The sequence below is a fragment of the Agelaius tricolor genome, unplaced genomic scaffold, assembly GCF_023055355.1.
Source record: "Agelaius tricolor isolate 1412-34295 unplaced genomic scaffold, bAgeTri1.0.p SCAF_1, whole genome shotgun sequence".
Classification (NCBI taxonomy): domain Eukaryota; kingdom Metazoa; phylum Chordata; class Aves; order Passeriformes; family Icteridae; genus Agelaius; species Agelaius tricolor.
The window spans coordinates 9754843-9826931 of NW_027269261.1; the positions used below are offsets into that span (position 1 = coordinate 9754843).

At 43.8% G+C, this 72089-nt stretch overlaps 1 protein-coding gene across 3 annotated transcripts; it reads right to left on the minus strand.

The window, feature by feature from the left end:
- Positions 1 to 4926: 4926 nt before the first annotated feature.
- BTBD3 (BTB domain containing 3) lies at positions 4927 to 25944 on the minus strand. Of its 3 annotated transcripts, none has more exons than XM_071422443.1 (5): positions 25847 to 25944; positions 14437 to 14701; positions 13795 to 13885; positions 13177 to 13295; positions 4927 to 9284 (listed from the first exon to the last, which is right to left on the minus strand). In XM_071422443.1, the coding sequence occupies exons 2-5, from the start codon at positions 14577 to 14579 to the stop codon at positions 8252 to 8254; spliced, it is 1386 nt and encodes a 461-aa protein (XP_071278544.1). In that variant the 5' UTR covers positions 14580 to 14701; positions 25847 to 25944; the 3' UTR covers positions 4927 to 8251. The 3 variants fall into 3 exon arrangements, with proteins under 3 accessions (XP_071278544.1, XP_071278552.1, XP_071278534.1); XM_071422451.1 differs by lacking the exon at positions 25847 to 25944 and adding an exon at positions 25540 to 25678; XM_071422433.1 differs by lacking the exon at positions 25847 to 25944 and having other exon boundaries at positions 14437 to 15633.
- Positions 25945 to 72089: the final 46145 nt, after the last annotated feature.

A 72089-nucleotide genomic window follows, 5' to 3' on the forward strand; every position in this document is an offset into this window, starting at 1 on the left:
ATGTAGCATATATTGTAAAGAAACTACTGAATGAAGCATGGAGGACAAAGCCAAAATATGCATGGATTGTATTTTGAAGCAGCAAAACAAATTCTCCCTTTGTAGAGTCTAGGGAAGTCTTGAGCATAGTCAGCTTTTGAAAATCATTTAAATAGTTGTCATGACTCTATTCTGACCTTCTGTCTGTTAATTTGGCTCCCATGATGCCTGAATAGCTCTCCTGAAGCCAGTTTACTGTCTATTGTTTGTGCCTGATGAGAGCTGTTATTTCTGATTAGATACTTTCCCTCTGTATTCCAGATCTCTGCCCTTCATTTCTCTCCCTCACCACATTTCTCCCTCAGCACCAGTGGTGTCTGCAGTGAGAACCACTCCTAGCATGCCCTGGTGAGTAAGAACAAAAGCAAGAATGTGCCACACCTGAGCCTAAGGCTGCAACCAAGGGACCATAATTTCACATCTGCAAGTGCCTTTATGTTGTGCTACTCCCATGCTCTGGAAGTTCTGTTGGATTTAGTATTTCTAAGCTAAATACATTTCCATCATTCTTTTATTCATAAAATGTCCCACTACAAAACCAAGCCAGACATGCCAGGCTGTAGGTCTCTGGGAATTTATTTTATAGCACCACAACTTCTACAAAGAGGGGGTTAAAGAAAGAGATGGTTCCATGTATGTTTTTAAGGTAGATGTGAGCCTTGTCTCCCAACACCTCCCCTGAGCACACTGGGACTACTGACTCTGGAAAGGCAGAGGCATAAATCAGCCTCTAGAGAATCACAACTCTTATACCCTACCAGAAACTTCCTACAACTTCCACAAGTTGTAGGAAGTTGATCCTGCAACTTCCACTACCAAAACTTCCACAACTTCCTACAACTACCAAAATACCCTACCAAAAACTTCCTACAACTTCCACTACCAAAACTTCCATGACTTCCTACAAAGAGGGGGTTGAAGAGAGATGGTTCCATGTATGTTTTTAAGGTAGATGTGAGCCTTGTCTCCCAACACCTCCCCTGAGCACACTGGGACTACTGACTCTGGAAAGGCAGAGGCATAAATCAGCCTTTACAGAATCACAACTCTTATACCCTACCAACATAGTGAATTAATCTCATTTTCCCTTCTAAGCACAACCAGCAATTGGCTGGAGAAAACTGAAATACATCTGTACCCAGAAAAGAATTATCCTGCTCCTCCTGCCATGCCAGACCAGCATTCAGCACATCCAGGGCAGCATGCAAGCAGTGTCACCAAAACACTGGGGTGTCCCACCCTCCCTCAGCCAGTCTTTTTCCACCAGGTGCCCCCAGTCTCATCAAAAAGGGAATCTCTGGGCTTTAAGCATATGGAAGCCTCTGGCACAGAGCAGGAATAGCAGCTCAGGAGAGAAAAGAGCTGGAGAATGTCCCAGAACAACAAGAAAACAAAGTGGGATTCTGAGCTGTGAAAAACCACAATCATGTGCCAATCATGTGCACAATCACAATTCAGCATCCCAGCCATAACCCTCCATCACCAAGGGTGTTGTGATACAGGATCAGATTTTTTGGCTCACAGAATCACCTTGCTCACCACTTGCCTGTATCTGGGAGCCTCCACCCCTGCCTTCACGCAGGGGTCCCCAGGGCCCTTCATGCTTCCAATTCCTCTCAGCTGCTGAGGTGTTTGACACCATGCTGAGCACGTAGCTGCTGCCACCACAAGGCAACACAAGGTGTTTGGCCCTCAGGGAGTGGAAACCCTTCCTCTCTACACAACTGTCTCTGTTCACAAGACAGGTGTCTGCTAGGGAAGGCAGAAAGCCTCCCTTGGAATGGAGAATGCAAACCCCTCTGAATTATTAAAATATATAATTATAATTATAATTCCTCCAAATTATTATAATTTGAAATCAAGGGGCTCTGAGGCAAAGATATGGGAATAGGAATGACAGTTCTTTACTGGTGTGTGTAACAAGGTAAACCAAACAATGAGAACTATGGCATTAACAACAAACAGAGCCAGGGTAACAGTCCTCAAGGTATCTCTGCCCCCTCCACCCTGAGAGGGGTGCCCCGAAAACCAAAGGAGTTTCCCCTCCCTGCCATCAGCGCTTCTTAGCAAGAAAATGGGAAAAAATTCCACAAGTAACAAGGAAAGAACAGAGAAAAAAAAACCAACCTCCAACGACCACCACAGCAGTCCCACTGAGACTCCTCTCCATGCAAGCCCCTGGTTGTTGTCAGGTTAAAACAAGCCACAGCTGTTTGTGAAATGCTGGTGCTCCCCAGGCAGCACATAACATCCCTGGGAAGCTTTAAAATCAGAGCTAGGAAATTGCACTTGCTACTCTCTGTTCCAACCCCCTTAGACGAGGGTGGAGGATCCCTGAAGGCTAACTATGTTATCTTTGTCTATAGAAAACAATTAGAAAGCTGATTTTAAAATGCTACAATTAAAGGCTTAATATAAATGCATTTCTGATGCTATCAACAAAGGCACAGGCTTCAAGAAGCTCTTTCAAAATACCAATTCCTTCAAGCAAAAAAGCTGGTTTTGTTTTTTCTTCATGGTGAGGGGACTATGGGCAATTTACACACACTTTCTAATCTTAAAAGTACTTTACCTGTGCTGTGTATCTTATGTGCTAGAATTCTATACACAGACTTTAATAATATACATAAGGCCTTTTACAAATTTACTGTTCTGTCTATAGATTCATGGCTGAAGATAAAGCATTCTAGCAGAAAAGCTTGGGGGCAGGGCACACAAAATCTGATGAGCAGGAGTTCTGTAAAATTTAATAGAAACATTTCTACCTTTATTTCAGATAATCAGATTACAGTGGGATTTCAAAATTAATTTCCCTTTCTTTGGCAGTTTTATGCTGTGTTTTGGGAATAATAATACAAAATGAACACTAGAAATAAAAATTCTGGGTTTATTGAGGTCACTAGGGCAACTCCTACTGATTTCAATTGGGCCAGGGCCTCATTTTATGAGGAAGTCTTGGGGAGAAAATAAATTCAGTCTTCTAGAAACAGAGCAACGTGGCAAAAAGCCTTCTCTTAATTTTATTTTGAACATGGTCACACTGCCATCTGAGAAAACAGCTCCTTTCATTGCCTTCAGGAAATCAGCAGGTAGTCCTGCTGCCACTGATTCCCTGCAAGCATGGAAGGACGGGCTGGCTTTCAAATCTGCTGCTTTTTACCTGGGCAAATGCTGCTGATGGTCTCAACTGCCCATCGTGTCCTACCCTGGGCCAGGATCTTACCTTCCCCCAAGTGCTGGGCTTGGGAGATCCCAAAGACTCTCTGAGCTTCCTTAAGCTTGTCCTGGGCTGTGGGATAGCCCCTCTTGCTAGGCTAGGAAACACTAGGCTCCTCCACTTGAGAACTGGCTATTCAGAGCCTGTTTCAGACAGGACCTTGTCCTCATGAGAAGCAGCAGCCACGTGCTCCTCAGCAGATTCCAACTATGTGGGAGGAGGGAGCCTTCTCCAGCAAGCAGGATATGACCTACAAGACAAACAAGTGAGTGCACTGCTTGGGGTCCAATTCCTCCCAAGGCAGAAACATTATCACAGAATGATGAGGTTGGAAGAGACCTCTAAAGACCATCGAGTCCAACCTATGCCCTAACACCTCAACTATAGCACCAAGTGCCATGTCCAGTCTTTTTTTAAACACATAATACATAAACATCTTAGCACTCTTTCCTTCCACTTCAAACTTCTTTATTTTGCTGGCACCATACACATGTGATTCTCTGCCTCACCAAAAAGGGTGCAATACTGACACTGCTCTCCCTAAAACCAAAGTGTCCTATCACTCCCATCATATTTCAGTCAGAAGCAAAGGAGAAAGTCCCTTTGGATGAGATGGGCCATGCTCCATTCATCCTGTCCACTTGGTTCTGACCTGTTTGCCAAAGCATCTGAGGCTGCCAGCAGCACCAATCTCCTCTGCTACACCAAGCCAGGCTGCTGCTGCCAGTGTGGTCCTTGCAGTGTGTGGTCACACTGAAATCTGCCACAGATTTGAGAGCTTTCACATTAGTACAGTGCAAGGCACAGGGCAGTTCCTGCTCGAAGCCAGCTCCAAATGAGAAGTGCTGGGCACCTAAGAGAACTTGGATCCAGAATGGAGCAGTGTGGTACCAAGTACTGAAGTAAGATTCTAGAAAGGCAGCTTACCCAAAGTGGCAAATTTCATGCCTGTAAACATGTTTCAATTAGAATTTTGGATGAACTCTGGAGGTATTGATTTTTTTCTGGGGTAGATTTCCTCAAATTTCTGTATCTCTCTATCAGACTGTATTTTTTATCATCAGCCAGTAATATATGGAAGGTCTTGGAGATGGACATCACAGCAGTGAGCCTTTAAAGAAGTGACCTTTAAAGTCAGTGAAGTCTCAAATCTTAAAATGAAGGCTCAAATCTCCTGGAAGAAAATTGTTAATACTCAGAATTCTGAATAATATTATATAATTAACTTTTCAGTAGAGAACAGCCTCTTGGCACTAACACTGTCCTTTCTGATACATCAGAGACTGAAAAGCATGGCCTTTCCTGTGCCAACTGTCTTTTAGAATAAACAAAAGACCCTCCCCCTTCATCTCCACATGCTTAACAATATTAATAGAACATGAAAATATTAATGCCAGTAGACAAGGTCTTTCATAAAGTACATAAATGAATTCATTCACTCTAGCTCATTAGCTTAATCATCAACCTTTTTACAATGCAACTGATTAACATTTTCATTGTTCTTCTTTGATTTCCCTTAGACTTTTGCTTCTATGGGGATCAAAAGATCTCTGAATGCATAAGCTCAACAAATATCCCTGCACAACTGAACAACAATAGAACTGTTAGAAGAGATAACTAAGTAAGGACTTTCACAGCTCATGCTTCAAAGATACTGCAGGAAACAACCATTTAAGAATCATTTTTATTTTTATGTTTAACGTGATTATACACATTCATGAGTCCAACAAGATCTGCACTGTGACATTAAAGATACAGTACAATAACATTCAACATGAGGTACTTTATATATTTATATATATCTGACCTTTATAAATAATGCTGTAAGCCTGCTAAGGTCAAACACTGCTTCAGCACAAATGGGTGCTGGGACCTGAAGTGAGCCGAGTTTATCACAACAAAAAACCAAAACCCAAAACAGTTCAGTGCAATAAGTGTGTAGAAATTAAAGTGTTTACTTCAATACTATTTTAGATATGCAGAAAGTATATTACATTATACTCTCTTATCACAGATTCCTCTCACCAGCAAATCAAAGATACAAGTAGCAGAGACAGCCAGGAACAGTTTAGACAGAATCTGTGAGGTGATCTCTACAGACATCACGTTTACACTCCAGGCTGACACGGCTGATGCTTGCAAGATGTCAATTAATGTACTCAAGCTTGGGTGGTTCTGCTAAACCAACCAAATCCACATTCAGACACCCACTGAAGTGCCCTGATGTCCCATGGTGAGTGGCACTGGCCACCTTCTTACATCCCAGTACTTGTTAGCATCACAAAGTGCTCAGAAGCAAGTTATGCTGTGAGCATCAAAAGGTGTTTTGGGTGCCTTTGTCTGATCACCCACACTTGAAACCTTTCCCTGCACCAGCTCCCAAAACCCAGAATGGACTCAGAGGAATTAAGCTAGAGGTTGCTTTCATCCTACCTCATCAAAAAGACTTCATAAAAGAATCAAATAAGAACAATAATTAAATAACAGCTCATTTTCTACACATTACAGCTACAGAGTGTTCTGATCTCTGAACTTCTCTTCCAGCCAGTGAACGCAGCAGATAAGTCACCTTTATGTGCAGGTGAGTCAAAACAAATAAAAAATTCCAAGTGAGAACCCAGGACTAGTTAAAGCAATGCAGTACTTTCTGACTTGTCCCACCAGCTGTGGTACATGCTTTTTTACCAACCAAATCAAAATGCAGCTCCCTGCCAGAACCTGTCAATCTGCTTATCACTCAGAGTAATTACATCTGCATCAGCCACTTGCTGTACAAAAATTTAATCAGCTGATTAGCATCTTTCTCTGCTTTGAAATGTACCTAAATAAATGGAACTGCTGCTCAGATGTTGTCTAAAAGTAGATGACCGTTACCTCATCACAATCTCAGATTCCTTTCTATGATCTCTTCAGCAACTCTTTCTCCACTCCATACCATTTATACTCTTGTCTATTTTCAGCAGTAGATCTAAATATAAGTAACTGGAGGTTTTTATAAATCTCTCCCTGGGAGTTTTCCACGGAGCATTCTGTTTAGATTTCACAAACAGTCTGGATTATGTACATCTGTTACAAAAAACAAAACATTTTTGTATTTTGAGGGTATTTACATTTCAGAAAGAGCGCTGCTTACACACACATGTATGTATGTATACAAAACATTAAATGCTAAGATGGATGAAAGGCATAAATCCTGTGGAGTACATTTTTACCTGGCTCTCCTTTTATTACCTAGAAAGAAGATCTGGGCTTTGACTACACTCAACTTATCCTTACTTCAGATGGTATTTTGGACACTGCCAAGATGTATTTTGGCACTTTCCAATGGCTGAGGGCCAGAATTCCAACCATCAAGCAACACTTAGAGTAACAGCATTAAACTGGTAAAATAAGATGAGAAAAACATTTTTATTACAGAACTGAGAAGTGAATTTAGGGTTATGCTACACTGATGTGTGGATATACTGTAACATTAATCTTCAGCAGGTCTAAAGAATCATTTGGTCCTCTCATTTTGTTCAAAGGTACACAACAAACAGAACCCATTTTGGAGGTGAAGCAAGATGCTTTACAATGGGCAGTGCAGCAGGGCAGAGGAACACCTGTCCCAGTGCAGTGATGAAGGATTTTCTCATGTCTCAATAGTACCTGTAGTTCTTATTTATACTGGTTTCCTCCCCTGATCCAAGGAGTATCCCTCATACTTTTGCAAAAATGATACAGACATGTAACTTCCTGTTGCATCACCAAAAATGATATGGACATCTAACTTCCTGGGGGGAAAAACTCAGCCAGAGAAAAGGTTCCAGACCACATAATCCTCTGACTGATGTGTAGCCATAAGCAATTGCAAGAGCTCCAACAATAACCCATCAGGGGAGACTTCCTCCCCCTCACTGCTATCGGATGGTATACACTAAGTGTAACATGACCACAGGTGGGAATCTTCTGTCTTTGTCTAAATTTCAACTGGTAATAAAAAAATAATAAAAAAAATCTCATATTACAGAAAAAAAATCCAAGTCAAGATTGATACATTCTTTTGTTCCTCTAAAATCTGCCTCTACCATGTTTAGGAAGAAGAAAAAACCCACCCAAAACAAACAAAAAATTATCCTTCATCAGATGATTGATATAAATTCCCATTTCTTTAGCAAGGGTTCAAAGAAATGCCATTTAAAGAGCATATCAACTCCAGTGTAGCAAAACCTGGGTCATGGGAGCAGAGTTTCAAGAGCTGCACACACAATTTGAACACATGCAAGTACTTCCATGCCTTCAAGGTGGGATTCCTAGAAAATGAACTCCAAGGGTAACTTGCCAAGCCCACATCCCTTCCTCACTGTGAGCATGTCCATGCACTGGGGATATGGTGGGCATGCCGTGGAGCTTCCTGAAAGATGCTGCCTTCTTCCCATCTTCCCCTGGAGCCATCCCAAACAGTTGGCTACAGGAGAATCTCACAGGATGAAGGTTTAAACTTGTGCTTTTTCTGCTTGTAACTGAAGGACTCCTTCCAGCCCCCATGGTCAAAAGCAGCTTGGTTCACTGGAATCTCTAAAGTCTGCAGAGCAGACAGCAGAGAGAGCTATAAAACAAGACTCTTTGTTTTCTATCCCTACCTCCCCAACACAAGCAGAAAGCAGAAAATGGAGAAAGAAAAAAATGGATCAATGAAGACAGTGTTGAGATACGAGAGGGGGACATCCTCTGGTGATTCACTGGTATCAGCAAGGAAAGGGTCAGCATCACCAGCAAACAGGCACCCCCCTTACAAAGCCTTTAAAACTTGCTTGTTTCTAAGAGCTTCCAGTTTAAATATTACACTTAATCACCAATGATGCTACAAGTACAGCAAGCCAGGAACTTGCCCACAGCATTTAGTTACATATTCCCTGTACTGATCACATATCTGCAGATAAAAAGCTAAGAATCAGTAGGCCTGACCCAGACAGGCTCTTCATAGCAAAACGCTTTGTATCCACACACTCCCATTCAAGCATAAAATATGAGTTCGGGAATTTGTCCTCCCTGTACCCCTGTGCCATTCGTACTGTCCGAGGAGCACTGAAACTGAACAGTCACCTTCCCACACTGAACTTCTGTCATTCCTTCCTGTCCAAAATAGCTGAGTTCATTACCATCCAGAATCACGCTCGCTGTGTAAAAGGTGTCAGGCTCAATCTGCACTGGGTACTCAAACCACACGGGAAAAGTGTTACTAGAACCATCCGAGAAGTATTTACTCAAGTTCTGGCCCAGGATCACTCCTTGTCGCTTCAGTTCAATCTTAGCGCTGTACTCTGCCGACCCACAGCTGGAGCCATAGAGCCCAAAGCCAGCGATGAACACTCTCTTGTCGACAGCGAACTGGATGCTGTCACAGCGGCCCCGGTAGCGCCACTGGTTGCTGCGGTAAGCGCAGGACTGGAAGCGGTGGCAGCGCTGCGGGACGAGGCCTTTGCGGGGCTTGCTGACAAACTGCAGCTCCGGCTTCTTGGCGGCCGTGTACCACAGGAAGATGTCGTTGGTTTCGTTGAGGGTCAGGATCCCGGACTGGGCGGCGCCGTTGGCGAAGTCGTCCAGGGCCATGGTGGGGATGCGGATCAGGTAGAGAGCCTTGCCCAGCACCTTGCGCTTGTTCTCGATGGTGGCCGTCAGCTCCTGGCGCTGGCACTCCACCTCGGCCCAGTTCAGAGCTGCCTCGAAAACAACGATTTCTTTGGCATTCAGAGTCTCCCTTCGGAGAATGCTTTCAAGGGTCTGAAAATCAATGTCACAGAAGCCCTCAGACTTCAAAGCCAGCTCAGCTTGGGCATCAATCACTTCCCAGCAGCGCTGGGTCAGGTCAGGTTCCTCGAATAAGCAGCTCTGGGAGAGCAGCACGCAGGCATTCTTTGCACTCAGGCTTGTCTCGAGAAAGTTAACGCAGGCACGGGCCAGGTGAGGGACAATGTACTTCTTGGCAGCATAAAGAGTGGCCAGGACAGTGTCTGCTGCCAAATCAATCTCGTCACAATAGATGTACCTGAAATAAAGCACACGGGTGTAATGCTGCTGCTTAATGCGACACCAGTTTGTCAACAAACTCATACAAAATCATAAACAAAGAATAGTTAAATAGCTCCAATTAAAATTGAGCAGTGCTTTGGGGGGTATTGATTAAGCCCAGAAGGAAAGAACAAAAAAAAATTCAGCACTTATGTAAAGACCATAGAAGAATGGTCTTTACATAAAAGAAAAAATGCCCAAACAAATAAAATCTAAGGTGAATCCAACTTTCCCTTTGGAGTGCATGCTATGAGACAATTGTTTAAAAACTGTGGCCCCTGCAGGGCTGCCTCCCTCAGCTACCACAAGAGCCTGGAACATGTGTTACCAAGAGTCCTTGGGCTGCATGTCCCCTGATGGTGAACCATGGTTTACTGAGGTGCATGAACAAACACAGGAATGGTAACAAGTTTGTAGAGAGTAACTAGGTAATCTAAGAAGAGAAATGCTATTCAAGTATATCAGGTATTATCATTTCTGTAACTACTGGATTGGGTTATTTTCAGATGTGGCTTTTTTTTTTTTTTGGGCTTGTGGTTTTGGTTGGTTTATTCAAAGGGTTATGAAACGTATCAGAAATGGAAGATTTTCAGGTTTTTAATGCTCACAACATCCTAACTCAACTAGGACAGCATTTTCACTCAGTCTCACTGCATAAGGATGAAAAAAGCTTTATTGCTATGGCACTGTGGTGGAAGAGATGAAGGTGAAATTCTATTTATGTGACTAAACTGCTGGGATTCATTGCTCAGAGAAATGAAGCATTGTACAGTTTGTTCTTTTCAATATCTCATGCTTCAGGGCTCCATTTGCAGCTGGTGAATGCAATGTGCTAAAACCATGCCAAATGCAATTTCACTCTTCACAGGGATAAGCAAGTCTTGATGGTTATGGCTGATAAAAGTGTCTTCCTCCAGAAAAGCTAAAGTTGTATGCAACCCTGTACCAATTAAAATTTTCTAGTTAGCAGGTTTCCCTACACAATGAGTTTTCTGCAGAACAGATGTGCCTATAAAGAGGAATTAGTACCTACACTGATCTGATTATAGTTGTAAATAACTATTTGTATTTTTGCAGCTGTAAGATAGTATCCTCCATGCCGCACTTGGAAAACACGCACAGAGGAGATGCTGCTCCAGCAATATAAAATCTAAGAGGTTACAGAGGAAAAAGAAAACTTACATAGAACCAAGCTTATTTTTAGTGTTTACTACTTGGTTTCAGCTTATTTGTGAAACCAAAGAACCCATCTGTATATCAATGGTTACAGGCTTAGCTCCTTCACCGCCCAAAAAAAATTCCATTTTCAATTAATTTGTTTTTATGATTCTCCTGATTGCTCTCCTACTCTTTCCTCCCTTCTATTACTTCTCTTTGCCTGCTAGTGCAACAGAGAATGATGACATCTGTTTTAAATCAAAATAGTTCAGAAGTTGCTATTTTAATATTGAAATATTGAAAATAAAGAACTAATATCAGTGATGTACAGCAGACACAGCACAGATCGACTGTCAGCAATACTCCACACCTCTGACTCTGCCAATGCACCTCAGCTCTGGTTTGCAATTACTGATATTCCAGTTTCACCCTGTTCTCAAACACAGGATTCTGCCAGACCACGGGGTTTGGTGGTTTAGTAACACATTCAGCCTGGGATGAGATGAGATCACAGTTCTAACTTGAACAGTCAGGACTGAGATAAGATATAATTCATTAATGCACCAATTCAGTTTGGCAGCTAGACTATGAGTTTAACCCTGTTTTTAAAACTGGAGAGAACAGTTAAAGCAGTTTTACTGGGAGAACAACTAATGTCTACCCATCGTGCTATTTCCTATATTACACCTGGCAATACCTTGTTTGTTGTCAGAATGTAACAAAACAGAAAAAATATTTATGCCATCAGAATTCATTGGCCCAGGGGAAAAAAAAAATCCCCAAACTTCTTGAGCAAGATGTCAAAACCAAAAAATCCAAGCTAAATATATTTTCTGACAAAGTTTATGGTGCAGAAAGAAGCCTGTGAAGGAGAGGCTGCTTTGGCACAGCTAAAGTCTTTCCCTCTGTAGCAACAGAGCCTTGCCATCCATGGCTCACAGCAGTTGCAGGAAACACTCCCAGGGATGGTTTCCCAGAGTGAGAGGAGTGAAGGGGACAGTGGCTCCCCCTAAGCTCCACATGCAGTGGATGCTGTGATTAGGGGACACTGCAGTGCTGAGCAGCATCCCTGTGCCTTCCCTGCACCATCCCAGTGCTGCAGACACTGACTGGGGCACTCTGCAGCCTCAGACATGCTGCATCAGGGAAGACAGCACTGCCAAGGTTACCCCAACAGCCACACAAACCACAGGCTTTTTCTGGTCTTTAGGGTTTTTTCAATAAAAGCTGAGAAGGTGAAGAATCCCATGGTTCTGGCCATGCTCTCCTAGATAGTTTCCTAAATTGCCATGGGCTAAATAATATGCCAAGACCTAGATGTCAGTGTTGCTACTCTCTTTCCTAGGCTTTCTTTCTGCACACATTTCTAAATGATAAATTCAGAAAGCATTCAGTTTTTACACAGCACATCATGTTTAGCCACAGTGAAATAGATTTGCTGTTCAAAAAGAAAGGGGGGCTGCAAGAACCCAAGTATCTTGTATTTGTGATTTGTAAAATTTAACATGAAAGTAAAGTGTAAGTCTGAGCTCTGCCACAAAATCAAAAAGGCCCAAACCAAAGATCCATGACACACCTCCCTACATAATGTCACATCCTAACTTTATATTCCAGGTCTACAGAATATCTGTGGAGCTCTTCTGGCAGTTACCAATATTTGCACAGAATATTCCTGATGTTGATGATAACCTATAAGAACTCTATATGCAACTTTGAATGCTCATCTATGATGCCAGTGAAATGTTAAAAATGAAAAAGGAACTTTTCTGTAATCACAAGTTAATCTATGAAACACAATAAATTGCTAGCTAGTGATTATATCATTATGTGCAAGAAAACTTACAGCATATAAAAGGGATCACTATCAGATACTGATGTACTTTTTGTATAGGAAAGCAACAGCATTTATTTAAGCTGAAGGAAAAAAACCAAAAACTCAAAGCCATAGCATTTCTGTGATAGGGCATTTTTCCTCAATAATCAGAGTTTATAGATACATTCAAGGACAATTCAGCAGGGAAGCTGCTTCATCATGCCCATTTAGGAAAAGAGAGCATTTCTTATGCAGTTTGCAAGAAGAAAAATAATGATCATGTAAACTGACTCGTTTTCCTTGTTAGATAAAACCCCCTATTCATGTAAACAGCCTTTTTATCACTTTCCAAACACATCAATATGACACATAAGGAGAAATTTATTTTTCAGAGGCTATGCTGAATAACTTAGGGTCATTTTTCTAAGCCAAGACCTGCGTACTGCAGGTTTATAAAAGAGCTGAAATGATGTCAATCTACAAACCCAGCAATTCACTGGGCTGAGGGGGCTTTGTGCATGCATTTTTAACTTTTCTCTATGCTTGCAAAGTAGAACAGTTGGTTTGGGGTTTTTTGTTACAGCTGACAAACCTTTTTAGTAACTCCATTCCTTTGTGTAACATATAGTGACAAATCAGATCAATAGGCATTACAGTACACAATGTGCCCAAAGATCCCCTGTCAAAGTCATTATTTACAACTGCCTACATTAGTCTAATATGTGTGTGCCTGGAAGTACAGGGGGACAGCAAAATTAGGTGAAAGTTTAAAACACAAAAAGAGGAATATTTCAAGCAACTGCTTTCTTTCTGTTTATATGCAAACTTCAACTATGACATTGGCAGGGCATGTATACATCAGACAGGAACACACATCCAGCAGATGAATGATGCTTACTTCAGCATTGCAAGAAAAGCAGCAGGCTCAACATCTGGTATACGGATTTCATCTTTGTCCTCGGCGAGCTCTCCATAAAACATTGCATGGAATACAGAGCTCCCAACAGCCAGGACATACTGTTGAGAAAGGGAAATCTTATTTCATGCTTTGAACTGAAAACACTGCCAACACAAACAATGTGGGAGAGCCACTCTGAGCAAACTGGGCTGCACTGACAGGCTCTACAGACACACTTCAGTAAGAAATGAAGTCCAAGTTAAGAACAAGTTACACGTTTTCCTTGTATTTTACTCTCCTGGGCATAGATGCATTAGCTACTGGAAAACGCTCACCTCCACCACAGAAGTTAACTATTTCTAGGAAATCTCAAGAGCAGTATTAATCAACAGCACAAAGCAGTATTCCTAACTTTACTGCCTTAGCCCAACAAATGTGCTCTTTAAAACACATTAAGAAGAAAAGCCAGGGAGAAATTATCCCACTGCATGTGGCCTTTCCCAACACAGACTGCTGCCTGTCCCAGAAGAGCTGAGCCTCCTACACTCTGTCCTGCTGTAACTGTGGGAGCTCTCCCTGGCTGTCCCCACCCCAGCAGATCATGCAGCTGTTGCTTACTTTGTGTCCTGGCAGCCGCTGGGTCCCACCTGGTGGCCCGACCACAAAATGAACATCTGCCATCAAGTCATTGTTGAACATCACTGCATTTCTACAAACAGAGGTAACATGTTAATTTGTGGCACCCAGGAACTTCTCTGCATGTCCCAGACCCAAGAAATATGATTTTTTAACAACTTCAAGTTGCTCATTAGCAAAGAGAAGCAGGTCACACTTTGCTTTCAGCTGCTTTACACATCATTGCACAAATATATCAGAGAAAATACTACAAGTGTTTCTGGTGTGTGTGGGTGCAATAAAACAAACCCCCAAACTTCTGAGAACTTTCCAAGAAGTGGAAATCAAAGTCCAGAGCATTTATCACTGAAAATCCCCACTGAGGTCTAAAAGGAAATCTTTATGGGTATGGTGCAGCTTTCAGCAACATTTTTATTAACTCAAACAGATGCACTGACTGGAAAAGAGATACTAAAATATTTCTCCATTACCAAAATTCTTATTTCCCACACACATACAGGGAGAAAAAAATGCCCAAACAAATAAAATATAACCATGTTTTCTTCAGCAAATAAATGCACTCTGGACATTTTGCTACTTTTCACCTCTCCATTCAAACACCAAAAAAAGCTGCCCTGAACTTACCTCTCTCTGATGGTTGGATAAAGTCCTTGCCAATTAGGTGCAGGAATAGTGTTGTTGTTATTGAGATTTTGCTGATGGTACTGCTGGACAGCAGTTGTATTAGTATTAGCTGGTTTCTTTCGGGGAAAAATATCAGCAGCCATCTTCTTCTTCTTTTTGGTCTTCAAGGTAATGATTTCATAGCAAACTGGAGGCAATTTGCTGTTGCTACTGCTGCTGCTATTTCCTTTCTTAGAGCTCTTCTTAGACCTGTTCTTGACCGTCTCTGGAAGCATCAAGAAGAAGGTGAGACATTTCATGTTCTTTCCTTTCTCATCTACCATCAGTATACCCGGGAGTAAAGACTGACAGCCTAACTAGCCAGGAACATTTAGGAATCTATGTGGAAGCTGTAACACCGAAAGCAGCAGAGCTGAGACTCAGCAAGACAAGGTGACCTTTCCAGCACCCAGAGTAAGAAACTGAGTTTAAGTTTGATCCAGTACTTGAACCGTTAAGTACATCCCCATCATTCCTTCCAGCTTTCCCGATCAGGAACCGGCTGGCAGCGCTACAGCCGGGGCAGAGGGCAGGAGGAGCGCACGGTGGCAGCGCCAGGCTGCCGGCGAGCCCAAGTTGTGCGGGCAGGGCTGGGAGCGGAGCGGCACAGGCAGCCGTGCGGCCGGAGCCAATGGCTGCAGGCACCGAGCGCGATTGGGCTCGCACACAGTGACACCTATTGTAGCCTGCGCCGCTCCCACGGTAAAGCCACAGCAGCGCTCCCGCAGCTCCCCCGCAGCCGCCGGCGAGGATGGCATGGAATCAATGGCACACGCGGCTGGCCGGGAGGGCGGGAGCGTTTCTCTGCTCCGAGCGTGTGTGTGAGCTCTCCTCGGCGCCGCTTCGATTTTCACAGGCGAAGCAGTAAGAAGTTGAAATCAGGTAGAAAGATCTATCTGAGTCTATTTCCACGGCATTCGGTATTAGCACAGCTTCCTTTGCCTGTAGCATCCCCACAAATCCCTCCTGTAAGAGCTGTTCAGGGAGTGCGCGAGCGATACCAGAACCGAATTAAAGCAATCGAGCAGCAGCACGGACAGCGATGCAGCCAAAGGATCCCTTTCAGCGGCTTCTGCTCCAGTGTAACATGAACAGGGATGAGGTCACAGCTTCAGCTTTAACTCCTTCTGTTTCCAGATAACAGAACAGCCTTTGACAGGGGTCCCAAATCACTAAGCAGTGCTAATTAAGCCAGCTTACACCAGACATGGATGCACCACATCAGAAGAAAACTTCTAGATGTGTAATCAGATTAAAGCAAACCAGAGTGAATGTATTTAATCAATGTTTCAAAGCATTAAATGAAAGGGTCTGAATGGTTTAGAGAGTCTCGGGCAAAAATCACTCCTTGAGATGCAAACAGTCCAATTTTACTCACAAATAAACAGGATATAAGCTATGCCAACCAAACCATTTAAATAGGGAATAAGTCTATTTTATAGCAATTAGTTTACTCAGAACTTAAATTTTGATCAGATTTCTTTAATAGCAGGTCAAGTGTATAGAAAAACCACCAAGTAAGCATAGCCACTTAAAAACAAAAGCAGGGAAATAAAAAATACTTGGTATGAGGTGTCAACATATCACACCTTAAAATACTGGGGAGTAGATAATTAAAATATTATTTCATAACTACTTTCAGTTTTAAAGGAAAAAAAACCCCTCTGCTTTCAAAGCTAATTTAGCCACATTTTGCCTTAATTAGTTTTGCTGGACAAGGGTACAGCAGGGAAATTAAAGTGATAAAAGGCTGGTGAAGAAATCTTGTTGAAGCCCCTGACTCAAACAGAAATATTACTCAGGCTGTTTATTCAGTCTCCATCCCAACTGCTGGAATCAGAGCTGTGGCTGTGTAACAAACACACACTCAGGATGTCTCTAACCTGAGATGGTGCTGGTATTCCTTGGGAGATGCTGCACACCAAGCCCTCACTGCACGCCCCAGCCATGTGGAGGCTTTGCTGCAGTGGCTGGGGATGGGGATGATGCCATTCCCAGACACATCTGTCCTCTCTCTGTCTGAAGGCACTGCCCGTGGAAGGGGACACACAGGGAAACGTGTCCATGCCTCAGCTGATGCATTTCACAATCCAACACCTCAGTGCAAAACCTCCCTGACTGCTGCTTTAAAGGAAGATGGGGGTTATGCCTGAAAGGCAGAGACACATTCCTAAATACATTGAGGGGAGGTTATGTAACTTACAAAGAAATTATTTCTAGCAACCTTTTCTCTCTCCTCCACACATTTTCTTTTTTATCTGCAATAGACTGATTAGGAAGGGAAACTAAAAACCTAAACCATATTGAACTGTTGAGAGGGAGAAGAAGGGGTAAAGGAGAAGAAACTCATCCCACAGATGGGATCTTATAACTGCTCACAGCTGAGTTTATAACAGGAACACAGCAGGTATTCCCAGCACAGAATTTGAGTTTGTTGAGTTTGTGTAAGTTTTGTTTTTCCTCTCCTTATGTAAATTTCCAGCCCTTCCAAATAAAACAATAACCCTTTTGCCACTGCACAGGACAAACATTTCAAAAGGAAGAAATCTTTAAAAAACCTCTTAAAGATACAGAAAACCACAGACTCCAGAAAATCTGCTTCTCAGCATTACAGTTGGCAGAAAGCAAAAGACAGCAGGGGTTGGGAGATTTGATTGTCATTCCACAAATCCATTTTATAGACTCCCAAAGTATATTAAAAATCAAGGTCTCTTCACATTTCTTCAAACCAATGACCAGGACAAATCCAAAGATTTTACACACACACCAGATAAGGTCACTGGGAGGCTACAGGAGGTAAAAAGAATGAGGGACAGACTGACCAGTTAACTCCATGTGGGAAAGACAGATTGTAAATGTGAACCCACAGGAATCCACCAACCTTTGAGCTGTGGAGCACACCACACATGCACAGCACGTGGTGCTTTCTGGGAAAGGAAAGGAGAGAGAAGCTGCAGCTGAAGAATGTTCTGCCTGAACTCAGAAGTCACACAGACCCCAGTAGACAAGAAGTATCTGCACAACAGGATAAAAAATCCAGTCCAGTAAATAAAAAAACATCTTTGCCTGTTCTTAAGCCACCCACCAAAACCTGGTCTGCTCTAACTAGAAAATAGCACAGATTCCAGAACAGAACATCTAAATCTACATAGATTTAGATTTTCATACAATTCCTATGAAAAACTACAAACCTCCTATGAAAAACAAAACCTATGAAAAACTATCACCTTCCACTGCACTTCATCACCTCAGGAACTCATTAGATGGATGTGAAAGAGGGGAAAAAAAACCCCCAAAGAATTATTGTGCTATTCTCTGTAGGTACAGAGTTTGTGGTGACTGGGAGTGGGGATGGGGCTGAGCCCCAGTGGGTACAGCTGTGAAAAGCTGTGAAAAGAGGTGAGCAGCACTGACAGCAATGAGCCACAGAGTGCCCAGGTGTGCTGAGCAATCACCAAAGGGAACAGAGGGCACACAGGTGCAGTGCCTGAACACGAGGGGTATCAAAGGTTGGGCTAAAGGGCAGCTGCCTGCAGCCTGCTGAAGTGCTCTGGTCTTACCCTGCATGGGTGGAAGCCTTCTGATATTCTATGGTGATACTCTGTGTATGGTGGCTATCTGGACTGCAGCATGTGCTGTGGCATATGCTGTGACAATTCTCACTCCCTACTCTTTCTGCTTTGGCAGCAGCTTCCATTTCCTTTCATACAATGGTGTTTTGTTGGTTTACTGTACAAATATGTTAATAAATTTAGAACTCAGTACCCTGGCAATCAGTAAAAACAGCCCATGAAGTGCTGCCTGTTGAAAGACCAGTCAAAATCCCCAGTTTAGATCAGTCTGTCTCCAACAAGAGGATGAAGGAAGGTCACCTTCTCTGACCCACAGATCTATCCATTTCTGAAATCTTATTACAATGTGCTCCTAATCTTCTTCAGCAAGTCTCATCTTTCTTCATTAATTATATATTAACAGAACTAAACTTGATATATACAACTGAGAAAGAGGGAAATACAGTTCTTCAAAGGCACATTAATTTTTATTTTACAAGCAAAGTAGTCAGACCAGAAATATTTCAAGTTAAAGGGTATAGGAAATTCCATGCTTAAATCTTTACACTGGCCTAATGGATATTCAAAATGCCAGAAGAATTAAGCAAAAGACTATATTCCCAGCCTGAGCTACTACACACCAAGTTACATGTCCCTTCCAAAATATCAGGAGTAGGTTATGAGCCCCTGGAAATCAGTTCCTGACTAAACATTGTGAACTGAAGCAGCAATTTTGCTGTTCAAACCCAAGTGTGTGCAACACACCTGCCACCCCAGCTTATTCATCCCTCAAGAACATAATATACCTTGTGAGGCACAGGAGTCACAGTAAAGCCCAGCTCTTGGTACAACTTTTAATAGCATGTAACTACTATAATTATGCCTTTCTAAAGGGAACTTCCAATAGGGAAATCAGTTTAATTTCCAGACCTGCTGGGAGTATTCTTCCTCATACTTCATCAGTTTCTCCTGCTGCAATAGCAAGGATACCAAAGAGTTTCTATCTTTTTTTCTCCTTCTAATAAGCTGAGGTTTTGTGCATCTCTCATTTACAGGCCTGATCCTCATGTAGCAACATGAGCTACACAATTCTATAAAAAATAAGCTTTCATTAAAATTCCCAATTGTTTATTACAACCACATCATGAATAAAAGAAAGAATTCTTAGTAAGCAATGAGGAAATGCATACATTTCTTTTTCTGTAAAATTGCCAAATGTCTTCTTTGGCAGTTACTCTGCCTGTGCAGTATTAACACTGTTTAAATCCTGAATTTCCCCCTACAAGGAAACAAATTTCAGAGGACACATCTTGATGAACCAAAATAAATAAACAATGTTACTGTTTAACAAATCTACCTGTCTGTCCACTGCTAGCTTTCACTGAATTTAACTTCAAGCACTCATTTAAAAATGGAATATACATGTTCAGAAACTAACTAAACCAACAGAAAACCTCAATAAACCAAACCCACACAGCTGTGGTGCCTTGTTCTGTTTACCTGTCTATGAATTATTCAGTCACTTGGAAGAGTCCTTCCCAATCACCATTCCAACCCTTCTGTTTGTAAAAACCAATTTGGAAAGGGCACTGATAGCTCTACCCTTCATTTCCTCAAGTAAAAAAATGCATTGCAGTGGACAAAAACTTCCAATCTCCTCTCTCCTAAGTTTCTTATTGGCAGCACTGGAAGAAACCAAGGTGGCATCTGCTTCTGTCAGCTGCATGGAAAAGCTGGCAATGAGGTCTTAGTCAGGTCTTGTATGGAAAAAAATAAAATAAAAAGGCAACCAAAGGCAGGAAGAAAGATGGGCAAAATTGAAAAAAACTCTCAAAGTAGCCAAAATAGGTGCTAAAAAAATAGCAATTACATCCCAGAATAGTGAAGAGCTGTGAAAGTATCAAAGTAGAATTGCATCTTGAACCAAGACTAGAAGCTTCAAAACAAAGTCAAAAATAGTTAAATAGTATTTTTTCTATAGAACTCATGCTATGCTAGCAACATACTTGTTACCAAATATTCTTAACTGCTTGGTGTTTATGAGGATTTAAATACTTTGCATAACATTATCCACTAGGATAGCTTTTACTTTTTCTTCTTAAATGCCCTTAATGCTTCAAAGAAAACAAAAGCAGGAAGTCCTGAGCAGCCTAGTCAAAAGGTAAACACCAACTTGCATAAAACAGAAACCTAAAGAATGAATATTCAGAACTACTTTGTACTCCTGCAGTGTTTCCTAGCACGATACATGCTATTTGTTTTAGTCTCTCTACCAAAGCAGCCTTTCAATTAAATCTTTTTTAATATGTCATTAAGCAATGTCCATTTTGAGACAAAGCAATCACAACAAAACATACAATAGTAATATCTACTCCTATGTTTACTTGGAAGTAAATGTGCACTTTCTTTGTATGCATTTCAAGTCACTTTCCATGAGCCTGTTCCTACTTCAACTGCAGCATCTCCTATTCTCATTTTTTCCTGTTACCTTTCTTGCTTAGCTGCTTAAAGCCTGCAATTTATCTTCAGTGAGAGGTTGAATAACTTAATATTTATGCCCCAAACACTTTGCTCTGCTGGGTCTTTTTCCTTTAAAGTTAAAGATTTTCTTCCCTGATGGACCAAAATACTGTATCAGAGTGAGAAAAAAAATGTTCCAAATTTTCTTGTATTGTCATTCTGATTTGAAGACCATGCATGCCTGCTGCAGGAATGGCAGTCCACACAAACCACAACTGTGGCAAGGAAGGGCTACACTTAGACAACCTGCAGTGAACAATGTACCTGATCTCATTACAGTGAATTACCCCACAGACATTCTCTTCTGGGCATATGGTACAAAATAATGTCAAATGCTTCATCACAATCTAAAATATATGATTTGACAAACCTGCTAAGAGATATTCCCCTGTATCATAGTTTGGGAGCTGCAGGAAGAAAATATCTCAGAGCAAAATTTGCAATGCATTCTATGTGCATTAAGTTGTTTCTTGATAGTTCAAAGTAAAACAAAGAATTACAAATGTACTCTGTGAAGAGAAAACCTGCAATCACAAAATGATAATTCAATGATAATTCAAATTCAAGGCTACAGGAGATAAAACTGTTTTGCTACTAATTTAAAAGAGACAAATTATGCATTTTTTCCCCATTGTGGCTACTCAAGCTTGTCCATTTCATTTCACTTCACGTAGAGCTTTGCTCTTGACAGTCTGTGGGGTCAAAAATTAACTTCTTTCTTAGTGGCTGCCATTTATTTATTTATAAACATGATATTACAAACCTGAAAGCACTCAACCCTTTTTCTAAGGCAAAGGTCAACTTTAATTCTACCGTGCCTCTTACCAAAACTGACTGACAAAGGAAAGCTCAGATAGCTCAGGAAATTGGTAATGAGATACAGTGGTTTTATCTCTGGGTCACTAATTCTAAATTGACTAAGGTCAACAGTAATCAAAAGTCATTAGCATTTAATGATCCTTCGGTGCCCTGTGAGAAAGAAGCCAGTGATCTTAGCACACTTCAGGAAAACCACCACTGCAAGCAGCACTCACTGCTGCCTGCTTCAAGGGAGAGGTCAGATCAGATGACTACAGACAGGACTTTCAATCCTCCAGACAGATCTCACCTCTGCAGACAAACCTTTAACTGATTTTAACTTGGCTTACAAACCATCATTTTAGTTTAACCATCAATAACCATCAATTTAACCCATCAAGATGGGTTCTCTGAAGGGCAGGCTGTAAGCTGCCTGCTCCTTCCCATCAGCAGTTCCCAAATGTCTTTGTTCCTTTGCACACGAAGTCTGAAGAATGCAAATGCAAACAGGCCCTTCCTCAGAGAGGAAGGCTCTCACTGAACCAACAGCACCAGAAGTAACCATTCCATGAGTATCCAGAGTGGAACTGCATCACAGTTGATTATCCTGGTGTATAACTCAAGGACTTCATTTTTCACGTGCAGGTAACCTACATTCCCCACATCCCACCACCACTGTGCTGAAGCTCCCAGTGGGACAGAAGGGGGGAGAGGAGATTGCTACAGTGCACAGCCACACCTGCTCTTTGCCCTGCACACTTCAGTCCCCTGGGACTGTCACAGCAGCAGCACCTTCAGCAAGGGCAAGGAGAACAGAGGGGACCTTTGGAAGGCTTAGTCAGGTGTTGGAATGTATGGGTCTAATGGAAAACCACATTGTGGCTTTGCATCTAGGCAAAGTTAGGGAACATGCAGCTTAAAAGCCCACAGCAGATGAGCAACCTGTGTGTTCACAGCAGCAGAGCATCACAGCTGGCAGCATTCAGGGTGTGAAAGAGGAAAAGTCTGGTACAGCATCTTCTTCCCACTGCATTTGAAATTACAGAAGAGGAAAATCATGACAGTGAAAGAGGAACAGGTCAGTGCACTGGCAAACCAAGCCTTTGATAAGAAATGCATTCTCAGCCACAGTGGCTCGTGCTTCTCAAAAGTGAGAACTAAAACCAGTGAGTAACTACTCCAGCAGTGAGTTTTCTAAGCTCAGGTTTTAGATATGAGAGACTGATTGCTGCTAACCTGAGCCTAATCCAAACAGTTCAAGGAATGGAACAGGCATGACATCCATTACCCTGCACTGTCCTGAATGACTCTCCCTGTGCCACACATTAGAAGCTGTGTATCCTTTTACTTGCTCTTCACTGATTCCAGACTCTTCCAGCACACACAGCCTCTGTTTGAATCCACAGGGAGATAAAGATGTTCCCAAATTTCTCTCCTATCCACTGCCTGAGAAAATCAGATTTATTTTCCTTTGCTGCACAGTCACACTTACCTTCCTTAGTAGTCAGTTACTTTTCAGTATTTCCATCAGTTTCTCCTCCTGTTTACAAGTGAATGGCAGCTACTGCACCATCATGAATTTTCAAGAAAAACACATAAGCACTGCTCAAATTCTGGTTTCAGAACATATTTTTGTGCCTTAAGATGTATTTGTCTATCAATGTTAGGATATCTTAAATGTTCTTCTTCACAGTAACTCTGTGACAGATCAGAACTGCAGTAGAGAAAAACTAAGGAAGGAGCAAGTAATCAAACAGAACAGCATAATTAAGGGACTGTACAAGATAAACACAAATACCCACTAGTTTTATTTATATAGCATGAAAACCTTTCCTTTTTCTGGGTGCACATGGGGTAGTATCACTTTGATCTTGTAAAATTGTAAAGGCAAAGAGCTCTAAGGAATCCTCACAGCTCTCAGACAAGCAAACATCTCACCTGCCTGAAGGACTGCTTTCTTTCCCTACTCTCAGAAAACCCTTGCACCCAAGCAGAGACAGGACAGCTCTAATTCCAGAGAATGTAGTTTTTAAAGAAAATTACTCCTTTAAAATGCTTTGGATGCAAAGAGGAGAAAGTGCAGCTAGGGTGGTGATAAGGTGTGTAACCTGGCACATAAATATCCTGTCACAGAACAACGTTATCAACAGGTCATTCAGCTGGTATTGAAGTGCTACACGATCCTCTAGTGAAATATTTATTCAGGATATCAGGTAATCTTGGGGTATAGGCAACAGGGCTGGACAAGGGGATGTCTCTAGATACTTCCAAATCTATTTGTTGCCAGTCTTCACCCCACACATACTCACAGACTGCCAACCAGCTCCCAGTGTTTTAAAATAAAAACACTTTCTATGTGTTGGACTGGCCTGGTTTCCACAGCAGCTTGCTGAGGTATCAAACTCAGAGAGGGCAGCAGGATCAGAAAACAGATGAGCCAAGACCCAAAAAAGGGGAGTTTGCAAGTTTGAATGCAGTGATGTCTTACTTAAGCTCCCCTCTCAGTTTTCTGACACACACATAAAAAGTGCTTTTGTAACCAAGGCAGGGGATTGGAATTCAACTTAAGGGCAGAAAACACAACTGATGACAGCTTCCACCACAAAAAGCTTGTAATCTTTTCCTTCCAAGATTCCCATCTCTTATATCCCTCTTTTGCCTCATCCATCAGCCCTTTGAGACAGAAACTGCTGCTTTATCACTCATTTAAGTGCCTCACAAAGCAGAGCTCCCACATCAGCTCAGGTACCTGAACATTTGTAAAACAGAACAACAGCCAGCCAAGTCCAAGGAGTCACCAGAGACAGTATCAGGGCAGAATCATTTTGAATTATCAGAGAAAGCTAATGATGGGCATAAAGAATATCCTGCTGCAAAACTTAGTTGCACAAGTTTCTGCAACAGGTGATCTAAATTTCTTCTGCCAACAAAACACATGGCCTACCATCATCAGACCTCTGTTTTAACTGAGCCTACCCTAGGACTGTTGCTTTCATTGTAACTGTTTGGTAAATTTAGGAAAAAAAATTGCTCACAAGCTGTAACAAGCAAGTGGCCAAAACATAAAAATTATTGTTGCAACTTGCATTTTTTCCCCCCAGCCTTAAAGGGCAAGCTAAATGAATCCCATGCTGCTTCTGGAAGGTGTTTCCTCTGGGGCAGAGCTGAGGATCACTGGCAGGGAAACACAAGGGAGGTTATTGTGCAGTTAGCTGCAGCGTACTTACCAGGGGGGATTTAAAGTGGAAAAAATAAAAAAAAAAGTACTACAGTCGACATTCAACTTTGGCAATCCTGCAGAACTTAGTTCCAATGAAGGCCCTAAGAGATTTGATTTGCAAAGTAAGCCCCAGGTACTGCACACTGCAACATCCTGCACACACAGTAGGAAATGGTGACCAGTTCTCTCCCACTAAAATAAAATCTATTTTGAGCCTAACTCTGGCATAAAAGTTTAAGCAATGCAAAATAAAGTACCATACACCTATAACCCAGCACCATCTCTCCACAAAAAAACAATCAAAAAAACCCAGAGCACAGATTAAAATTTAACACACACATCACATGCTGAAAACAAAGTACTCTGAGGACTAACTACAAGGCAAAAAACCTGCACCAGCACTTCTCAGATGAGCCAGCCTGTGGAATTAGGTAACTACACTTCAGGAGCACGTAGGTATCTTAACTTCAATCCAAACTTTTCCTCCAACTCACAACAACCCACCACTCCCTCCTGTTTCAAAATGCACTCAGGAAACACCGCAACGAATTGAATTGATAAACCTCCAAGTTCACAGGTGCCTTTCTCCAAACACACAGGAAAATGGGGAATTGTAAAGGTGTGGGCCATAGGGACCCTTCAGGGACAGGTACATCAGAAGTTCGGCCAACAGCGCGGGGAAAGGAGGAGGAATTTATACCAAACCGGGTGCAACTCCTATTTGTGCCTCCGGGAAGGTCGCCGAATTAATGCTTAAAGTACTTCTTTGACAAAAGAGCTTTACTTTAAGCAGGAGAAAAGCCCCAAAGCCCAACTTGTGCTCTGCCTCCCGCTGGAGCCTGGGCACAGCCGGGTCCGGGGCTCCTCCCGAGCCCGCTCCGGGGGCTCCCCTCCGGCACCGCCGCGAACCCACCCCGCTGACTGCCGCACAAAGGGGCACCGAGGGGACACCGACACCCGCCTGCGGACACGCACCGCGACTCCAGCCAGGCAGAGGCCGTGCCCGGGGCGCTCTTTGTGCGGCAGAGCCGGGCGGCCCCGCTCCCCTCACCGACGGCCCGGCGCTCCGCGGCGCTGCCGGCGCTCAGGTGCGGCCGCCCCGCCCCGGCCCGGCCCGCCCCGCCCCTCACGGCGGCGCCTCCGCGGGGCGCGGGGAGCCCATTCCCCGCCGGCACGGCCGCCGCAGCCGGTGAGGGGAGCGGGATCGGCCGCCACATCCCGGGGGAGGAGGGGAGGGGAGCTCGGCTGTCCCCGCGGGGGCCGCCCCGCACCCCGCACTGACCTGAGGGCGCTCCCGGGGCGGCGCGCGCGCGCGGCCCCTCCTCGCACCGGCGCGCGCGCGCGCGGCCCCGCCCCGCAGGAGCGCGCGCGCGGCCCCGCCCCCGGCCCCGCCCGAGCGTGCGAGGCCCCGCCTTCGACCCCGCCCCTTCCATCTCGCGCCCGCCCTGAGGGAGGAAGGGAGTGAGGGAGGGAGGGAGTGAGGGAGGGAGCTCCGCCCAAAAAGGCGGCTGGGATCACCCCCCGGTCCCCGCCACGGGAGAGTTGGGGTTTCACCTGCGAATGAATTGAGTTGGGAAACAAACGACACCTTTTTTTTTTTTTTTTCTTTTTTTTTTTTTTTCCCCAATTAGAAATCACGTTAGTGCCCGAAGATGTAGCATATTCATACAGCCCAGACTTGTGATTTCACCTGAGAGCTAAGTTGGGAGACAACCTAGCTATGCCTTCTGTGAAAAACGAGGTTCACTGTCCTGTAAAAATTCTGTAAAAAATGAGTATTTTATGATTGGCTTTTCACAAATATTAAAATGAATATTATATGTGTTGTGTTAGAAAGTTATGCTGTATTAGTTCTCTTAAGTAGCGTGTTAAATATCATTTTAGGTTATAACATAATGTTAAAATAGAAACTGTGCTATGTAGGATACTTTTTTCCTAAAGAAAGGACTTGCACTCAGATAGCAGCCACAGGACACCTAAATCTTTCAAAGAAAAAGAATTTATTGCTCCATTATCAGAAGAAACAAACTTCTTCCTGTCTCGCTCAGCCCTGAAGGTGCTGTCAGGATTCAGAGGAAGAAGCTGACACTGACCAGACAGAATCCTGTGTTTGAATGGAATTCATGCATCATGTGTGAGGTGTATGAATATGCAACAGGCTGTTGCTTTTAGGGGTTAATCCTCTGTTAATGTGGGTCCTTTTTTGGGCTTATTTTGCCCAGAAAGAGGCACCTGGACTGTCTGTAACTCTTTGTGTCTGTTGTCTCATATTGTCCTAATCGTCCAAATTATCATTACACTAATTATATTACTATTTTTGTAACCATTTTATTCCTATTAAACTTTTAAAATGTTAAAAAACAAGTGATAGGCGTTTTTCACAATTCAAAAGTTTAATAAAGGACATTAGGAGACAAAGAAAATAAAGATTTCACTGCTGGGTGCTTGGCATTCCACCAGGAGCACACCTGCTATTTCAGAGATGCTCTTTAAATGCCCCTTCTATTGCATCAGTCTACTGCATATTCATAAACAATTTTACATATTAAAATTTTTCCTCAAGAACTGTTTAGCATGGCTCCTCCTTGGGTCTGCCTTTTTAGAGCATGCAAATTTCTTGGCTGTGATTTTGGGGGTCTTCATCATATGAATATTATCCCAACCAAGCAGGCAGTTTAACACTACATCAGCTATTTCACTACTATGTCTAAGTTTAGTTAACAACAGAAATTTAAAAAGATGTATTTTTTTTATTTTACTTTGACATTATACATATGGCATCCATTTCAATATTAGCGAAAAGCCAATATTATAATGTGTATTTATAACACCTCAAAAAAAGGTAAAATTCGCTTTTTTTCTTTAATTAAAAATTCTGTTAATACCTGAATTGAAGCATATTCACTCTGCACATACAAGATAAGTTGGGAGACAACTAACAACATCTTTTTTTTTTAAATAAAATAAATTAGAAGTGACCTTATTTTAAAATTAGGAATCCCATGAAAGTTCAAGCATATTTATGGCTTATTGCAACTAACCTGTTTGAGGATTTGCCCTCTACGAAAAAAGCAATCTGTTTTTCTGTACATGCACCAATGAAGAAGAAAGCTCTCACCCTTCCATTTGGACAGCAGCTTTGTTAAACTAAAAGGAAAAATGGATTAGATTATAAGGAAATATAATTAGAAAATTAGATTACAAGGAAAAATGATTGGTAGTTGAAATCTTTGCGTTTGTTCATCCACTGTTATTCCCAACCTCCAAGCAAAACAAAAAAAAACCAAAAAACAAAAAAACCAAACCAAAAAAACACCAAAACCCCCCAAACAAACACAAAAAACAAAACCCAAACAAATAACCCCCAAACCCAACAGGAGAAACTCCTCAGGCAGCAGCAGCAGCCACATTTCATCCCAGGGCCAATAACAAAAAACACCCTTCCCCATCACATCTATTTGGTTTTTTCCCAAATAAACTCAATCTTACAAGAAGATTGTGCCACACATCCTTCCTTGCAGGTCCTATCCTGCTCCTCATAGGGTGGCTAGGTTAAAAAAATACTAAAACAAAAAACCCAACCCCAAACAGTAAAACATTTTATTTTTGAGCTGCTGAAAAAATAATCAAGAGGGATGGAGTATTTTCATGACCAGCACCCAGGATTATTCAGGATTTGTCATATAAATAAGGGATTTCTCATAATGCCAGTGCATGTAGACATGTGGGAAATTAAAATGCATTTGCTAGCATTTATTTTTGAAAGCATAGCAGAAGGCTTTGCTTGAAGCTTTAGGGCAAGTTTGGGTTTTTTTTTTTATTATTTTCCCTCTGAAGAAACAATTATTTCTGGAATTGCTGCTGTGTTCCAGCTTTAGTCTCCCGTGAACACTCATTGCCTGTATTATATACACATTATTCTAACAGATACCTTCACCATGTGAAATTAGGCATATCTGTGGATAATCAGCACTTTGCTTTTCCCATTTTAATATTTTAGCTATTAAAATAGAAAACTAAACCAAACAGCAACAATAATGACTGTACACACACACACACACACACACTCACTTTATAGCTGTTAAGGATTTTATCAGCAAAGGACACACTTTAAATTACAGTCTGTAAATGATCTTTTAATTGGGTCTTGGGAAGCCAACAAAATAATCGTTGTCTGAGGTGAACTTAAACATGCTGCAGGAAAACACTGCAATTTTCCATCCTCTTTGCAGAGTGAAGGTAAAAGGCCCTTTTGCAATGGGGGTAATTTAGATGGGTAAGTTGTGGGGAGAAGCCTTTTCCTCCAGGTTAGAGGAGTGTCGGGGACCTGTTGCTGATTCCCTGAATTCTGGGACTCTGGCTGGGCCCTCCCAGGGGGTTCCCCTGTCTGGGGAGACCCTCCTGGAGTGGGCTTGTGTCAGGAAAGAGAGATGCACTGGATTTTTTCAGTCTTCAGGTTCTTGTTTGTTGTTATCTTATTTAGAATTTTGCACGCTGTCCACAGCAGGCTCGGTGCACTGGAAAAGCACCGCAAAAATGACCAACAATCTTTTGTTACAAGGTCTTTTAAAGCTAAACTATCCAATTAAGAACTGACACCTGGATTATTTTAACTCAATAACTGATCCCAAAGAGCTGCAATGGGGACTTTTCCACCCAATTACAGAATGCCACCCAAACCCATGGAGAAGGAGCAAGAAGAAGCATGAAGAAGAAACTCAGGACAGCACCCTGTGCCCTCCATCTTGCTTCCATCCACAACATACTAAAAACCCCAAAACCTGAATTTCCCACCAAGTGATTCACCTACACTGCTCTCTATAATCTATTTCACACTTTTGTGGATTCTGGTCTATTCTGGAGTTTAGGAAACTTTCTCCATGACTGAGGGTCAAAGTCAGTGCTCACCTGGGAGTCAGGGCACCCCAGAGCAGACAGAGAAATATTCCCTGTGCCCTGGGTTTCCACAGAGGAGGTTATTCTGCAGCCTGAATTCAAAATCCCATAGCAGGAAAACATATTCTGGCTTTAATTCCAGCATGCACAGGAGTTAAAAGGTGAAGTTCTGGAACTAGATCACCCTTAAGGTCCCTTCCAACTCAAGCCTTTCTGTGGTTCTATGATTTTTCTGCACATACACTTCTGATTGAGAGGCAGTCAGGGGGGCCCAAACTGGGGACTCAGTGACATTTGATTTTTTGATTTTTTTTTGTTGGGTTTTTTGGGGTTTTTTGGGTTTTTTTTTGGTTTTTTTTTTTTTTTTGGTGTTGTTGGGGGTTTTTTTGTTTTGTTTTGTTTTTTGTGCTCCTCCTGCATTTCCAGCCCAGTCTTTTTTGGCTGTGCACAGTGGTTAGGACATGGCTGCCTAGCATCCCCTAAAGAGCCCCAGGCCCTGGTTTAATACCAGTATCAACACAGAATTGCAGTCACCACCACCCTGTCTGGGTTAAACACTGCATTTCTCAGGGATGCCTTTACTTCCAAGCACTGCCAAGTTTCAGCTCAACTCCAGAGCAAATGAGCCACCAGATAAACCACACCTGGCCAGAGCTGCAGCACTGGGGCACCAAAACCATCTTCCAGCAGAGGGGTTAAAGTGCCAAGCTCATGGTGCTGCTGGGTGTTTGATGTCTCCTGGTGCTCTCACCCTCCAGGCTGGCTGTGAAAATAAAACTGCATAAAACAGCTCATGAGGAAGGTGAGCCATAGCCCAAGAGCAGCTGCACAAAGGCCTTTGGAACACTCCTTCACAGCTTTGGGGTTTTTGCCTCGTCCCAGCCCAGGTTTCTGGACAAGATCCAGCATTGCCTATGGCAAACCAAGGGCTGCACTACCAGGGAAGGCAAAACTCAAGCAGCTGTGTGTTGGGGAGAGCTGATCAAAGGATTTTAGCTGGTGTTTCCAGAGCCATTAAACTGGGATAGCTTCTGCTCCGTGGTGTTGGTGAAAAAAGCCAAGTGTTTGCACTGAGTCACATTCAGACTCATCTGTTCCTGTGTCATGGGTCTATTTTCCAGGTAGTGAGCAGTGCTTTCCAAAGACTTACTAACTTGAAGAGCAGTTTAAATATTAATTTTCCAGTTGAACTTGCATGCTGGGTAGGTTCTTCCAAGTGCTCCAGGGTATAATTAGTTCCTCCAAAAGCATCTTCCTACCAGACACTTTGCCAACACCACATTTCCCCTCCACATCTCCCCTCCTCCCCAACCTCTTTTAAAGCTTCACTGAATTTCTGTGTACAGCCTCCCACAAAGGTTATCATCTTATGTTTAATAGTGGGGAAAAAGACAGCACACAAGATTTACTGCAAATGGAAGCCATTACTGGAGCAGTTATCAAATGAAAGAACAATATAATAATGTCCAGTCATAAAGATATGAAGAGTTGCCTGTCAAAGACAAACCCCTGACTTGTAAAATTGGCCTGTGCAGCTGCTGGAGGCTTTTGGCAGGCAGGATGAGATCCTTGCAGCACATGGCTAAGCACCCAGGTGTTTTGCAGCTAGAAACTGGGCACCCAAACTGGGACCAGCTGGAGGGAGATGCATCCACATCTGCACAGGACATTTCTATGAAGCAGAGCCAGGGGGGTCAGCTCAGCACATCCCAAATACCCCCAGTGGGGTTACAGCATCCCCTGGGTGGATTCAGGCACTGGATGCCTCTCAAAGCCAAATCTCTTATCTCCAGCTCCAGCTGGAGCTCATTGAGGCTGCTGACCCCAATTTTTTGGTTAAGCATTAACTAACTAACAGCAGATGGTGTTGAATTTTGTCTGCCCCTTGACCCATAAGGTCAGGTCACATAGGCTGTGAAAGTGCACCTAGAAGATGCTGATTTCCAGTCTAGTGTGTGGACACAGATGATTTTCCTCATCTTTCCCTTGCCCTCCTGCCAAGAATTGGGGCAGAAACTCTTTCAGGCTTAACCAAATGGTCATTAACCTTTCCCAAAAGAAAATGTATGGACAAGTGGGTGCCAGTGCCCATCACAAGGGAGGAAAGTATTCTGTTAGCAGAGGGATGTTGGCTCCTGTGTGAGTGCTGACATCTCCTGTCGAGGACTGTCCAGCCTCTCTCACCCCACACACTCAGCTCTTTCCCCATCCCCAAGAAAATCACTTACTGTCATCAGCACAGCCAGTTCTCACAAGGCCTTTTCCACCAGACACAGTTCCTGTATCAAGCTCCTAGACTCCAGGAGCTTGTGCTTCTCCTGCAGCCTTTGTAGCTGGAATTTGTCATCCTTAGGCTCCAGGTGCAACAGCCCAGGTGCATTTTAACCCTTTCTCATCTATCCCAGGAGGATCAGTGGTGCCTGTGGCAGCCAGAGGTGCTGTCTCTCTGTTTGGTGAGTGCAGTGCCACTTCTTTTGGTGTCTGGGTGTGAAAGTGTTGGCCCCTGTGACTTGGAAAACAGTTCCAGACATGGAACAAAGCCTGGAGGGAGCTGTCCCAGTGCTGGCTGCTAATGGAGATGGTCAGCTTAGCCTGACAACAGAGAAAATCCCATCACAGCCTTGCTAGCAATACTTGCTTTTAGACAGATGAAGATTGGTTCCTGCTGTCTTTAGCCAAAGCTAGAGAGCTTGAGAAAGAGCTGAAGTCCCTGTAGTAATTTCAGGAGCATCTGCACTTCTCAAACATGCCAGAATAAGGTGTTTGGTGAAAGTCAAAGGGTCCAAACCCCCCAAAAAAGCTGCTTTTCAGCATTGTCTTTTGGAGACAGAGTTCAAAGGTTGTCTCAGAGGGAGTCCTTATGTCCCCAGAGACTACAAAGCATTGAAGAAAGTTTCCCTTAACTTGGAACTTTGTCTCAACCATCCAAACTACAGAGAGACACCATTGTCTGAATGCCAGGAGAACAAACTTCTGCTTCCATCAGTAAAAAATAGAAATAAAAAGATGAGACATGTTTTTTGTTTTTGCCACGATTAAGGGACCACAGTCTGTGGTCATGGGGTTTTTTTTTCTTTCTAGCAGAGTTGTCCATCAAAAAGGGGAAGATGGGAACCTGAGCTTTTCCAGGTATGAGTGGGCTGCAGCACACCTCTGGTTTCCTCCCTGACCTTAGAAACACAGAGAATTAAAATATCTTCTCCAGTCCTTCATGAGTTATTCCTCCCAAAATCTGTGGCTGTTCAAGCCTGCCTCAAAGTCCTTGGAAATACTCTTAATAACTGGGAAGGTCTCTGCAAGCAGCTGCTTGCAGGGTGTGATGAAAGAGCTGCACAAGTTCCCCCAGTTTCTGGCTGGTCCAGCCCACAGAGGCTTCACTTGCTTCTGAGTTCTGATGATGAAATAAGCCGGTGCCTAATGGAAAAACAAGAAAGGAAAATGATTATTGAATTTTACTGCAAAACCCCAAGGCAGGATGAAGTGTGGGATGTAAAACTGTTTGAGGAAATTAAACCAGCAACAGGGAAGGGCAGAGTGTTAATAGAAGCAGCCCTAATTATCCCAACTTACATTGGGTGCACCCTGTAAATTATTCCAAGTATCATTCAAGTGATCACAACAAGTTTGACCCACCTCTTCCTAAATACAGTGCTGTAATTATTAATACTCCTGTATTACCAGGAGCTGCTGGAAGCAACAGATCAAGTCTGTTATTGCAGAGCAAGAGACTTGTGCAGGAATCTCGTGCTTGGTAATTTTGTGCACATGTATTTGCAAAGCACTCCTGACAAAGGCAGGAATGATGCATCTGATTCCATGTTCTCAGAAGGCTAATTTATTACTTTATGATACTTATGGTATTATATTAAAGAATACTATACTACAGAATACAGAAAGGATACTTACAGAATGCTAAAAGGATAATAATGAAAACTTGTGATTCTCTCCAGAGCCTCGACATAGCTTGGCCCCAATTGGCCAAAGAGTGAAAACAACTCACACCAGAATCCAATGAAACAATCACCTGTGGTAAACAATGTCCAAACACATTCCACATGAGCAAAACAGAGGAGAAGGAAATGAAATAATAATTGTTTTCCTTTTTCTCTGAGGCTTCTCAGCTTCCCAGGAGAAAAATCCTGGATGAAGGGATTTTTCCAGAGAATGTGAATGCCACACACATGGGTTATGGACCAAGCAGGAGGCAGAGGCTGTGCAAGAGGGTGCACACAGCATCTACACAGCATGTGGGAGGGGGCATGGATGAATCTGAACCTCAGGCAAAGTGACTTGAGCTCAGATGTGCCTGGTTTGTCCACCAGAGATTTCCACTCACTCTTCCCCATCCATCCCTGTGCGTGGTTTTTGGTGACAGTGTGTTAATGGGTGGGTAGTCCAACCTCAGCTCCATGGGGAGAGCTGGTGGCAGTGATATTCACTGGCCCTGCCTCCTGCTGAGCAAGTGTGCAGCCTTTAATGCCATCTTCTTGGTGCCTGGAGGAAGAGAATGGGCTCCCTCTGCTCCTTGAGTCTGTGCAAGAGGGATGGGTTAGCCCTGAGTGAGGCATCTTGAGAGCTGGGACAGTCTGGCTGTCATTAGCTTGACTTGATTTGATGCAAATGGACAAATGCAATGATTAGTGTAGCAAAAACTCCTAATTAAAAGGAAAAAGGGAAAGGAAAGGAAAGGAAAGGGGAAAGGAAAGGAAAGGGGAAAGGAAAGGAAAGGAAAGGAAAGGAAAGGAAAGGAAAGGAAAGGAAAGGAAAGGAAAGGAAAGGAAAGGAAAGGAAAGGAAAGGAAAGGAATGGAATTATGGTAATCGAGGATGGATTTTTAAAATTTTTTTGCATGACTTGAAAAAACGCGTTAATTAAAATCAAGGCATTTTTTAGTCATAGAATCATGAATCATTTAGGTTGGAGAAGACCTTTACAATCATAAAGGCCAACCACTAAGCTAACATGGCCAAGCCCACCACTGAATGGTGTTCCCAAGCTCCATCTGCATGTGTTTTAAACCCCTCCAGGGGATGGTGACTGCACCACTCCCCTGGGAAGCGTGTCCCATGCTTAGAAACCCTTTTGGTGGAGAAATTTTATCCTAATATCCAATCTTATCCTCCCCTGGTACAATGTGAGGCCATTTCCTCTTGTCCTATCCCTTGTTACCTGGGAGAAGAGGCAGATTCATTTTCAGGCAGCTGTAGAGTGATAAGGTCTCCCCTGGGCATCCTTTTCTCCAGGGGCTGAGCACCCTCACCTCCCTCAGCTTCTCCTCACAAGATTTGTGCTCCAGACCCTTCACCAGCTTTGTTGCCCTTCTCTGAACATGCTCCAGCACGTCCTCAATGTCTTTCTTGTTCCTGTTTTTATTCTTGTATTGATTATCTTGTTCTTGCACCACAGAGTCCTTCTGCTAACATTATTTCTTACAGTATCCTGGTACCTTAGAAGAGGATTTGTCTCATTTTGCAGCAAGCTGCTCTATGCTCCCTGAACCTGCTGACCTGTCCTCCACTCTCTGCTCCCCTCTTCTCTCCTCTTGGTTTGGGAAGCCACTGGAGGGGCGACCACCTTTTTGTCCATTTCATAATAAAACCCACAAAATCCGTTTTAGAAGGCCACCTAACAAAGAGGATTAATGAACCTGAAAATGAAACCAAATGGCTCATGGGGACTTTTTTTTTTTTCCTGCAGTCTCCTCTGGTTCAGCCAGTGAACCAAAACTCTCAATTATTTATGACTGAGTTACACCAGCACTCAAGAATTAAATGCAATTAAATACATGTATGCAGCCCAAGAGCAAGGTGATTTCTCTGTGAGTTGTCTTGCTGTGCATTAAGAGTTGCTGCTGGTGGGTTTGTTGCAGAGTTACATTATTTCCCCTGAGATCAAAACAAATCAACATTTCCCCACTTGGTCTTTTTGAAGACAATGTTTCAGTAACAGCTGAACAGCAGGGTCTGGAAGAAAACAGGAATATAGACAGAATATTAAAGGAGGAAAAATTCAAAGGCTATAAGAACTCAAGGAGAGGAAACAAATTATTATTATTATTATTATTATTGTTGTTGTTGTTGTTATTTTTTCAAGTTATTTGGTTTAAAATGATAAAACCATGTGTGGTTTCTCATGGTCAGAATTTTAATACAACTACACCATTCCCTTGCAAATGATCAACCCAAAGTAATTTAATAAAACCAGACCAGAATATGGCCAGGGAGATGGGAGAAAAGAAGAGCAGAAGATTCAGAAATGAGAGAACTGACCTCTAAATGTGGCAGATTTCTTGTTCTGAAGGAAAAATCACAAGAAAAATAAAACTGCAGGCTCTCAGATAGGATACCTTGCAGCATATACAGTTCTTCCATTTAGGGAATAACCAGGACATTTTATTGCTGTTTTTTTCTTTGATTATACACACTTCTCTAAGAGGTCAACATGTTAAGATTATCTTTTTTGTACAATGTTCTGGGAGCACTTTTGCTGTGTCTTTCCTCTGTCAATCTTCAGCTTTCCACTTCTGACAGCTGCTGGCTTCCCTAAGTGAAGGACAGGCTTTTCTGCAGTGAAAGATGCTTTTTTCCTTTAGGGGAAAAAAAAATAAATTCAAAGCACAGAACCAGCAGGGGGGATATAATTGTACTCATCACCCGCAGACAGATATATTCCAATTTTTATTTGGTGTTTCAAGGATAAGATGAAAAGTCCAGTTTGCTTATCTGGGTTTAGTGGGAGAAATTGAGAAGGTTTACTGCAGGTGCATGAGAAACTGTGGGAATGAGGATCCCCAGGGACTCTGGCTGGACTGACACCCACAGGGGACATCCCTGCTCAGTCAGGAGAGTCTCCCCTCTCTTGTAGTGCCTGGTACCCACAACCAGTGTGCTCCCAGGGTTTTACAGGCCTGGAAACCTCTGGAGGAGGTAGGGCAGGCTCCTTGCTGGGGCCCCTCTCAGTTCTCAGGGTGAGCATTGCTCACACCACACAAACATCAGCTCTATTTTATCTCACTGGAAGCAGAACAAGTCTTGGGGTCAGCTTCAGCCTGGGGGTACTGTGCTGGCAACACAAACTTAATGTATTACTTAATAATAATAAATGTCTGTATGCATTGCTTTTATCATCCTTAACGCTCCTGTTTGCAAACCTCTTTGTCAGATTTGGTGTGAGATGCAAATATATTTTAATTTGATCAAATAAAGCAATGAACCCATTGGGCTCAGCTGGCTGGAGCACCCTCCAGCCAGAGCAGCTGTACTGTTGTACACTTGCAGAGATTTTGGCCCACATTTTGCTATAGCTGAGCCCCAGACAGTAAAAATAACAGTGATTTTCAATTCTCATAGTAAGAAAAAATTGATTTTTTTTTTCCATGTTGGCAGGTGGAAGAATGTTACCACCAAAACAGCTTTTCTAAGCATGGAACTGGGCTACTCAGCCCAGTTATTAATTATTAATATATATTTAATATATATTAGTATAATTATAAATATGTAATAATTATATCATTATATATTATATATATAATATTATATATAAATATACAAATATATATAAATATATAGAATATATATATATAAAATATATAGAATATATATAGAATATATATCGAATATAGAGAATAATAATAAATAAATAATGAAAATAAATATAATAATATGATTATATATATATATATATATATATATATAATTAGCCTACATGGTAAAGAGCATGGTCCCACAGAAATGTGGGAAAAAACCCCAAACTTACATTCAATAGAAATGTTCCCTCATGTGTAGAAATGCCATTTATTTGTATCTTGGACCTACCTGAGAAGAAACTAACTCTACCCTAGCTGTAACCAGGATGGACATAATTCCTCACAAACGTTTTTCTGGCATGACAAGCTATTTCCCCACTATATCTATGCATAATGTAGTCTGCCCCACCTGGAACACACAGAAAATTAGTTACATGTCTTTCCATGTTTCTGTCAGAAGTATCTTAAATTTTTTTAAATTCGGACATCAGGCTGGGCACCCACAGCCCCTCTTTGAGTGGCACATTTGTGCACCGGCTAAGAACTCTGCTGCACTTTTGTACATCATTAGGCTAATGTGCTGGTTAAATAGAGTCATCAATCATGTTGTTATTAAAGCCCTTTGTGCCTGGCAACAAACTGATGGGAAACGAAAGCATTAGTAGGTTGTTTGAGTATTGTAAAACAGTACTTGTAAAGCTCCCACTGCTTCAGTGGAAGGTGAAAAAGCACAGAGGAGCTAATTTATTGTGCCAAAACAAGCCTCTGAAAGTGCTGTGACTTGAATTGAAATAACCAATTGCAGTTGCCTTTTAGTTGTTCTGACATGCTCCAGACTTCCAAGCATACGTTGGCGTTGCATTTGCAGCTTCTTTCCTGAAAATCCTGAAACTTGCAAGTCTTAAAAAAAAAATTAAAGAAAAAGGAAAGCTGAGAGTCTCATGAATGCTATCGTTCCAGCAGCCTGTACCTTAGGAAGGATGAACTGACATAAGTCTCCTTATTTCCGAATTCAAACACTCTATTCTTGCTCAGAGCTTCTTGAGGACTTAAGAAATTATATATTTCTGCTTTTGCTCATGGGTATCTTTATTTCAGTAAGCAGTTGCAGGGAGCTACTCTAATAGTGCCTCACTTAATCCTGTATTGAAGCTTTGCTCTTAAACTATAAATAAAACTCTTCTTTCTCCCAATCCCATTGTTAAGTTTAACTTCCATATTATGGCCATGGGTTTTTCAAGGAAACCACAGTTTGTGCCTCACATCCTGTATGAAACACACTTTGGCTTTTCCCAGGAAGCAGTTAAAAATCACATTTATTAGCCCTGTCAGCAGCAGCTGTGGAAACACTACAGGCCAACTGGTTCATTCCCACAGCTGTAGCTCCTGCAGGAGAACAATGAAAGGTCAAAGGCAGTGGCTGCCCATTTTCCTGCACTGAGATCTGAGCTGTTCCTCAAACCTGATCAGCTACAATGGGAGAGCCCAGAGCAGGTGAAGACATCAGTTGCTCACCCTCTCTTCCAGGAAATATCTTTAAATGGCTCTAGACTGAGCTGCATTCAAAAAGAGGCAAGAAGAGATCTCAGAATATTCTGAGTTGGAAGGGGCCCACAAACATCAGTGAGTGCAGCTCTTAAGTGGATGGCCTGTACTCACAACCTTGGAGTTATTAGCACTAAATATTAGTTATTTATTGGCTCCAGCCAGCTGGGCTGGGGAGGAGAGCTGGAGTCTCCCTGCCCAGGGATGCCAGCACAGAGGTGGTCACTGAGATTCAGGAGCAGCACTCAGACTGCACAAGCACTTGGAAATCTCATGAGGGATAACAGAAAGGTGAAACACTGTAAGTTATTCCTGCCCACAGGCTTCAGTGCAGGGAGCACAGAGTCATGAACTGGTTTGATTTGGAAGGAACCTGAAAGATCGTCTGGTTCCAGTCCTGCTGCCACAGCCAGGGACACCTCCCACTAGACCAGGTTGCTCAGATCCCAATCCAACCTGGCCTTGAGCACTTCCAGGGACAGGAACTGCAAGGTAGAAGGAGACTCCTGCCTTCCTGTGCCAAGCAAATTCTGAATACTCATCTTGTCTTTGACTCTGGTCCAAAAGCCAATGGAAGCAGCTCTCTGACTGTCAAGGGGCTCTTCTACTTACACAGCAGCTTGAATTATATAAATATGGGAATATGGGAAGCAAGCAGCTTTTTGAAGCTTGTCTCACTCCAGCAGATGAGAAACTGCAGACTCTGCTTCCTAAGCCCCACCAAATGAATTACCTTTGCCCCCAGCTCTGATTGCAGCACAGACAGCGTGGCCTGGCCCTCTGGCAGAGCGCTTGGGGAGGGTCAGGGCTGGTCCCCTGGCAGTGACACCCTCCAGACAGTGGCCTGGCAGAGCAAACAGACCTGCATTCCACACCAAGAGAACAGCAGAGCAGAGTGAAAAGCTCAGGGAAGCCATGCAGGCAGCATCGGTTTTCTGCCTGCCTGTTGTATGCACTAAAGACAAAACAGCTCCCTAAACCTCAGAGTGCTGTAAAAGTGCCAAAAGCAGGAAAAAGAACAGACAGCTATTGCACTGTTATCCATAACAATTTTATGTCTCAGAATCCTCTGTGTATGAATTTTTCATTTTTTTTTTCTTTAATAAGTACTAGCATGCCAGAAAGTCTCATAAAAGAGAAAGAGCATCAGGGGTAATATAATGCTGGGGAGAGGAATGAGTAAGAGCAGGCCCCATGATCTGGAAAGAGAGCTTGTTCTCAGATATCTGAGGGTGGAAACCACTTTCATTTTAATTTCCTGATTGAAGCCAACAGCCCTAGTTCTTCCTTCCTCACTAATTAGACAAGTAACCATGACTAAGTCAATTTGGTTGGAGACTAACTAATGAAAGAGAAAAATCCCAAATTAACATTTCCACTTGTAACATTAATTCAGGGAAGAATTAAGGTGTTTTGGGTGCTTATTTTTGCATTTCTACATCTTAGCAACTTGGGGCTTCTCTTTAAAATGTAACTTAATTTAGGTTTGAACTCAGCTTCCTGAGTGTGTGTTTTCTTGGGGCTGGAGCATCCCTGTGGTGTGCTTTACCCATAAGCTCAGCCCTAATTCTCTCCATGTTGCTTCCTAGAGCTGTAAGCTAATAGATGGTGTTAATAATACATGCTCAGGCCACACACTGTGCCCAACCTTGCCTCCTAACAGAGAACCCCTTGCTTTATTGCAAATAAGTGTGATAGCAAATGGATGCATTTTCCCATTTATTTTTGGTTTTAGAGGAGCAGGATTAGCGAAGGAAGCAGATGCACAAACACCACAGGAGCTGCTGCTAAACAGGAGCACATGGGACATTTTTTGGCTGGTGTGATCTGCCACCAGGCCACCACTCACCTGTGTCCTCTGAAATCCCAACCAGCTGCTGTGCTGGCAGTGCCCTTGCTGCCTCCACACTGAGCTCACTCCTGCTCTGTCCCTTCAGGAGGTGGCTGCTCCCTGCTGGGGCTGCTCCATGACGTGCCACCAGGGCTGAGCTGTGTCTCACATCAAAGCAGATGTGAATTTATTAAGTCCTTTTTCTCGTGGAGCCTTTAAGCTCAAATATAATTAGCTAAAAAAGCCTTTTCTGACACCATCATTCTCCCCATGGGCTGCCTTTCTGGAAGATCAAGGTGAAACCTTGGCTGATGAAGGGCTGGAGGTACAGCCAGAGTTAAGCATAGGGAGGGTGGTTGCTACAGCCAGCAGCTAAACCCCTCTCTCCTTCCTGCCCTTCTCCCTGCACTCCCACACTCAGGAGTCTTCCACTGCTGAGCTGGGAAAAAAAATAAAAAAAGCAAGCTGGGTTTGAGAAGCAAAAAAAAAAACAACCCTGATTGTGCAGTGAAAACCTACTGCAGCTAGTGAAATCTAGAGAAGGTTAACACTAAAATTAAAGGAGAAATATATTGAAAGCGTGTCTAGGAAACTTACAGAGACCTTCCAAACAACACTGAAGGGAGAGGGAAAGCTGAGATCCATATTTTTATGGTACCTGTGAAAATGAATAGAAATCAGGGATCATCCCCCCCCTCATCCCACCACAACCAGGGTTTTAAACACACCCAGCATTATCCTGGGAGTCTCCAATAGCTTCAGCTAGTGATGGAAGATGCTAGGAGGACTTAAGAAATTACTCAGTCCAACTAAATGCTTTAAAAAGGGAAATGGTTTGGTTATAAAAATATTTCTGCCTGAGACTGGGAAGAGTTAAACCCCCTAGTTCTGCACAGGATTTTTTAATTCTTTGCCTTTTTTTTTCCCCTTCCTTTGAATGGGTTTGTTTGTTTCCCCTTGGAGACTGCACACACAATAGGCAGATTTTTCAATTAAGCCATTTTTTTCCACTTTTAGTCTTCAATGGAGCCCAGGTGCCAATTGTTTGCTGCTTGGTTTCTGCCTTCCCTTTCCTGCCTACAGCTTAACCCCTTTCTCTCCTTCCTGCTTTTTGGCCATCACTGGTCATGCAGATGATGCTGATGCAGATGGCTGATAAATAATTACCAAACAGCTTGGGAATGGTCTGTATCAGGTATCAATGACATTAAAAATGCAGTATATGGACCATCCACTGATGAATTTAGCAACAGGTGGATAGTAACTAATCATCTTTCCTTTGGAGCCCTCTTCATAGCATATTTACTTATAAAGTGAAAGCATTTGGTTTTTATTTAAAAAAATAATACAAATTACCAACAGCCAGCTGAAGTGAGCATGGAAGACTGACAAAGACATTGTAATGTTTTTTCTTTTAAATCCCTCACGACCCCATCACGTCCTGGAGAGGCAGCTCAGTGAGTTTCAGCCCACAGCTGCCATCCTGTGCTCATGGAGAGCAACCTCTCCAGCTGCCCCAGCCTCAGGAAAGCACAGGAGAGGGCTCTGCACAGATCAGGGATTAAGCTAGACCCAGGCTGGGCTCAGTTCAGTCACCATGGCACTGTTAGAAGCCTCAGACCCTTTTTCTATCAGATTGTGGCTGTCGTGCAGCCACTGCGTTGCTGTCAATGTGCTCCCCTGCAGCCTAGCCTGACATGGTGCCTGGGGTTCTGCCTCATGTCTTAAACATCAAACCAGAAGATAAACCAACAGATAAAACCCCTGCCCTGCCATGTCCCTCACTCTGCACCACTGCTATGAGAGGAGGGTAAAAGACCCAGTCAGTTTTAGCTCTGTAAAGAAGCTACAGAGCAGTGATGAGTGCCTGAGTCACATCCCCTGCAGCCATCAGGGGAGTGAGGGCAGGGAAAAGGGCAGAGAAAGGGAAATAAAAAAAACAACAGAGCCACCAAGACTGGAGGATGTGAGGATGAATCCAAAACTATGCTCTCCAAGAGCTGAAAGAACACTTCTAAGAACAAAACATCCAAACTGGAATGAGGGACTTGCACTCTTTCCAGATCTTCCCAGCACCATAACACATTAAAAAAAAAAAACCAAACAAAAAAAAAAAACCAAAAAACTATCTGTGGAAATGGGATGCTCCTTTGCTCCTTTAAGCCTTGCAGAGACTTTCTCCAGCACTACAAACCATCCTTCCTGTTGCTCTTCCTTTACCACTCAGGGCTGAGCCCATGGAGAACTGCTTCTTTTGTGTGTGTGTGTCTGTGTGTGTGTGTATGTATTGTGTGTATTTCAGGATTTTTTCTAAACCAAGAAAAAAATCAATATCACATTTTAGAAAGAACCCCCAGAGATTTGGGGAAAGTGGGCATAAATGTCAAACAAAACACAAAGAAAGACTGAGCTACTAAGGGATCATACTTAGAGCAGCAGTGGTGGGGTGGGAGGGAAGAAATATAGCAGACAAATTTAACACCATTCAGGAGGGTTTATACACAATGTTTTCATTGCAAGCAGCATTTAGAAGTGACAATTAGTGATTTATCATATCCCAGTACACTCCTTCCCTGTCAAAGTGATGGGCAGAAGCAGCAGAGCAGCTCTGAACACACTTTTCATTACAAGGCACCACCAACAAACCCAGAACAGCTCCACCCTTGGCCAGCCCTGTCCCCTTGGGCCTTCTGAGAAGCTGGGATGTAGGAGAAGGCCTTGCAGGGGAACAGTGTTTCAAATATCAAAGGATTTAAAAATATACAAAGCTGTGAAAGCTGATGAGACCTGGAAGAATTGAAGGAGAAGGAGTCTTAGCAGAGCATCTTTGGCCAGTGCAGCCAGATAACCCTCAAAAATCATTAGTGGAGGATGTGGGAGTGAAGCCCAGCAGGAGATGCTGGCAACGTGAACTCCTGCCCCACACAAGAGGTCCCCAGAGACCAAAAACTCCACGCAGAGCAGACAGGATCTGACCACAACACCTGCCTTGGGCCAAACCTGCTCTTCATTTTTCATGAGCCACACAGAAACGTGGTGTATTTATGATCACTTCTCTCACCAGAAATCAGCACTGGATCCCAAAAGTGAAGGAGAAGCCTTGTGTAGACAATTCCTCCTTCAAGGTTCAGCTCCAGTACCAGGCTCACGACCTGGCATTGACATGCATTTGGCAGGGAGTAGCAAATCAAGTGAAAGAACTTTTCAGGGGTATTTTTTTTCAGCTGATTGTTTAGGAATTTACTTGGAATAAGCTTCCTCCCCAAGAGGGATTTCAATTCTACACATGCACAAAGAGGAGAGAACATTAATGCAGCGTTGAGACAGCTCCGTGCTGAGAGCAGCATGCACAGGCTGAGCAGAAGGCCACTGCAGTTATGTGACACCCAAAACTGGGTGTTAGCAATTTTTCAAGGACTAAGGTGTGAAGTGTGCAATGACAACAGCAACCTTTCCCCTTGCAAATTGGCCCAGCAGACACAATTCCCCCAAGGGAATTGTTGCTCCAGCATCTCACAGGACAGGTGGGTGACTGCAATGCTGCTGGTGCCACAAGGGACACGCTCACATCAGCTCCTCCCTGGGAGCTCCAAGGCACAGGAATTGTTTCTCTTTAAAGGCACACTTTAAAGGTTGTACTCTGTGAAATAGAACTAAAAAAAATTCCAGCAACTGTGGCATCCTAAAAACAAAGTGGGACAGTGTTCACAGGGGCCGAGGATGAGGGAAGAGACGAGGATCTGACTCCATGTTTCAGGAGGCTTGATTTATTATTTTATGATATATGTTATATTAAAACTATACTAAAAGAACAGAAGAAAGGATTTCATCAGAAGGCTGGCTAAGAATAGAATAAGAAGGAATGATTACAAAGGTTTGTGGCTCAGCTCTCTGTCCGAGCCAGCTGGGCTGTGATTGGCCATTAATTAGAAACAACCAACATGGGCCAATCACAGATGCACCTGTTGCATTGCACAGCAGCAGATAATCAATGTTTACATTTTGCTCCTGAGGCCTCTCAGCTTCTCAGGAGAAAAAATCCTAAGGAAAGGATTTTCCATAAAAGATGTCTGCGACAACAAGGTATATTCAGGTAAGATTTACCCTCTGGCTCTGCTTTCCATGCAGCTTTCAGGTGGGCTTTGCTTTCAGGATCCTGCCTGGTTCCAGGCATTACATAGCTCTGGTGATTAGTTACAGCATGTTACAACTGGGATTTAAGCTTCTGTTGAATTTGTGGTTTTTATTTACCCATCCTGACCAATTTGTGCTATCCATAGACTTGGGAGCCGTCAGTAAAATGGTTCATAAAATATTAAGGGTGCTGCTTCTCCCACATGGGAGAGCTGTGGGAACTGACCTGTGGGCACCAGGGTATAATGAACTCAGGGTAAGGTTAGATCATTATGCTTCCAAGCAAAATAGGGGTGCAGAGCAGCATTGGGTCTTCAGTGGCCAATGCATTTTGCAAACAGGCTAACATATGGAGTCTTTCAGAAGACTCTGAATCCAAAGCCATGTGTGGATGTAATTTAATGTGCAGTGCTTTATGCAATTATACCTACAGATGCCTAAGTGAGAATTTAAATTAGCATTAACTTGATAGCTTTTGCTGAAGGCAGACAAATGCAAACGGGTGCTGGGCAGATTTTCCTGTGAAGCTCTGCTGATCCCCATCAGTTCCTGAGGCACTGCTCCAAATGTAAACCCTGGGGATCTTTTTAGCAATTAGGGCCATTCTCTGCACAAGTGGGTCCAGAAATGAGAACAAACCCATCTCTGTGCCAACCACATCTCCACTGTGCAAAGTGTCACATTTGGGCATCACAGAGAATGATGCTCAGACAGGAGGTCCCCACCCCCTGGGAACATATAAGGGTAATCTTCACCCAGAAATTCTTACAAATCCATAAATATCCCTCTTCTGACCCCTCTCCTTCTGCCCCTAAAGAAGACAAATTATCAAGCAACACATGGGCAAGGGTCAGTGTCTCATGGTTCTTCTGCATTGAACCACACCACATCTCCCATCCTTGGATGGTCAGCATCCAAACCCCACACCACATCTCCTGTCCTTGATGCTCCTTGGATGGTCAGCATCCAAACCCCAGCAGGACTAAAGGACTTGACAGGATGGGTCTCTTAAACACTTGTTGCAACTTCAAGGCTGCCCACATCTCAAAAGCAACCTTTACTCTGATCTCAACAAAACATGGAACCTTTCATCTACCCTCTACCCCTGATTTTTCAAGTTTTTCAAAGCCTTCTGATTTTTACATTCTTGCAATGAACTTTTTCATGCACTTTCTGTAAATAACTTATTGTTTTGCATTCCTTTATGGAAGAGGAGAAATTTGGTGGACTGTTGGTTTGTCCAGTGTCATTGGAGAGGTGGCACTGTCACCCTCCAACCCACTGTCACTTTTGGAAATCTGTAAATGTTGGAGTCCAGAAATAAACTTCCCTTTTTCCCCTTGAAAGCAGCGGTGTGTGCACGTTGTGTTGTTTCGTGTCCTAGAGTGACACTCCCCAAAGGAATTTCAGATTCCTCCAAGCCACAAAATCAGGAGGCTGTTTTCTGGCTGTGGTGACTGCAGGAGCCTGCAACGGCAGAGAGGTTTTCTCCCTGTCACTAATGAGTATTAGGAGGGTTGGCTTCTTATTGAGCCAGACGTGTTGGCAGCAAACACAGAGCATAAAAATGATTGAGAAGCAGCCTGACACCCTAATTTTATGAAAAAACAAAGCAACAGGACACATAATCAGCTATGAGAGAGGAATTATCAGCTGGGGAGGGCACCATTTGTTTGGTGCAGAAGCAGCAGCAGGCTTGGATCCTTCCCTCCCAAAAGCAGGTGCAGGTCAAGTGAACTGAGATGTGCCAGGGCATTGCACCTCTTGGGCATCTCCCCACCGGGCAGGAGGCAGACTGACACCAAAACCCTGCATGTCACCTGTTACACAGCCAACTTCATCTTCCCCACTCTGCTGCAGGCAAAGTGCCAGCTCATCTGATGAGCTGCCTCAATCCACAGCTGCACACATCACCTTGGTAATCCACTACTTGGAGCAGTTTCTCCCTTCAGCAGCTTTACAATTGGAACTGGAAGGCTGAAAGGTTTTTAAACCACCTGGGAAGCATTTCTGGACCTCTCATCTGCCTGAGGACTGGCATATCTCAAGGAGCACACACCACTTCTCCCATAATCCAGAGACTGGATTTTCCTCTCAGCACAGATCAGGTTAAGAGGCACAATTGCTTCGTATGAAAAACAGATTGTAAATTATTATTTAAAGGAGTGGTATTAAGACAAGCCTTGCTCTTGTATCCAGAGAGGGCAATAAATGTCAAACAAAACACAAAAAAAGACTGAGGGAAGGAAGAAATATAGCAGGCAGAGAGGGGACAGAGAATGTTCCCTCCTTTCCTGGGATCGCCTCTGGGGATCATCTATAACACATTTCTGCAATTTGGATGTTGTAGCACCTGGATTTCTGTGGAGAAGTTCAAGCAGCAATAGTGCAGCAAGACTCTCATCTCAAGGCAGCAAAGTTCATATCCCAAAAGTCACCACAGTAAATTCTCAAGCGCACTAAAATATTTCAAGCCTCTGCATTCCCCACCCCCCCGCCCCCGCGTCGTGAAGGACCTTGGAGAGCTGCTTTGTAGCTTGCTTTTCTTTTTTTGCTCAACAACAAAGGAACAGCTGTTCAGATTTTTTTGTTGTTGTCGCTGTTGTCTTTCGTTGCAGGAATGTGTGTACTGAATATTTAGGACACACTATCTGACAATAAAAGTACTGTTCCTAAAGCAGCTCATGAGCAAACACATGATGCCTACCAGAGTGAGGCAATTTCCCAGTTCGCAGTTCCCGGTCGGGGTGTGAGCGTGAGCCGGTGCTGTCCGGGCAGCCCCAGGGAGGCGGCGCTGGCCGTGCTTCCTGCACGAAGGTGCTGCAGCACTCAGCTGGCGGGGAAAGCCTTGCTCAGGAGCACGGGAGGGACGCAACTTCCTTAACGCTTCACTTACGCGAACTGCGGAACTTACGCAAACTGCGTAGCCCACTTACGTAAACTGCGTAATTTACGCAAACTGCGTAACTTACGCAAATTGCGTAGCCGACTTACGCAAATTGCGTAACTTACGCAAATTGCGTACCCGATTTACGCAAACTGCGTAACTTACGCAAACTGCGTACCCGATATACGCAAACTGCGTAACTTACGCAAACTGCGTAACTTACGCAAACTGCGTACCCGATATACGCAAACTGCGTAACTTACGCAAAGTGCGTAACTTACGCAAACTGCGTAGCTAACTTACGCAAACTACGTAACTTACGCAAATTACGCAACTTACGCAAATTGCGTACCCGATTTACGCAAATTACGTAAGTTACGCAAATTACGTAAGTTACGCAAACTGCGCAATTTACGCAAGTGACGTAGCTGAGTTACGCAAATTGCGTAACCTACAACTTACGTAAATTGCGTAGCTGACTTACGCGAATTGCGTGACTTACGCGAATTGCGTAATTTACGCAAACTGCGTAACTTACGCAAACTGCGTACCCGATTTACGCAAATTACGTAACTTACGCAAATTACGTAACTTACGCAAACTGCGTAGCTGACTTACGCAAACTACGTAACTTACGCAAATTACGTAACTTACGCAAATTGCGTACCCGATTTACGCAAATTACGTAACTTACGCAAAGTGCGTAACTTACGCAAATTGCGTACCAGTTTTACGCAAAATGCGTAATTTACGCAAAGTGCGTAACTTACGCAAACTGCGTACCAGATTTACGCAAAATGCGTAACTTACGCAAAGTGCGTAACTTACGCAAAGTGCGTAGCTGACTTACGCAAATTACGTAGTTTACGCAAATTACGTAACTTACGCAAACTGCGTAGCCAACTTACGCAATTTACGTAAGTTACGCAGTTTGCGTAAGTTACGCAGTTTGCGTAAGTCAGTTACGCAGTTTGCGTAAGTTACGCAATTTACGTACGTTACGCATTTTGCGTAAGTCTGCTACGCAAATTGCGCAACTCAGGTAAGCCCTTGCTCGGGAGCACGGGAGGGACTCCGCTCCCCTAACCCTGACCAGACTTTAGCAGGTGATGGCTCCTCTCCCAGCCTTTACATTTTTCCTGGCTCAGTTTTATCTGAACCAGGGGCAAGGGTTAATGGGAACGCTGTGGTTTGTGGAACTGCCAGGCGGGGCTGGTTCCTGGGCTCACTTCACAGCAGGGGCTGACTGTGCTAGGCAGGCTGATGCCAGCCCTTCCTCTTCACGGCAGAGTGGGACAAAGGACCGCCAGCACAAAATGGGGTTTTCATCGCTGCTGAATGGATCGGCTGATGAGAGCAAAGGAATGGTCGGAGGTATCAACCCGCCCCCTGTGCCGCTGGCAAGGTGCCTCCGGCTCCTCCCATGGGACACCTCCTCCCGTGCTTTTATCTAATGCTTTCCTAGGGAGAGCTCAGCTTTTATTTAGGCTTGGAATAGATTTCTTGAATAGCTTCTGGAGCACTCCTCTTTGACTTCTCAGTTCCCATGAGGCAGAAAGAAAAGTGTCACTGGCACATCCGCACTGCCTTGGGATCCCCGGTGGGGGCCACCGACTAAAACGTGCCCGTACGCAAACCGCGCTCCCCGTACGCAAACCGCGCGCCCCGTACGCAAACCGCGCTCCCCGTACGCAAACCGCGCTCCGGGATATCAAAGTAAATAAATGAGGAAAAAATAATTTAAAAAATAAAAAAACACCAATAAAAAAAAACCACCTGTAATCCTGTGATGGAGGTTACAGGTCTTTGGGGTTTTTATGTACCTAAAGAACCTAAAAAACCTAAAGTACGTAAATTACTCTATTTTTCTAAAACTCCCAAATTACCTAATATCCCCAAATACATATAACAAACACAAAAAAAAAAGAGAAAAAAATAAAATCAAATTTAAAAAAGAATTAAAAAAAAAATTTTTTAAAAACCAAAACCCCATGGATCCTGTGATGGGGGTTTCAGGTCTATAGGGGGTTTTTTTATACATAATGTACCTAAAGTAAGTAAAGCACTTCAAGCACGTAAAGTAAATTAAAAAAAAATATATAAATTTAAAAAAAAATAAATAAAACCAAACATGGATCCTGTGATGGGGGTCTCAGGTCTTTGGGGTTTTTAATGGATCCATTTCCAAAGGATTTCCCAAGACTGACTCCTTCAGGCAGGCACTGTCTGCTGCCTTTCCTGGTTACAACTAAATGACACAACACTCATGGATGGAATTACTGCTGAGAGCTCAATGCTTCCAGCAAGCCTGGCTAGCACTGGGCAAAGAATGCCAGAGATCTTAAGGAGACTCTCATAAAAAAGAATGGCCTTCAATAAATCTATAAATAAATGGCCTTAATTAAAGAGCCAATTGTTTTCTTTCAGGGAATAAGACTAAAAAAGGTTGTGTTATTTTTTCCCTGTACTAATGATGACAAAGTCCATCCACCACTGCCCTGAATGCTGGGGCTTAGGGAAAGGGCCTGTGAAGGTGCTGTGTTGTGTTTCTTCTCATGCAAAGAATACAGGTAGACAAAAAGGATTTTCTACACTTGACTCCTGCTGGAGGCACACAGACACACAACAAAATGAGGGACAGATTTGCCCAGCACATCTCAAGCAGCAATATGGATATTGTCCCTGCTCATTGAATCATTAGCTAGGCTGCCCCCAAAGTTACAGAACTTGGGATAAAATTACTACTGGGATAATCAGTGATAGGATCATCTTCCTGCTCTGCAGAACAGTTCTCTTGCTCCCTTCCTGCCTCTGCTTTCCCATCTGCAGAGGTGATCATTTCCTTTTCCTCTGAAAACAGGGGACTAACCTCAAGAAAATTACTCTTTTTGGATGGAAATTACTCTTTTTGGAGGGAAGATAGTGCATGAGACAAACTATTTGTGGATATTAAACAAGGGAAACTTTGAGACAGAGGAGCTGTTTGCCTTCTTTGTCATTCAAAGGATCATGAATCCCCAGGCCCTTTGTTTCAAGTTTATCAATAAAGTTTGGACGTGCATTGAGCACGAGGGGAGTCATCACTCTCATGCTGCTCTGCAGGGCCAGGACCACGCTGGTCCATTAAATCCCCTTTCATCAGGGCAGGGGAGGGATCTGCCACTGAGTTATCTCCCACCCTCTTGGGGGGACAGATCACAGGAGAAAAGGGCAGCCTGCCAGGGAGGGATGGCTCCTGCTCTTTGAAGTGGTCAGTGACCTGTCACCAGGGTTTCTTTCTTCCCATTTGCTCTGAATTTCACAGGAGCTTCTTGACCTCGTGAAAACACTGAGGACCTGTCTTGGGACTGAGGTTGGTTGGAAATTGAAGCAGAGCCAAGGAATATTCCATGAAAACAAACGGATCACAGAAAAGCCCACTGTACAATTAAACCTGAAGAGAACTCAGTGGCTGGGAGGAAGCCAGCAGAGTTGCAATGATTGCTGTAGGATGCATTTGGGAGCACTGAGAGAGCAGGAATTCATTTTTCCCCTTTTTGTCAGCATGAATTCCTCTCCTGGGTAACACCAGCAAGGACACATGAGCCATCCAGCAACCTCAGCTGTCCCTCCCTCCCAAGGGCCTGGGGGAAGGAGCAGCAAGGAGCCCACACAGCAGGAGAGGGGCAGGGAGAGCAGGACAGCCAAAGCTCTCAGTGCTGATGGTGGCAGCTGAGCCAATTGTCACCTTTGTGGACATCTTATCTGCCTACCCTGCCCACAAAAGGATCCAGCAACAGGCAAGCTGGCATCAACCCTGCCTGCTCCAGAGCTGACCCCATCTGAGCCATTCCTGAGCTGCCCCAGGAGGAGCTCCAAAGCCAAACCTGACCTGTGCTGCCATCTCATTGCAGGGGCTCCATGCTGCTGTCTCCTTAGCACAAAAGCTCCAGACCTTCATGGTGTTGGCCCGTGGGCAGCTCCTCAGAGCCCTGACTCTTTCTTCTCACAAAGCAGCCAACTGAGTCCAGTTCCCTTCTTTTATAGCATCTTCTTCTCACTGGTTACAGCTGTGGCCTGGTAAAGTCAGGCCGGCTCCCAATCTTTGCTAATTGGCCCAGCTGCAACTCCTTAGGCCTGAGATTACTTTCTACACTCTCTTTATTTTCTTCTACTCTATCCCCCTACACAGCTACAGGCAGGGTTTAGGTTTTTTCCTCAACAAGGCTGAGATGTTTCCTGTGGGCGGTCACTGAATCTTGGCCATGCCCAACCTGCCCTTCCCACCCTGCCCATGGACAGAGGAGCTGGCAGCACACAGCTCCCTCAGCCCATGGTGATCTTCAGAAACACCCTTGTGCTGACCATGCCCAAGGGCTGAGCCCTGCCTGGGGCTCACCCAGGGACCTGTTGGAACCCAGGAAATTCCTCTGGCTGCCCTGGAGGGCTCCAGACCCTGCCCAGGGGCTCAGAGACCTTGGCACAGAGCCCAAGACCCCTGTGCCTTTGATCTTGACCCATGGAGAAAATGACCAACCTTGTGTGAGGATTTACAAGCCATGAAAGTTTAGGTAGAATGAGAGTGAATTTATTACAGGGTGAAAATGTAGAATTTTGGAGGTTTTAGAATGGGGGTTCAGGAGGCAAGATTGAGGAATCTGGGTGTGTCCAGCCTTTCTCCTTCTTCTTCTTGGCCTCAATCTTCTGCTGTGATGGTGGCACTTTTGGATTGGTTTAAGGTAGAAGCTCGCTCATTTACAAGGAAAAATCCTCAAAAGCATTTTTTTTTCTATTTTTATCCTCTGAATGTCCAACTTCTTTTGCTAAATTTCTACAGATTGCAGCTCAAATTACCATTTCTGACCCGTGCAGAGACAAATGATGAAACATTCCTGAGTTATTCTTACTCTTCATCTTATGGAAGCACCAGCCAGCACTAAATTTGCATGACCTAACCAAAGTAGACATTTCACAGAAAAGCACTTTCTATAGCAATATTGAAAAACTATAGATTGAGGTAAAACCATCAACTTTCTGCCCTCACTGGTGCAAAGACACACATTGTTTGAAGAGCATCCCACTGAATTTTCTAAAGATGTGTCAATGTTGTCATCTGGACCACAGGAGATAAAGCAGGGTTCAAACACTGAGCAAAACTGAAGTGAACAAGCACAAGGTTCATCAACCTTGCAAGAGAAGCTTGCAGGAACCTTGCAAGGCTCATCCAATAAAGCCCTATGGCACTTTGTTCTTCCCCCTCCTCTCCAGTCTCCATCTCTCTGAGCCAGCAGCAGCAGGAAATTTGGCATGGAAGCTTGCCAGATAAAAGAGCTCTATCATCTGCCATTAGTTCTAGAGAGTTCTTCAAAAATAGGTTAAAAATCTCTATTATTTTTTAGCTGTGTCCTAAGTGAGGGATGGGCCAAGTCTTGTGTCTTTGTCTCACAAAAAGGTGACTCATGTGTGCTTTAATATCACATGTGCAAATATTTCCAATCTGCATTCTGCCCTCCCCACCTCATCCTGTACTGAAAGCTGAAAATGCTCCTGCTTGTTGGAAAGGCCAAAAAGTTCTTTAAATTATTTAAACCTACCTCACTGCTGTCTGAATTGTCCCAAAACCTCCAGGCAGAGCTGTCTCACAAGGCTCAGTGGACTTGGGCTTTAATCCTTGGCTGGGGTCAGGCTTTGATATCCCTGTGCAGGGGCTGACACAAACAGGAGTTTGTCACCACGAGCTGGGGTGACCACTGAGCTCCTGGAGTCCTGTTTTACAAATAACCTCTTTGATATCCCTTCCCACAGCATGGCACAGGTCATCTAGTGTGCCCATAAATGCTTTAAAAAAACAATCCCATTAATTGGACACCTGGTAGATTTATTTCCATGAGGATGGAGACCTCCTCAAACAAGGGCTGTCTGTGTGGGTCAAGCTGTATTTTGTTATTGCTGAGCTTTTCAGCAGATGTGTGCATGTTCCTCTAGAGTGTCTTTGCAGCTTTGGTTAAATTACAAGGACTGTGCTCTGCTGCTGGAGCAGATCCCACCCAGAAGACTTCCAAAGTGAAAGAAACGTCATGTTCCCGGGGTGAAATGTCCCATTCTATTATTTGTCACTTGGAAGGCTACCTGGGGCATTCTCATAGACTCATGGAAAGGTTTGGGCTGGAAGGGACCTTAAAGATAATCCAGTTCCAGCCCCCTGCCATGGGCAGGGACCCCTTCCAGCAGAGCAGCTCAGAGCTCCATCCAGCCTGGCCTTGAGCAATTCCAGGGGTGGAACATGCACAGCATCTCTAGGCAGCCTATGCTGGTGCTTTTTATCAAGGCAGGGACACACAGAATTGCTGGGAACTTGCAGAGAAATGCAGGAAAATAAGATTCATCACATTTGACGTTTACCAAACCTGACAGCATCTCCTTAAATTTCTAGAGCGAACATTTTCAGAGTAATGAATTTTATTGGGTGCTCTTTATTAATACAGCAGCGACTTTTCTTTCTGTATTTTTAATAGTCAGGAAATGTCATTTTTGATCTACACTTTAATAATGTGTGGAATATAATTCCCAATGAGAAGTGCCAAGGAGGGCACTTATGTGAGGCTGCTCTGCCTCAAGCATTAATGAAGTATGAGATGGTGCAGCAGGCACAGTTGTGTTATGTGCAATGATACAAATTGAATGTGTGTAATGTAATTATTTGTGGTGTAACACAACTGCTGCACAAATAGTGCTCCTGGCAGTAAATGCTGCTGTTATGATAGGAAGGCACTGGTAATGCCACTGAGCATTACAATCAATTCTCAATAACATCATGACAACCAAGGTAATAAATTGGGAATTATATGCCTCCTGCACTTTTCTGCCTATGTGAGCCAGGATTTGTTTGATAATAGAGTATCAAATAATCCTTCTGGAAAAAAAAAAAAAAAACAAAACAGTAAAAAAAGCTGGAATTTAACAAACCGAGAAGAATCCAAATGTAGCAATGAAATTATGGATTGGAATTGCTTGAGGCCAGGCTGGATGAGGCTCTGAGTGACCTGGTGTAGGGGAAGGTGTCCTGGATGGTTTTTTAGGTGCCTCCCAACCCAATCCAACCCATCCCCTGATTCTATGATGCTGCTTGCCCAGCTGCACCTGTGTGAAACCCAGGGCTCCCACCTGCATGAACGAGGGTGCCCGGGCACCTCTGCCCAGACCAAAACATCCCAAGGGAGCCAAGAGGAGCCACTGATGATGAGGAGGCTGTGGATGTTTTGGTGGAAAGGTTTCCTCCAAGCCCCCAGCACGAGACAGTGCAGCAGGTCTGGAAAAGGCTGTGAGCCACACATCACTGGGCTGGAAAAACAGAAGAGGGATTATCCTGAGAAGCTGCACAAGCTCCCAGATAAAGCACTGGTGCTCCCTGTGGAGGGAGCTTTTGCAGCTCTTCTGGAATAGACTGAGAGGAGGGATGAGGGCTGGCATAAACCTCATCATCTGCTGAAGGAGAAATTGGAGAAATCACTCAAACAAGGCAGGGATTCTACTGGGGCTGAGTTCTGGTGAGACAGCTCAAGGAAATTTAGATTACAATGATGGAGAGGAGGAGAAGATTAAAACTCAGGGCTGAGTGAGTAATGCACAACAAATGCATCCAAATGAATCTCTTCCATCGAGGCCCTTCCAGGACCACCATCACTCCACAATCTTTAATACACGTACTCTGCTATTTCTGTCTTTCACCTGGGGAATGGAAACACGGGGAGATTAAACACCTTCCTCGAGGTGACCCCAAATATCTGCTCCAGAACAGGAGAACTTCAGGTCTCAGCATAGCCAGAGGAGAGAGAATTTCAGGTCTTGGCATAGCCATTGCTCCCACCTGCCTGTGAAGAGCAGGTACCTCTGGGGGACACATTTGCTCCTCGCATGTTTCCTTCAGCTGGTAGATCCCTGGTTTGGCACTCAACACCAAGAGCCTGTCAGTGCCTTCCCCAGGCTCCTCTTCTCATTCTCTGCTCATTCACAGAATTCTGCTGGAGGCACCAGCAATTTTCTGGAGGGCACCAGGAGGCGCAGGGTGAGGGTGACACATCCATGCTGGCACGTTTGGAACTTCTTTAATCACTTCAGCAGGAGGTGGGGAGGGTAGAGCTGCCTGCATTAATGACAGTGTGGAGACTCTGCTGTGGGAGGGGAGGAAATACTGGGGGACCTGCCTGACAACTTGATTTGCAGTGAACTTGAATCCATTTGAATTCCATGGATCTTGTCACTGCAGAGTGGATTCTCTTCTCTTGGGACCTGTGGTTGAAAGAAGCTTCTGGGGAGTCTCTTCCTTGTGCCTTTCGAGCTTCATTTGGCAAAAATTTGTGAACAAGCTCCTGTGGTTATTCAATTTTAATAGAATTTGCCCAGAGCTACTGGGAATTGCTCTGCTACTCCTTCCACTGCTACCAGAAGGTCTATTAGTACCCAAGAGTTTGCCACAGAAAAATCCTTCACTGACGGCAGACAAGGGGGAAAAATTCATTTTGGACTCAGAGCTGTAGTGCAGCTTGTCCCCAGTGCTCACACCACGTCCCAGCAGAAACCATCAGCTCTCCTGGCCTGCCAGCGAGGTGTGAAACAACAAATGAAGTGTCCAGGCAGCACAGACTGAAGCCAGACAGGGGAATGGTCCCACAATTCCATCACAGGCCTCCTCCTCCTCCTTCCTGCTGGGGCCACTCCTGTTTGTGGCTGCCCATTGGGCCAGCTCCAAGAAGGAGGATGAGTTGGCCAGAGCCAAAGAAGGTGTTTCCAGGCAGAAAGAAGGTGCTTTTCCAAGCTTTCTGCACAGCACTGGCTGCAGAAGGCAGCCTGGAGCCAGGTCCTGGTGAGCAGGCTGTTCCTGGGCCTGGTGCAGCCAAGGTCAGCTCAGTGCATCCAGAACAGTGAGCCCTGCTCTCAGAGGGTGCCTGCAGGCTCTTGCTTTCAACCAGGTGGGAGTGATAAAATGTGCTCTTTTAACCCCATGGCCCCAGATCTTGCAAGAGGTGAGGACAATTTTTATTTTATATTTCATTTAAAAATAAAATTCAACAGCCCACGCCCCTGGACTGCTGTAACACCTTGGGTGTAATAAACTGCATTTTGAGGAGCTGCCTGGAGTCCCACACCCCTCATTTCAGCTCTTACAGCTCCTCACTGCTGACACCATGCATTTAGGGGCTCCCCTAAATCCCCCTGCACAGGGATCCCACAAATCCCCCTGCACAGGAATCCCACAAATCCCCGGGTACAGGTATCTCACAGATCCCCTGCACAGGGATCTCACAAATATCCTGCACAGGAATCCCACAAATCCCCAGGCACAGGGATTCCACAAATCCCCCTGCACAGGGATCCCACAAATCCCCCTGCACAGGGATCCCACAAATCCCTGGGTACAGGGATCCCACAAATCCCCCTGCATGGGGATCCCACAAATCCCCCTGCACAGGGATCCCACAAATCCCTGGGTACAGGGATCCCACAAATCCCCCTGCACAGGAATCCCACAAATCCTCAGGCACAGGGATTCCACAAATCCCCAGGTACAGGTATCCCACAAATCCCTGGGTACAGGAATCCCACAAATCCCCGGGTACAGGAATCCCACAAATATCCTGCACAGGAATCCCACAAATCCCTGGGTACAGGGATTCCACAAATCCCCCTGCACAGGGATCCCACAAATCCCCCTGCACAGGAATCCCACAAATCCCTGGGTACAGGGATCTGACAAATCCCCGGGCACAGGAATCCCACAAACCCCCAGGCACAGGAATTCCACGAATCCCCCTGCACAGGAATCCCACAAACCCCCAGGCACAGGAATTCCACAAATCCCCCTGCACAGGAATCCCACAAATCCCCGGGTACAGGAATCCCACAAATATCCTGCACAGGAATCCCACAAATCCCTGGGTACGGGGATCCCACAAATCCCTGGGTACAGGGATCCCACAAATCCCCCTGCACAGGGATCCCACAAATCCCCCTGCACAGGAATCCCACAAATCCCCGGGTACAGGAATCCCACAAATCCCCCTGCACAGGAATCCCACAAATCCCCCTGCACAGGAATCCCACAAATCCACAGGCAGAGGGATTCCACAAATCCCCGGGTACAGGAATCCCACAAATCCCCGAGCACAGGGATCCCACAAATCCCCAGGTACAGGGATCCCACAAGTCCCCCTGCACAGGAATCCTACAAATCCCCAGGTACAGAATCCCACAAATATCCTGCACAGGAATCCCACAAATCCCTGGGTACAGGGATCTCACAAATCCCCGGGCACAGGAATCCCACAAATCCCCAGGCACAGGAATTCCACAAATCCCCCTGCACAGGAATCCCACAAATCCCCGGGTACAGGGATCCCACAAATCCCCCTGTACAGGAATCCCACAAATCCCCGGGTACAGGAATCCCACAAATATCCTGCACAGGAATCCCACAAATCCCTGGGTACGGGGATCCCACAAATCCCTGGGTACAGGGATCCCACAAATCCCCCTGCACAGGGATCCCACAAATCCCCCTGCACAGGAATCCCACAAATCCCCCTGCACAGGAATCCCACAAATCCACAGGCAGAGGGATTCCACAAATCCCCGGGTACAGGAATCCCACAAATCCCCGAGCACAGGGATCCCACAAATCCCCAGGTACAGGGATCCCACAAGTCCCCCTGCACAGGAATCCTACAAATCCCCAGGTACAGAATCCCACAAATATCCTGCACAGGGATCCCACAAATCCCCCTGCACAGGAATCCCACAAATCCCTGGGTACAGGGATCTCACAAATCCCCGGGCACAGGGATCCCACAAATCCACAGGCAGAGGGATTCCACAAATCCCTGGGCACAGGGATCCCACAAATCCCCGGGTACAGGGATCCCACAAATCCCCGGGTACAGGGATCCCACAAATGCCCCTGCCCACCCCAGCCAAGGGAACACGTAAGGAACTGATGGATGTGGGCCTGATTTCCATGCCCACTGAGCTCTGCTTTTATTTGCTGTGTTCACAAGGCAGGATGTTTCCCCCAAAGCTCTGTGCCCTGAGCCTGTTTGATTCTCTGCAGGAAGGGAAGCATTCAGCAGCACAAAGCTGAACCACCAGAATGTCAATACCTAGTAAAGGATTTGAAATGCTCTCTCCCCACACCCCCCAACTAAACACATCTCACAAACAGCAGGAAATTCTGAATTCTGGGCTAGTTATTAATTTTTTTCCCCTCACTGCTTTGGTTTTTGGGGTTTTTTCCGCTGAAGGACAAATTAGGGATGCAGAGCCTGGAATTTTTCATAGTCCAACTTATTTCCTCTACGTCAAACTTTGGAAAAGGGCCAAAGTGGAGATGTGCAATCCCTTTGGCAAGAATTCTGCCCACACACCAGCATTCCCAGAGAATTATTCAGCTCAGAGAAATGAAGGTAAAAAATTTGCTGTTTGCAGCAGCTCCCTGAAAATAAGAATAACAAAACTTGGGTCCCGAATTGCAGGGAGCTTGTGTGGCATTTTGGGGAGAACCCTGGAGCATCCGTGTGTGTGAGCACCATCTGTTGGCTGCATGACTGCTCACAGGCTGCAAGCTGCACCCCATGGGACAGACAGTCCCAGCTTTAGGGAGCATTTTCTGGACAAGCAGCAAGGCAGATGGCAGCAGGAATCACCAAAAAATCCAGCACAAAATCCTCCAGAAGTGTCTCTACCTGAGCCCACCGTCCTGATACCCTCTAGAGCAGCCTGACAAATGCTACAGTTAAGGATGCTCCATCATTCCCTTTTCCTAAACAAATAACATCTTTTGGCCTCAGCAGGTAAGAAAATGAATTCACCCAGGGTTCATTAAGCCCAAAATAAACCAAATTTTGGGCTTATTTCTGCTGAGCCCAAAAATAAGCAGAAGTCTCCTCTAACTGTAACTTTAGGCAACAAAATGCTTTTTTTTTTTTTTTTTAACCACAAAATACCTTAACCTGAGAAAGAAAGGGCAACTCAAGGGTCTTGCATGTGGGGTGGGATCCTCATAGTAAGGTTGCCAGCAATTTCTCTATGGTTATTATTAATTTCAGAATTTAACACAGCTGTATAGATTATCTCCATCCCTAAAGGCCAGCCTACCTTTGCTGTGACCCTGGGGGCTCATCAATGAGGCTATAGATTATCATCATCATCATCATCATCATCATCATCATCATCATCAGTGTTTTGGAAGGTAAGAGCAGCATATCTCTGTGACTAAAAGCTTTCTAACATTTTTAATCACCTCATTGTACCCAACTCCTCTTTGGTTCAAGAAGGCAGCAGTTATGTTGGGGTGAATTCCTGGCTAAGAGATTGTGAAGATTTGAAGGAATGAGAATTTGCTGCCTCTAAACTCATGAAGGCCTTCATGCAGGAGTAGGACAAACATCCAGGTGGACCCTTGCTCCCCTGCTTTCCATCTGGCTTTGTCTCTTTATTGGTATTTAATGTGCTCTGTTGACCAAACTCCATCCCAAGCATGTTTCTTAGCAAAGGTTTTTGCTGTCAGGCTCAGGTTTACAGCTGAACAAGCAATCCCTGGTGGACTGGGAAGTGTATTTGTTGACCCAGAGCATCCTCTTTAAATGTTGATGTATTGGTCATCCTGTTCAGTGATTGTGGTCAATAATACACTCCCAGTGAATTTCTAAATACAACAGCACAGGAAACTGCTCAGCTCCAAGTCTTTTCTTACACAGCCTTGCTTCAGCTCAGAGTAATAATATTCTGAATATCTTCTCTAAAATAGTTTGAACAAGCCTGATTTGGGGATCAGAAGCAACTCATTATGCATTTCTTGTTTGCTTGCTAGAGTAACCTTGCTGAGCTATCAATGCAGTCAGTTATGCAAGGAAATAGGTGCCCATTAGCTGCTTTTACTTTTTTAATGTGATGAACTTTGTTTTCTCATTAATAAGCTTGTTGAAACAAAATGCACAATATATGGAAAGATTTTATGGCTTGAATAATGAAACACGTGTGAGGCCATAACTCAGGGGCCAACTAAAAGTCATTTGCCTATTAAAAGGAAATTGTGCTTCAGGGTTATTCAGTCACAGTATGTGGGAGAGGAAGAGAAAATGGGAGCAGCAAAAAGAAACAAGTGAAAGGGGATGTTTTAAGACACAGCTGAGTAGGTTGGTGCTGGCTCTTGGCTTTAGCCAAACAGTGTAAAGAGTAATTTTTAAGTGCAGGGGTCAAAAACTAAAAAAAAAAAACCTAAAAAATTCTCCAACCACCAACCAGAAAGAGCCATGACCTTAAATATGGTACCAGTAATTACACTGGTACCATAGTAATGTTTAAATGTAATGTAAAAAATAGTAATGTTTTCCAGAAAAGGGTGGATAGGATTAGGATTAGGATTAGGATAGGATAGGGTAGGGTAGGGTAGGATAGGATAGGATAGGATAGGATAGGATAGGATAGGATAGGATAGGATAGGATAGGAAAGGATAGGATCTGGGTCACATGTGGCAGCTGATTCCTTTTCAGCACAAAGCAAAAGTGTCCATGATGCAGCAATTTTCCCTGGACTGTGTTATAATGTGCACAGCAGGGATTTTTTTCCCCTGTGCACCTTGATTTGGTGTTTGGGGATGCTGTTTGTTGCTTAGCTACTGGATGCTGCCACAGCTGAAAAGCACTGCTTGAAGAGATGACAAGAAGGAATTGCTTCTTCAGGGGGAGGAAAAGAGAGAGGGATTATCTCCTGGAGGCACTGCTGGTACAAAGCAGGGGTGGGAAGGATGTGTGAAAGTCAAGGCAGGATGTTGCAGGTACTTCACTGCCTTAGATTTGGTTTGAAAAAATAATAGTAAAAATTTTGGGGCACTATGGGGAAAAAATATTGAAAAAGAATGATAAACAGGAGCATAAAATTGCTGCAGAACCTGAACATACTTCTCATGAAGTGAACACTGTTGGAGCAAGAAGAGGCCCTGTCCCTGGTGGTACCATTACCATTAATGGTGCTGCACGGGCTCTGTACCTGTAGGCAAAGTTGCTTCTGTGCAATTTGCACTTCTCTCCATATTAATGAAGTAACTTGGGGTTGGAATTATTTTTATTGCTAATTACATTGATTTTATGGACTTCTGGTTTGCTTCAATAAGCATTTTAGAAGAGAGAAATGTTGTAGAACATGAAGTACTATGGAGAATTAAACAGCTTAGAGTGATAGAAGAGGTCTTAGCTACAGTTTTGAAGGGCATTGCATTGTTTTGCTGGATGAAATCTCCCTTTTGTGCAGATGAAAGGAGGTCTGTTACTTCAGGATGGTACCAAAAGCACTGTCATCTGCCAGGAATGCTGACCCCTGGAATCACACCTGGGTTATCCAAGATGTGGCACCAAAAGAGGCTGCAGGAATCAATGTCAGGCAGCCAGGGCAGGGCTCAGTGATGTGCTTGCTCCTGTGGCTGGGAAGTAAGGATGTGTTTGAAAATCTCTGCAAAAATATGAGTTTCATCCCCTCTCTGCTTCTTCTCTCTCCTGAAGACCAGGCTGCTTCTGCCCCTCTGTCTGCCCAGCACAGACAGAGTGGGAAACTAAAGAGATTGAACTTCTTCAGGCTCTCAGTGCTTCTCAAAACCAAAGCCAGAAAATCTGTTCCAATGACTGTTTTGCAAATGCTCTGTATGTGGCACACACACATGCTGATACCTCCCAAACAGTAGCTTTGTTTAATCCAACTGCTATATGGATTAATATATGGTATATGGATTATATTTGGGTGTGCAAAAATTCATTTGCACAAAACTTAAGATGTGCAAAGCTCACCATTTTCAAACAGCACCTAAACCTTGGGGTTTTTTCTGTATTTATTTACTTGTCTGTGTGTTGCCTAATGAGAAACATCCAGTGTGCATTTTTAATGGTGAGTACACATCTGCCCAAGGAGAAAAGCACTATCACAGCCCCCCAGCTCCTTCTGCACGGGCAGTTTTGCTTCCCTGAGTTGGTTCAGAAGAGGCTGAGCTTCTGCACCGTGCAGAAAACCACCACAGGAATGGCCACACACCTTTGGATCTGGAGCTGCAGCCAAATACATCTCCAGGTGTGTGGATTCCACGCTTTCATGGTTTTCCCTCCATCAGCCCTCTCCACCCTGAGATTAAAGCCATGCTTCTGACATGACAGAAGCTGTGCTCTGGCTTTTGTGGGCACATGTTCACCCTTCATTTAACTCTTCAAAGTCTCGTTCCCAAAGGGAGGAGGAGACCAATCTTCCTGCATATGGGTGGGATGGGCCAAGTTCAGGGTCTGTGTTTAAAAACAGAGGTGGGGTCATTTGGTTTCTGGTGCATGGATGATGCAGGAAAAACCTTTTCATTGATCTCAGGGCAATTTACCAGTGGGCAATGCTTCTGCCTGTGTGATCAGAGGGTGCTTTGCACACACAACAGCATCAGAATGCAGCTGATGTCATGGAACTGCTTCTCACTGCCTTTGGTGTAGCTGGGCCAGTCCTCCAGTGCTCTGAGGGGCAGATGATGCCCTGAAATACTGGCTGATACCATTGACTGGCTGATAACTGCAGGGGAGAGTCAATGGCAGGTTTTATTGATGCCTAATTGAGACAGATAAAAGATTACTTCCCTTGGCTAATTTTCTCTCCTGAGCTTGGTCACACTCTCAGAGTGAGCAGAGCTTAGAAAGGCGAAGCTGCTGTGCAAGTGCAGAGCATCACCACTGGCTCGGAGCCCTGCATGCTTTCACCATTTGGCTTTTGATTTTTGTTAGTCATTACTCAGCTCTGAGAAATCTGTATAAGAAAGAGATCCTTTTGCTAAAGCTGGTAAGAAATTAGACTCTCCATTTTAAACACAGCAGACATCAGACATGGATGAATAGGGCTGACAGTGGAATAAAAACCTATTTGCCTTAACCAAACTTTCTCTATGGGGAGAAATATAATTCACAAAGAATATGTACCAGATTGCTCCAAGTAACCATAAAACTGCATGGCTGGCAACCACTTTTCTGCACAGCTTATCCTCACACTGTTTTCATTACTCTGGCTGGGTAGGCAAGAAATACCACGAGACAACATGTTCCCTGGGAGAAACTGAGGGTCCTAACCCATATGTCAGTAGCAATCATAGAGATGCAGGGCTGGCTGCCATTTGCTAAATGCTGATGCTTTTCCAGGGTTGCTGGTTTGGCTACTTTGAAATTTAAAAATTAAAAAAAACTTAAAAAAAATTATATATATTTATATAACATATTAAATTTTATATAAAAATATATATATTTATATATAGAAATATGTTTATATAATTTTTATACAAATAAATATATTTATATATATTTTAAAATATATCAATATATATTTATATATATTTATATATTTTTTATATTTTTATATATAAATACATATAAAATATATTTTTAATATATATTTTTATATATATATATATATATATATATATACATATATATATAACATGACTTTTTGAAATATAAATATATATATTTATAGCCTGTGTTGAAAAGTTTAGAAAATAAAGTATTTCTTTTAAAAGCTTTTTGAACGTTTCAAAAACCAGTGTTTAAGTTCTTGGGGGTTTCTCCCCCCACTTTGTGTTTCTCTGCACTTTATGCCTACCTGGAAAAGTTGGTTGAGACAGGTGGGTTTTTTTTGTTGTTGTTTTTTTTTTTTTAATAATAAAAGAGTAAAGGGGTTGAAATTATATTCTTCCAGTGGTCTACAATTGCATCTTTTTCATTATACTGAAAACCAAGAAGTATAAAGTTATTTTTAATCTCTTCCAGAATAAATCCATTTCTAGAAGCTTGGCTGGCAAAAGCTGAGAAGTCAATTTGCAGCTAAAATCTTTCACTCACTCACTCACTTTCATTCCACTTTGGGGACTGCAGGAGAAATTCAAATTGCCTGATGTGTGAGTCTTTTTTTTTGGGGGGTTGCTTGTCCTTACCCAGTACAGAGTGCAGGAGGCCCATGACTGAGGCTGCCTTTTCCCCCTCCTAACTGTATTATGTTGTCATTCAGCCTCACAGCAGGGACAAACTCTCCTCTTTTGAATCACTGGCATGTCAGTCACTCACTTACCACATGCTGCTTCCTGAAGGAAAAATACCCTCCAAACCCCATCAAATGCACATTTGCTTTGATTTGGACAATGTTTCCAAATCCTTATTTCAGTGACAGATTAATTTATTTGTTCAATGACCTCTGACATGAGCATTAATACATCAGTCCTTGCTTTCTAAATGCTTGTTCACTCACTTTGCCACCAATGCTGGTGATTGTATCCAAATATCCAAATATCCAAATGCAGGAGAGAGCAGCTGAGCCATGTAGCACTGCTTCTTCTGACTTCCCTGCCTTGAAATTGTTCCTTTAAAAAACATCTTTCCACATCTTTCCGGGCTTATCCATTTCAGATAAGCCTGGGCAGGTTTGATCTGATTGGGAAGCAGCTGGAGGATGGGAAGTCACACAAAACAAAGTGTGCTCAGAGTGCATTTGCCCATCATGGGATTGAATCCATGTCTGTAAATCACAGGCACTTTTAATAAGCTCTTGAAAAGTTAATCCTCCTGAAGGGAGCTGCTTTTCCCACAGCAAAACAGCAATGTTTTGTTATCTTTTCTCTCTGCCAAGGTAGAAAGGAGAAGGACAATGCTCCCCACTGCCCACATGTGCCAAGGAATCTGTACATCTCTTCCCATCAACAGCCATGCTGAGATCCACTGGCTGGACAAACAGCTCCACTCCTTCTTCTCTCATTTTCCTCCAGAGAGCCATTATTGAAAATATTTGGCTTTTGATGTATCTGCATGGATTAGAGGCAGAGAAGCTGCTGACTACAGGGGTATACACACAGAGCTCCTCTGTTAACCACTCACCCTGTGTCTGTTCCAGAGCCACAAAACTTTGCAGTCCAGGGCTGAATTCTGGGTGAGCAGCTCAAACAAATCCCAAATCTCCAGGCTGAACTCAGTCAAACTGCTCAGTTCATCTTCCATATCAAAAGCATACATAATTAGGGAGATAAAGGGACACACGAGCTGTGGCATACTCAGAAGGCTGGTGAACTTTAGCCTTCACCTGGAGATGGTTCTCCTTTGCTTAGATCTGCTTGGGAATAGCATATTTGATTTTTTTTATTTTTTTTTTTTAATGAGCATTAAAAAAACAGTGACTGCATGGAGCTGCTTTTGCAAACAGATTCATATATCATCATTTCCTGAAGAACCATTATATTGCTTTCTTGTTACTCAGAATTTCAATTCACAAAGTGAAAGATGAACCATTTGGAAAACTAAAATCCTCTGGGTCATGCTCCATGTAACACCATTCACCTACTAAAATTAACAGTAGCTTCTTCCTAAGGAAGTTTTCAGAAGGGGAGTAAAAAATACTTGGAAATGTTTTCCTGCAAAACCTTGTGTGCAGCCACAGACCTGAGCTTTTAATTTGTTGCAGGCAATCTAAGACAAGACCTCCAACCACACTGGGGTGCAAACCAAAGTGTCAATGCTGCTGTGAACAGTTCTGGGTGTGGGACAAGAATCCTGTGTTGAAAGATAAGGTATATCCTTGTGTTCTTTAGCTACAAGACAGGCTTTCCTCCTACCAAAGGCATCTGAACAGAGGGGAAGCAGCCTCAGGCCTGCTGAACCCACAAGGCTGTGAATAACCCTTGGCAGGTTTGGGATCCTGTGTCTTGACCTCTTCACTTTTCCTTCTTTTAACAGCATACAAGCAGGCCTGAGTTCCTTTTGTAAAGCACTGCACTGAACATTGGACTTCAAAGTTAAGGCCAAAAGAAAGGAATCTCTCTGGTTTTGTGTATACTTCAATTTATGAAATAAATATTTTGCCAGCCTGAGGCTGAAGTAATTTTCCTCATGTCAAATACATCCTTCTTTTGAAGGAAGTGGTTTCTGAATGTTCTGGTTGTAGGGGAAGAGGAAGATTTGCAGGTCCAGAGCTGTTTTACTGCTGCTCTGTACCTCTGCAGCACTTGGCAGCCTTTGGTAGGGCAAATACTCTTTTGCTGGGTTTGGTCCAGTCTCCTTTTAGCAGTGGGAATTCTGCTCAGGAAGAATGGCACAACAGGCTTGGTGTCATTTAGGAGTCCCTGGGTGAATGCTTGTTTAATTTGTGTAAGGAGAGTCTATAAATATTCTCATTTTAATTTGCATTAGTTGGGGGTGCCAGAATGCTCCTCAGAATGAAAGTACCCTCTCAGGATCTCTCGCTGCTCAGAGTGACCCTGAAATACATTAGAAAGTCTCTTTTCCCAGCCTGGCACTCAAAGAAGGAGTCAGAGTTCTTAATTTCTCAGTCTCAAGGTTGTTAATTGTTTCTTTTCTATAAAATTTTTTTCTCCTGTCCCACTGAGGTCCATTCAGCAAGACAGTCCAGGCACTCTGGCTACCCCTGGGGCAGTGTTATCTTTTTATACTAAAAACTACGTGTACATTATTTACAATAACTTCCCAATACCTATCACCTATGTTAGACAGTGAGCTTCTACTCTAAACCAATCTAAAAGTGCCACCATCACAGCAGAAGATGCAGGCCAAGAAGAAGAAGGAGGAAGGCTGGACATGCCCAGATTCCTCCATCTTGCCCCTGAACCCCCATTCTAAAAACTTCAAAAATCTATTTTTCACCCTGTAATAAATTCACTCTCATTCTACTTAAACTTTCATGGCTTGTAATTCTTCATATAAAGGTTGGTAATTGTTTTTTTCCATGGGTCAAGATCAAAGGCACAGGGGTCTTGGGCTCTGTGCCAAGGTCTCTGAGTCCCCTGGGCAGGGTCTGGAGCCCTCCAGGGCAGCCACAGGAATTTCCTGGGTTCCAAGAGGTCCCTGGGTGAGCCCCAGGCAGGGCTCAGCCCTTGGGCATGGTCAGCACAAGGGTGTTTCTGAAGATCACCATGGGCTGAGGGAGCTGTGTGCTGCCAGCTCCTCTGTCCATGGGCAGGGTGAGAAGGGCGGGTTGGGCATGGCCAAGATTCAGTGACCGCCCACAGGAAACATCTCAGCCTTGTTGCTCTCTGAATTTCCAGGAAGGAAAAAATCCTAAACCCTGCCAGCTTCAGCTGCTGAGGAGCCAGAGCCAGCCTGCCCCACAGGGCTGAGCACAGCCAGCAGCAGCACTCACCTGCAGCACTGCAGGAACATCCAGGATAAAAGCAGAGCAGCACCCTTTGCCAGCTGCCCCATGTGAATGAACAGAGTGTTCAGTTAGATTTTTGAGTGGGTTTTTTTGCAATAAACATGATATTAGATTTTCTCATCTAAAGGCTAGAAATCCCACAGATGTGCCAAACCAGGAAACCTCCAATTTTGCCTTTCATTTACTGGCCAAAGTATTGTCTGGATAAGATCTGAGCTTCCAAAAACAAAAGGCAAAACCTTGCACAGCAAAAGATTGGCAGCCTCTGCTTGCAGCCAGGTACTGACCCCAGCCAGCTGTGACTGGAACTGCTGCAGAACTTTTCCCACCAGGATTTCTAATTAAAATGGAAAGAACAAGAAGACTAATTCAGCAAAAGCAGAAAATCTTGGACAAAACACTTATTACAGACAAGAGATGCTAAAAGCACTTGTTTGTGCCACTGCCTCCATACACTTCTGAGCTTGCCATGCTGCTGGAGAGCTGCTCCAGCCTGTGGGGCTGATGTTGGCATGGAAGCTGCTCAGGTCATCCTGCTGTGAAATCTCTGTGCCTCAGTTTCCCCACCTGTGGAGAAGAGGCAATGTTTCTCCTGTAAGGGCTGTGAAGAACCAACAGGAAAGGAGAAAACGTGCCCAGCTTCAATAACACCACTCAAGCAGAATTCCTGCTGTGCCTGCTCAGCAATCTTGCCCTGGCTGGCCTCATCCTCAAATGATGGGAGCCTAAGGAAGGCAGGCATGTTCCTGAGGCTGTGTTTACTCCTCAGAACCAAACACAAATGTGAGAGCTGCCCTCCAGTGTTTATGCAGTTGATCACTGCCACTTAACATGCCAAAACACTAATTGAACTTTGGGAGCCCCTCTGAAAAGCTTGAGGTCCTGCCTGGCTTGCAGGGACAGCAGAGCATCACTCAGGTCAGCATTCCCATTCCTCTTTTAATGTGTGGAAGAAAAATGACAATAATGTGTGGAAGAAAATGTTCTCTCTAAATGGACCAGATGCATTAGTGCATTCAGTGTGTGGTGGGCAAGAGTGGCTGAAATTGAAGGTGTGTCAGTTTTTTCATTACAAACTCTATTGTTGGAGCTCTGTTCCTCAGCTGCAGATGGCTGTAGGCTGGAACTTGAAATCGTGATCTCTGACAAAGAGTGTGGTTTTATTTTCTGAGCCTTCTTTTTTTAATGCTCATTTTTGCATTCTGCATAAACAGTGGACTGCTGCTAGAGGTGCTTTTGCCACCCTTGTGGAATGCAGAAGAGCTGTCAGCCTGTGCTGAAAGGTGAATTTAGTAGTGCCTGACCCCTTGATAATTCTAACATAGCTTTAGGAGTGTGAAAACAGAGCTATGGGCTGAACCTACTGTGCCAAAGGGAAAGAGCAATGAGATCCTCCTCAATGTGCTCTAGACACACAGTGGCTGCATGTGACATGTTTTTCTCTCTGATTTTTCTGTCTCTGTTAAACTGACAAGCTGTTCTGTGGAAACAAACACACCCAGCACAGCTGTCTGTCTGTCCAGGGCGCTGAACTTCCCAGCAGGATTCTCAGCTATGCTTGTGTGACCGTGTTCACAGGGGTCTGAGGATGAGGGCAGAGACCAGGATCTGACTCCATGTTTCAGAAGGCTGATTTATTATTTTATCATATATATCACATTAAAACTATACTAAAATAATAGAATAAAAGGTTTCATCAGAAGGCTGGCTAAGAATAGAATAGGAAAGAATGATAACAAATGTTTGTGGCTCGGGCTCTGTGTCTGAGCCAGCTGGGCTGTGATTGGCCATTGATTAGAAACATCCATGTGAGACCAATCACAGATGCACCTGTTGCATTCCACAGCAGCAGATAATCAATGTTTACATTTTGTTCCTGAGGCCTCTCAGCTTCTCAGGAGGAAAAAATCCTAAGGAAAGGATTTTTCATGAAAGTTGTCTGTGACATGCTTGTACCTGCAAGAATCTGACTTGTAAAATTGTGGGTGGGAGGTAAAAAAAGGGGGGGGAAAAAAAAGGGCTAATGGCAGAAAGCACCAAAGCAAATAATGCTATGGACTTTGTTGTTATTCTTGCCCTAGATTATAGCTGTCTTCTAGTGGAAAATCTCCCCCTCAAAACTGGATTCAGGCCTGGCCCTGAATACCTCCTTGCTTTTCTGCATCATATGTCTTTTTCCTCTTCCTTTTACTGTCACAGGGGATTCTTTGATGCTCTTTCTCCTGCAGAGCCTGTTTTCCAAGTGCTGTGGCCATGAACAGCCAGAGAAGCAGGGTTCCCAGGAACCCTGGTAGGTTCTGTGCTTGGTGATAGCTTAGCACAGGAATAAATCAAAGGAATAAATCAATTGTCCTGACTAATGCATCACACATAAAGCTCTGACATAAAGTTCAGGTATCAGACTTCAAGCCTGGCAGCAAATGGTTGGGATTTGGTAAAAGGACATATTTTCCTCCAGGATTACCTCAGTGTGTCCAGACTGGTGAGAAATCTGCAGTCCATTTAAGAAATTTGTCACGCTCAAAACTAAAACGCAAACACCACAAAAGATAGAGATTTTAGCAGATCTTTGCTTTTCCCAGCGAGTTTCTTTGATGTTGTTCCAGGAGGTGTGGTGGACCATTCTGCCCAAATGTACTTTTGCCAGCAACTGAAATCACCTCCATGAGCCCCAGATGAGATCTGGAGGCTGTTCCCTGGCAGAAGATTCAGATTTTTTCATGGAAGTTCATTCTGATGTTAAACCTGAATTGAACCTGGGGATTCTTGAGACCACTGATGTCACCAAAAGTTGCCAAAACAAGAGAAAAACTAGAGGGACCCAGGAGGTGCTCACAAGGACAGCTAGAGTGTGGACTTGGGGACACGAGGGGTGGCATTCAGGAATGGATCATTCATATCCAATCCCTGGTTCCTGAATGTAGCCAACTTCAGATTATGATGAAAGGTATTGTCCTGAGGCAGAAAGAACTCAACCCAATACCACCTTAATCCAACTCCCAACTGGAAATATTCGGGGCAATTAGAGAGGCCTTGCTATTTTGCATTTTCTGCTTCAATATGATAAAGCTGTGCTGAAGAGAAATGGAACTTTTTAGTCCGAAATTGCATTCATTGGAAAACATTGATTTACTTCAGTTGAAGCCCTGCACAAGCCCACATCAAATCCCTTGGTTAGAAAACTGCACACAATGATTGAAAGGCAGAGTCCCTGCATTCTCAAAATGAAACATCCTGACCTGCTGCTGTGAAACCAATTCCTCTTGAGGTTCACCTTGCTTTCATTTTAGAAGATAAAAAGACCTTTGCCATCTCATTCCCAAATTCCTTACAACTTGGAGTTTCAACCAAAGCAAAAAGCAAAATTTGTGCACTTGTACACCTGTCAGATTCTCCATTTCACTCCACATCTTATGACACTTTCAGTCTTAATGGTGACCTGCAGTGATGAGTTCCCCATGAAATGAATCATCACATGTTAAGAAAGGATTTTCCTCCTTCCCTCCCTCCCTCCCTCCTTCCCAGCTAAGAGCCTGCCTTGAACCTCAAAGCTGATTTCTTTAGCATATTTAAATAAATTGCAAGCTTGCAATGATACACACTCATCTCAAGGTTCATAGCAAGCATGTAGGAGCTCAGGCTTATTTGGTTCCATGGGTCTGTGGTTTAGACAGCTGAGAAAACTTCTGATTACTCTCTATTCCAATAAATTGGAAGGCAAACCTCAGGTCAAACTCAGAGGCTCAGTATGAAGCAGGAGCACATCCAGCTGACCCACAAAAAATCCCTTCTTGGGCCACTGCACTGTGCTGAAATGGGGAAATATTTGCTAGTGAACAGCAGCTCAGAAAGAATTATTTTCTAATGTTATCTGCTCTACTTGGGTCGTTTTCTGCTCGTTTCCTTGTGCTGTGCCAATGCCTCTGCCCCACCGAGGTCTGGCTCTGACTTAGGGAGCAGCAGGCATCCTGCACATCCATTTGTGCAGAGCTGGATGTGGATAGCAGCAATTTGCTATGGATACCTCCTGCTGCATGACAGGGATGTTTTCTGCAGGGTGACAGCTGAGTAATCTCTCACTGCATGTGCTGCAGATTAAAAAACCTGAAAATCCCCTGTCCCTGAAGGCTGCCAGGCAAGCAAACACAAGGAGACAATGATCAGCTGGGACTCCAGAGATAAACGAAATAATTACCTGGTGGTTATTAACAGCTTATTAACACAAATCTAATGTTATCATCACAGGTAGAATTCTGTGTGAAAATGTTTGATGAGCAGTGACAAAGTTTTCACTCCCTGCTACACAGCCTGAAACACCCTTGAGAGAGCAGAGCAGCAAAATCACAAAATTCTTGGCACGTGGAAGGGTAAAAGATTACAGTGGGTAATATAAAAAGAATACAGTGGGTAATATAAAAAGAAGGGAAATGGTCCTATAAATGCACAGACATTTGGTTTCAGAAGCTCAGAGTTAAGGATCTTCTCTAGGAAGCCAGAGATAATATTTGTAAGATTT

Excerpts from the sequence above, each read along its gene's own strand:
- BTBD3 (XM_071422433.1), bottom strand. The coding sequence starts at position 14,759 with ATGGTAGATGAGAAAGGAAAGAACATGAAATGTCTCACCTTCTTCTTG. Across the intron at positions 13,886-14,436 it reads TATCCAACCATCAGAGAGAG|AAATGCAGTGATGTTCAACA; the intron begins GTAAGTTCAGGG and ends CTCTGTTTGTAG. Across the intron at positions 9,285-13,176 it reads GCTTTTCTTGCAATGCTGAA|GTACATCTATTGTGACGAGA; the intron begins GTAAGCATCATT and ends GCTTTATTTCAG.